At 37.1% G+C, this 72,089-nt stretch overlaps 1 protein-coding gene across 1 annotated transcript; it reads right to left on the bottom strand.

The window, feature by feature from the left end:
* Positions 1-45,770: 45,770 nt before the first annotated feature.
* On the bottom strand, positions 45,771-53,171 carry LOC125229105. The gene is made up of 4 exons (XM_048133883.1): positions 52,445-53,171; positions 47,580-51,665; positions 46,743-46,918; positions 45,771-45,935 (listed from the first exon to the last, which is right to left on the bottom strand). The coding sequence occupies exons 1-4, from the start codon at positions 53,169-53,171 to the stop codon at positions 45,771-45,773; spliced, it is 5,154 nt and encodes a 1,717-aa protein (XP_047989840.1).
* Between the last annotated feature and the right edge of the window lie 18,918 nt (positions 53,172-72,089).

Here is a 72,089-nt window from a genome sequence, read left to right as displayed (position 1 = left end):
AGACGCCGATAAGCCGTATTATCAAATTGTATTGCTCATACTCGTATTATCAATATGGCTTAAACGTAACACTAAGATATTGTCTATTGTTTGAATTTTGATGACATTTCTGCTATATTAAAAAATAATATTATTATTTATAAACTTTTATCATTCTCAATCCAATTCCGTTAATATATTAAACATGGATGCCACCCAAATGCCACCGTATTTTTTAAAAACTTAGTGTTTTCAATTGAATTAACAATTGTTATCGATTACTATTTTGACGACCGGTTGGGCTCAGTCGGTAGTGACCCTGCCTGCTGAGCCGCGGTCCTGGGTTCGAATCCCGGTAAGGGCATTTATTTCTGTGAAAAGCACAGATATTTGTTCCTGAGTCATCGACGTTTTCTATGTATATAAGTTTACCTATTATGTATATCGTTGTCTGAGTACCACAATAGAAGCCTCCTTTAGCTTACCGGGAGACTCAGTCAATCTGTGTAAGAATGCCTTATAATATTTATTTATTATTTACTAGGTAAATATAAACTTTCGAGTACCTAAGGGACGTTTATCTCTTTTCTGGCCCCGTAGCCGAATGGCATTTCTCCGACGCCAAACGAAAGCGATACGCCGCTGGCTCTGTCGCGCCAATACGCCAGCGCGATAGAGATAGATATCTACTAGCGCTTCGTTTCGTGAGCGTTTCGTGAGCGATTGTGCCATTCGGCTAGCCACCCTGTTCTCTTTTTAATACGTTTCATAAATAATTAGTATGAAGTACACTGTTAGTCACACATAACTACTTATTTAGCTGTTAATTTTACTGAAATTTATTTAAATTTTTATTTTTTTTTAAATATGAAATAAATAAATAATTGAACGGTTACTGAACATGGCCCATCGTCCTTGAATTTTTTTTCATTTTTAATATAAACTTGCAGTTTTGTTTAGGATACTAACAACAACAGCCACAGAATTAAAGCTCATTCACACTTTCAAAAGTATGAAATTTTGAAAGAGAGAAAGCTAAAGAACCAGGCCACCTTATTAGGCGCCAGTACCTTACAGAAAAGAAATCAAAATAACCCTGTGCAAACTGAAAGCCGTTACCATCTCAAAACCGAGACTTCAAAAACCGTTTTCCCACTGATAAACATGTCTCCGTTCGAAATTGGATCCGCCATCTTGGTCTCCCGTTTATCACTGAAATCGTTGGCGATACCTCCAAAACAATTGCTCCTCTCATACGCACCGGACCAAATTACATTTCCAATTCATGAAGCCATTTTTTCCCTTTCTTTTCCCTTTGCAACCCCCACTTTGCACCTCTCGATCTTTTTCTATGAATAATTTTACGAAGTTACTTGTTGACTTAATTTTATATCGGTTCGGTTTTAACGGTTGGAATGTGGGTTTTGCGCGTCTGTAAATCTATTACTTAGCTTTTTTTGGGTGAGAAAACAAAATTGATAAAGATACAAAAGGCAGAGTCAGTCTAAGTTAAGTTGAATGGTTTATATTTTTTGTTATTATTTGTAATTGGGGCATTTCACGAGAAAGTCGCTTACGACGTGCTTTTGCCCTGTATGGCAGCTATATCAATCGAATCCGTAAAGCTCGAGAAAATACTGCCAATTGGTTAACCAAGTCATGAAAGGTTGTCAGACACAACTTCGCGTTCTTAGCGTTTTCAGAGGTATTAGAAGTAGATGTCGTAAGCGACATTCTCGTGGAATGCCCCAATTACAGCATATTTTGTACCTTTGTATTGTCGAAGGATAACCATCGTAAGGATAACTTACCTTTAGAAATCCACTTTATCTGACAACCCTGTGGTTGGCTTTTCATATATAAAATGTACGTTATATTCTCACGAATTATAATTATTAATGAAAAAATATGCTTAATTGAAATAAAATAATAGCTTTTTACAGAGGTTATGCAGAAAAAAAGTTATTTTGAAGAGATTGTAGTTAAGACGCTACGATACCCCTCATTTCTCCATACAAACGCTCTCGCCTGTTTCCTCTCTGGTTTTTGAAGCTAGATCAATGGTTTTTTCAACACAGACTTTTATTATCAATATCTGTGTCGGACCGTTTTGCTTTTTTTGATATTTTTGTTTTAAAAGGCATTAGAGCCTCTCAAAGTTGGCCAAAACGGCTTAATTGAATTTGCCAGAAAGAAAGGCGTGGTATTCAAAACTGAGATCAATTATCCAAAAAAACGAAACGGTCCGACACAGATAATTTCCTTGTCATTCTGATTTCCAAATTTCGTAATGATTGGTTAAGTTTTGGAGGAGGAAACAGTCGAGAGCGGAACCTCGATTTTTGCAGTTTTTACGCGGGATTTCGCGCCTGAGCTGCAGTTGTCCCTATCGCACCAAATTTAGGGGCGGGGCTAAGTTTTTATATACGTACACTGAAATAAAGTGATGGGAAATACTCGACATCTAATGTCGATAATCTAGTGATGTGAAAAGTTATCGATATACTACGTCGAAATATCGACATACCGTGTTTGACGAACTTTTAGTTAGAAATACGTACTATTATATGTTCATATTTAAAATTGGTGGTCCAAAAAAGACCAGTCTGCTCCGAGACCACGGGGACAGTGCCGTCCTTGAAACGTCGGAGGTTAGTGTTTAAAACATAGTAAATACGCGATTAAGTCCCGTTTGCAATTTTAAATATGTGTAAAAATCGTGAAAGTTTGAATCTGTATTATATATTCTGTGGAAATACTAAGTCCATATTTTTATAAGTATAGGTACGTAACAATTGCATACAGGTATAGGTTTATTTCATACATGCATAACTTTTCTCGTCATTGGTTTACTAGTAACAATTATAAAGTTATGCTGTATTTTACGATAGATTCCACGAATATTAGGCAACTATTTGGTATTCGGTCTTTTCAGCCATTTTGCCGAAAATTTGGTATTCGGTCATCATTGTTTATTTATTATTATTCTGCCGAACACCAATTAGGTAAGTAGTTATATTAGTCATATTATATGTACTTATTTACACACAATAAAAACAGACATAATATTAATAATTTAAGTCATGTTTTAAAATATTAAAAAAAACGATGGGCCTTGTTTAGTAATACATAGTTTGTTCAGGTTGGTACCAGTACCTGCCCTTAATAAGGCCCAGTGCTTATATTTCTTCTAAGTTTTATCAATCATGCCGTTTTGTATATTTTATTCGCAGACATAGAATCAAAAAATGCCCTAAATAGTTACTTCTCTAAATAAGGCCCATCGCTCGCTTCTTAAGTTTTATAACTTTGTGTAAATATTGTGTTCATGAATTCAATCATCAATTTTTGTGATAAGTATTTATACTACGGTCTGTCGTCTAAAACACATTTATTCAGGACTATGCATTTAGGATATGGTACTCTAAATTAGAGGGGTTCAAGTCTTAACAAACAGTGCGTCAAGGTCAATGTGGTCAAGATAGGCAGACTTTATTTCATATTAAGTTTAAAGGGACAAAATTAGGTACTTAATTAAAGTAGTGTGGGGTAGTCTGCTGTCCTACGGGGCAATAAATATTATAATGTATTGTGTTCATGTGTATTGTGTATCATAAGTACTGGGCGTTTGCGGGGTCGCCTTCCACTCTGAGGCCACCACTCAAATACTGGCGCTGTTGATAGCTCATCTTTGAAGATTATATCCGATCCATCTCTATTTCCGCAGCGCTACTTCTTGGGTATCGAAGGTTGTGAACATGTGGACACATGGGCGGCATGGGCCTTATTTCATACCTGCATCAAATAAGACCCATAGTTTTTCTGTTTAATAATACTTACTTTTTACTTTTTTACTTACTGCACGAAATTTTTGAACCATTTACACTTATCAAGTTATAAAATGTACATAACATTTCGAAACTTAATAGCCGGGCCTTGTTTGCATTGACATTACATATGCCCTTAGTAGGTACATGAAATGAGTATTACCAACGTTTTAATTCTGCGGTAACAAAAATGCTTTGCCGAAAAGTATAAATAAGATCTAAATAATAAAAGTATATTAAGTATCTATACGTTTAAATAGCCTAGGTTTAAATTTAGCTGGCAAATTAGTTAAGCATTTTTATGGTTGGTATGTTGGTAACCACTAACCACGAAAAAATGCACATTTTATTACATTATGATTATGGTAAGTAATTAAATAATTAACTAAATATTGGGGACACCTTATACAGATCAACTTAGCCCCAAACTACGCAAAGCTTGTACTATGGGTGCTAGGCGACGATATAGCGCAGGACACCATCGCGAGCGCAGACTTCTGGCCGAAAGGTGTGGTTTTTCGGCGATTCCGGGGAAACTTGCCGAATCCTACACCGGGGCAAACGACGCAACGGAGCCACGCTGTTACGTCATCGCCCAAATAAATTGTTTAGTTTTAAACTTTATTGTTTGTTTTTTTTTTCATGTTCTTACTTACTGATTTTTTTTCTTTTTTGTTATCTATGTTTCGTGACGCATTGATTTTACTGTAATGTCATGTAAACATGTTTTTACTAATAAATAAATAAATAATACATACTTAAATAGATAACATACATACATACAATCACGCCTGTATCCCATAAAGGGGTAGGCAGAACACATGAAACTACTAAAGCTTCAGTGCCACTCTTGGCAAATAAGGGGTTGAAAGAAAACGAAACTGTGACATTGCAGTGACAGGTTGCCAGCCTCTCGCCTACGCCACAATTTAACCCATATCCCATAGATAAATACAAAACCATACTTAAATAGATAAATACATACTTATATACATAGAAAACATCCATGACTCAGGAACAAATATCTGTGCTCATCACACAAATAAATACCCTTACCGGGATTCGACGAACGACGAACGACGACGGGAACCGAAGACAACATTAAAATTAGGTAGTTAATTAAAGTACTTTGAAGTAACCTGCTGTCCTACGGGATACATATTATAATATATATAGGTATCCATATATTTTTATTCTTTTCCTTCCGGCGACCGTCCTTTGTCACCCATGTTTCACAACTAAAGAGTAAGACGAAATTGACGACTGAAGATGCTCTGACTGAAACAATTACTTTTCATATTATTAATATTTACCATTACACACAGAGCATAATCTCATCGGTAAATATTGTCAATTTTACTTTATTTCGACGTGCGTTTATCATAGCGCTCTTGAATAATACGATTTTGTAAAGAATATATCTCCTAGATACATACTATCAATTGTGTCGCTTAGTTTCAAACTTGGGTACTTAAATCCATTCTGCTTTAAGATTGAATATATAAAAAATATATATTAACCTTGTAGCAGAATGGATTTATCCAGGTTTGAAGTTAAGCGACTCAATTACGCTTAATTCGGTATGTAAGAAATACCTTATTTTTTGTTAAGTTACTGATGGGCCTTATTTCATACATGCAGCAATTTGGGAAAAGTGCACCTACTTAATGCACAATTGCACATGGACCCAATTTTTTGACCCATTTACACTTATCTAATTATAAAATGTACATAACATTTCGAGACTTTTAACCGGGCCTTATTTGTATGTAGATTACAGATGCCCTTAGTTGGTAGATGAAATGAGTGTTATATACGTTTTAATTCTATGGTAACAGAAATGCTGATATGTAAGTAGGTATAAATAAGTTTTAAATAATAAAAATATCAAAAGTATCTATACGTTTAAGTACCGATACCTGGGTTTAAATTTAGCTGGCAAATTAGTTAAGCATTTTTATGGTTGGCCTTGTTCTGTGCTAAGCCTTGTATTTCTAATGCTAGGTAGGTAATATGTATACACAACCCTAGAAAATTAGAAATATAAGATGCATATGTAGCTTTCCATAAAGGTCCTTATGCTTCATATGCAATAAGATTTTGTTTGGCAGATTTTTTGTTAGAATTCTGCTAAAAAGTTCTAATTACCTTGGAACATAATACGGTGTCTGGTAAGTATAATAGGTACCAAATTGTTACCTAGTTAAATTTTCCTACGCTGTCACTTCTGTCAAACATGTGCAAAAAAAAGAATAAGATTCACATACATTTTTGGTAGGTAGATACTGTCAACCAATTATGTAGAATCCTAGGCCACTCTAGAACCCTGTCGTATTGACACCGTCCTTTATTTGCTACAGAAGTCAGTTTTACTTTTACTGTGAAAGGGTCTAGATTGGCCTATGACCTAGGATTCAGATTAATTGGTTGATTGTACGTACCTACTCCTATAATATGGCTTCTCTTTGAAATCGAAAAGGTTTTAGCTTTTACATACCGAATAAATTTATTTCGCTAACAATGTGACTATCTTAAAAGAAATCATCTTTTAAGATAATCACATTATGTATAAGATAAGGAATTGTTTCTACCATTCCTTAAAACATTACAAATTTGCATTTTAGTCAAATCAGTACACTTAATATCTTCACGGAGTCCAAAACATTATTCATCAGAAGTCCGAAACTAGACAAATATAGAGAGCGCTTGAGCGCGAGTAAGTACTTGCGCCGGCGCGGCGGCGGACGCGGGAGTGTGCGTGCGCCACGCGCACGCACACAGGGCCTCTCTGTGGGTGCCGCCCCCGTCAGCGCGACGGCGATAAAGACCTAAAAATCTCAAATTTGAATTCGTGCTTCGGTATCGTATCCTCTTAAAAATCGGAATAAGATGTCATATACTTTCGGATTCGAACCGGCGTCTTTAGCAATCCGGGCTAACGCCATGGACCCCTAAGCCACCTCGTCATACGTTATTAGTGTTTCATACGTTATTGAATATGTATTAATATGCAGATTTATAAAATTATTTAAAAACTCTTCAAACTCCGCAAGTACTTGCGTACTTACACGAAAAACTCCGTCCAAACCAAAGTTCAGAACGTTTCAATTTGCGTCCTGCAAGATATTTTGTCAAACATGCGCCGGCAAATCTCAAGTGTAGTGGCAGGAGCATCGCAAACGAGCCCGGTTCGTAATTGGAGGGAAAATGCCCTGGCGAGCTCTGCTACCTAGCCGTTCCTAGGGCACGACGAGTGTGAGCCTAGGGAAAACCAGCCTAAGTGGTTCGGTGGTTCTTTTTCCATAAAAAAAGCATTTGTGTTATTATCTGAAGAAATATATATGTGTGCAGATAAAAAAAACCGGCCAAGAGCGTGTCGGGCCACGCTCAGTGTAGGGTTCCGTAGTTTTCCGTATTTTTCTCAAAAACCACTGAACCTATCAAGTTCAAAACAATTTTCCTAGAAAGTCTTTATAAAGTTCTACTTTTGTGATTTTTTTCATATTTTTTAAACATATGGTTCAAAAGTTAGAGGGGGGGGACGCACTTTTTTTTCCTTTGGGAGCGATTATTTCCGAAAATATTAATATTATCAAAAAACGATCTTAGTAAACCCTTATTCATTTTTAAATACCTATCCAACAATATATCACATGTTGGGGTTGGAATGAAAAAAAATATCAGCCCCCAATTTACATGTAGGGGGGGTATCCTAATAAAACATTATTTTCCATTTTTTATTTTTGCACTTTGTTGGCGTGATTGATATACATATTGGTACCAAATTTCAGCTTTCTAGTGCTAACGGTTACTGAGATTATCCGCGGACGGACGGACGGACGGACGGACGGACGGACGGATGGACGGACGGACGGACGGACGGACGGACGGACGGACGGACGGACGGACGGACAGACAGACATGGCGAAACTATAAGGGTTCCTAGTTGACTACGGAACCCTAAAAACATGGTTTTATATAGAAATCATGCAGAAATCTCAAGTGTAGTGGCAGGAGCATCGCAAACGAGCCCGGTTCGTAATTGGAGGGAAAATACCCTGGCGAGCTCTGTTACCTAGCCGTTCCTAGGGCACGACGAGTGTGAGCCTAGGGAGAACCAGCTCAACCAGCCTAAGTGGTTCGGTGGTTCTTTTTCTATAAAAAAAGCATTTGTGTTATTATCTGAAGAAATAACATGTGTGCAGATCAAAAAAAACCGGCCAAGAGCGTGTCGGGCCACGCTCAGTGTAGGGTTCTGTAGTTTTCCGTATTTTTCTCAAAAACTACTAAATCTATGAAGTTCAAAACAATTTTCCTAGAAAGTCTTTATAAAGTTCTACTTTTGTGAATTTTTTCATATTTTTTAAACATATGGTTCAAAAGTTAGAGGGGGGGGGGGGACGCACTTTTTTTTCCTTTAGGAGCGATTATTTCCGAAAATATTAATATTATCAAAAAAAAATCTTAGTAAACCCTTATTCATTTTTATATACCTATCCAACGATATATCACACGTTGGGATTGGAATGAAAAAAAAAATCAGCCCCCACTTTACATGTAGGGGGGGTACCCTAATAAAACATTTTTTTCCATTTTTTATTTTTGCACTTTGTTGGCGTGATTGATACATATTGGTACCAAATTTCAGCTTTCTAGTGCTAACGGTTACTGAGATTATCCGCGGACGGACGGACGGACGGACGGACGGACGGACAGACATGGCGGAACTATAAGGGTTCCTAGTTGACTACGGAACCCTAAAAACATGGTTTTATATAGAAATCATGCAGAAATCTCAAGTGTAATGGCAGGAGCATCGCAAACGAGCCCGGTTCGTAATTGGAGGGAAAATGCCCTGGCGAGCTCTGCCATCTAGCCGTTCCTAGGGCACGACGAGTCTGTAGCCTAGGGAGAACCAGCGTAAGGGTAACCGAAAGATCCTTAAGGTTCGCTTTTTAAGTACAAAGCAATTGTGTTTTAACAAGCCAAGAAACCTAAATAATAAAAGAGACATTGTTTTATAACGAAATCATGTAGAAATCTCAAGTGTAATGGCAGGAGCATCGCAAACGAGCCCGGTTCGTAATTGGAGGGAAAATACCCTGGCGAGCTCTGTTACCTAGCCGTTCCTAGGGCACGACGGGTCTGTAGCCTAGGGGGAACCAGCGTAAGGGTAACCGAAAGATCCTTAACCTTTTACCGCATGTGACGTATGCAATATTTGTTTAAATTTCAACTGTAACAGCTGTTAGTAGAGTAGCATTTATAACGGCCAAATATGGAACAATATGCGGTAAAGGGTTAAGGTTCACTTTTTAATTACAAAGCAATTGTGTTTTAACAAGCCAAGAAACCTAAATAATAAAAGAGACATTGTTTTATAGCGAAATTATGTAGATATCTCAAGTATAGTGGCAGGAGCATCGCAAACGCTTCGAAAATGCCCTGGCGAGCTCTGCTACCTAGGGTATGACGAGTGTATTGGCTAGGTATATTCAGTCAGACACAATGCTATGTTGTTCATAAATAAAGTTCTATGACTAGGGAGAACCAGTGAAAATATTATCTAGAGATTCACTGCTACTCAGAAAATACTTGAAAATGGTCATAGAATTTCATGACCAAAAAAACGGAATGTTTTCGATTTTTTGATTTTACCCGCCGGTGGAAATTGTCCCCGTGTACCTTCAATTAATTAAAACTGGACTTATCTATACAAGAAATATCTTCCAGTCAACCTTTAACTTCGTGTTAAGCGTTAGCCATGCTAACGATACTAGTCCTTTTGAGACAAATACTCTGTAAGTGATGAAAATAACTCCCGCGTGCTTCACTCGCAAATTGTCCGAAATATATTACCTGGTACAGTTGAATGTGAACCTGAAATTCAGAAAACCTTATAAGTAAATATTTTTAGATGATACAATACATGACAAAATATACACATCACATGGAAAAAATAAGGTTTCCTGGTGTCAAATTAAGTATATTTTGAGTACGTAAATATTGCGTTACATTTTTATGCCATTCAATGAATGAATTACAAAAAAGAAAGAATAAATAATTACATACACGCGTTTTAGAATTGACGATGCGCAAGATAATTGGATACAAAGGCCTGCTGCGAACCATGTTCCATTATGTTGTCTCCCTGTCACACTTACTAATTTACAAATGTGACAGAGAGGCAACATATCGAACATGGTTCGTGGTAGGCCCTCTGTTCAAGGCATCCCAACAAAACGTGTCGGTCGAGAGACTCGTGAGTGGTATTGTAGCAGATCGGGCCGCGGTTGATGAAAAATATATCCACGAAAATACTACCTGATATACAGTTTATTTACAACACATGCACAGACGTCAGGCACATTACACAATATTTTTTACACGGAATAACACCTATTTTACAACGAAAACTAAACAATTTTATAAATACTAAGCGTTGCGCAGCAGTTTTCAGCGCGAGCAAATTTTCACTACTACGTTTTAAAACAAAAGAAGCGCGAATAGCGCGGCGGCGCACATGACTAGTGCGCGCGCTTCACACGAACCTCCATGGTGCTCAGAACAAGGAGGTATATTATTAATTTATTGCATTAATAATAGGTATACAAAGTATTTGCATTATTACAGTATTATTGAGCTATCAAATTCTGTGTCTATCATGCCATGTCTGCTCCGAAAAAGGTACTATTCGTTCGTTTCCTTATGCCTCATTGCACGCGACTTTCAATCTCAACAAACTTCAATGCATACTGCAGTTCAAAGATCTGTTAGACGTTATTAGTACCTAAACATCGATCGTAATCGTAAGTGTAATGGGCGAGCAGGATAGGTAGTTATTATAAAAGTAGCTAGACGAGCAGCCACTTTCTCGAGACACTAAAGACTACTCCATTGACCCGCAAAATGACTCTTAGTTACATACTTAGGTAGGCTCAATTCAGAATCGAAAATCCCCTTTTATTGTTGTAAAAAACAATTTCATTAACAATAATAGTTAAGGTAGGAAATTAAAACAAGCTTCCCGATGCACAGTTCTGCCTAATGAACCGTTGTCTTTTAATCCAGCAATCGCATTCTGCACAACATTAAAACGACATAAGTCCAAACGTGCACCAAACAAATTGTACCTTTTAAATACAAAATTAAAGCATTTATTTATCACTCCACATTCCAAAAAGTCGTAAGCGGTTCTAGATTGACCAGTTTTAAGACTTTTTTCGTTTAGTAATGCGTATTTATTTACGGGCGCGTTTAATCTCTGAGCTGGATTACATTACAAATTTAAAGCGCTCTGATTGGTGCAAATGCAAAGCTTGTGATTGGTGGGTATTGTCACGCATTGAGTGCGCGATAATTTTATTGTTATTGTTTAATTGATATTATTCGCTAGATATTTTAAATCTTTTTGTACACAAGTTACATACATTTATTATATTGAAATTCAATTATTATATTGAAATAATATATGTAATTATACTAATTATCATTGTAACAAAATTACTAAACACTATTAAAAATCCAATTGTTCCTTTTTACGTCTTACCATGGTTCTTACTTGTTCAAGAAAATATCAAAATAAGTGTAAGTATGTACAACGCTCCCGACAAGTCTGTTTCATTTAAATTTGCTGTCCCATTCTTTATTTTTAAGTTTGACTGTACGTACTTAAAACCATTTATAGCATGTCAGATAGTACATCTTTGCAACACTTTTTGGATAATATTGCACAAAATTACACCGTTGAATTCGAAAATGATTACGTCACTTTCAAATATAAATGACAGTGTTTCGCTACAACGGAGCCACGTATCTATCGTGTCATCCCTAGGGTTGATCCAAAGATGATAATTTACTATTTGACTATTTTAATAATAATATTAACTTCACTTTTTAACCCCTGACGCAAAAACGAAGGGGTGTTATAAGTTTGACGTGTCTGTCTGTCTGTCTGTCTGTCTGTCTGTCTGCCTGTCTGTCTGTCTGTCAGACAGACTGTCTGTTTGTCTGTCTGTCTGTGTGTGTGTGTCTGTCTGTGGCATCGTAGCTCCTGAACGGATGAACCGATTTAGATTTAGTTTTATTTGTCTGAAAGCTGAGTCAGTCTGTGTTCTTAGCTGTGGTTCTTAGCCATGTTTCATGAAAATCGGTCAACTATGTCGCAGTCGGGGGTTTTTTCAAAATTTTAATAAGTCTTGCAAGTATTATCCGCTTACAATTTAACAAATTAATGTCAAATCAGCGTTCTCTAAATTTAAAACATGTCAGAGATTGGATACGATAATATTATTGTATAGACTAGATATATGTCAGTGTCAAAAAGTTATTATAGAAAAAAAATATTTTGTGATTTTTATTACAAAAAAAAAAACAAAGTTGTGCCTAATATTAGTTAAGCGTAAGTAAACAAATATTAGAAAATAGTGCCTAATGTTTTAATAAAACGGAATTGCTTTTTGTATGGAGATATCCTTACATATTTCATTGATTTGAAAAGCACCACAATACGGCGTTGTTACTGATTCGTTTTTACATTTTTTACCGGACTGTAAAACTGTTTAGTTAGTATCTTTTGCAAACATTAAAATTTCATGAGACATTTTTAAATATACGGATGTACTCACGTTAATATATCGCGATTGGCAATATGTTTTGGCACTAGTTTTACGAAAGCGACTGCTATATATGGCCTTCCGACCCAAAGAGTAAGTATTAGGCCCTATTGGAATTTGGAATTAGAGATCATCCACATATTACGTCACACCAAATTTCAGGTTTTTGGACCCCTCCCCCCTCCTATGTCACGCTTTTTTGTATCCCTTTAACTGGGATTGTCACATTTAGTATGCCCCCCCCCCCCCCCTTACACTGTGACGTAATATATGGATGACGCCAGTCCACTTTCCTCACGATGTTTTCCTTCACCGAAAAGCCACTGGCAAATATCAAATGACATTTCGCACATAACTCATTCGATATACCTATTAACGTGAGTACAAAATATTAACGTAGGTATAAATATTAGGCGTCTTTCCTTAACTGGCAACCCTAGAATGCCGTTTAAGAACGTTTAATGGCTGGGCGCAGCCTGCTGTATTGTTCACAAATGAAATGATATTTTTAAAGTACCTAAAATTGAGATTGTTTAATGTCAAAAAACATTTTTTATAAAACGCAACTATGGGAACAAATCAAATTATTTTAACAAATATTTTGATTTGTGTTTTTTATGTAGTCCCACTTAGGGCTTCCAATACCGGGATCCCGGTATCTCGCCTGTTTTTGGGCACATTTCAATACCGGTATTTAATTTAGTAATACCGGGATCCCGGTATTTTTAGTAACTAACAAATTATGGCAAATGAACGTAAATTACTCATCAAAAACGTTATATTTCTGCATCATGATGGTCGCTACACGCGTAAATCTTGCTTCTTCCTCTCGTTTCTCGATTTGTCACATTTTCTGTTTGGTGTTTTTACAATATCTGTATGAAAATGATGGTTTTTTCGATGGTTACCTAGGTAAAGAATTAAAGATACGTGTCAAAAGCATTCATTGAGGAGGGCCTGCCGCGAACCTTATTTGACACATTTGTCGCACTTGTGAACTCGCACGTAAGTGTGACAGAGAAGCAACACGTCAAACGTAGTTGCAACAGGCCACAGACCCTCTGTAAACAAATCGCCTTGCTGCATCTATATCATAGATATAACTTTTCCAAAAAATTGATTAATGTATACGAACTAACGTATAACGTAGCTACTCAATGGTTTATTGTGCGTGTGCGGTAATGTGTTGAACTCTAGCGCAAAACTTTGCCGTAACATTCCCTATAGTAACGAAATTGGGAAATCTGAATTATCAAAATCAAGAAAATTACTTTTCTAATCCGTAAATTAAGTGTTCCTATTCCGCGAAGTAATCTTATTGGTTTTGATTATCATGGATTTCCGCAAAGTAATGTGTGATTCCATAGATTATTTCTTTATGTGATTTATAATAAAATAATCTGTGTCGGATAATTTAGCTTTTATGGCTAATTGTTCAATGATTTGGCGGGTTTATTTTATTAGTGCTTTAGCGCCTCTAGCGCCACGAAAATCAAAAATACTATTGAATTGTACCACAGATATTGATTACAATATTTACAATGTGTTTCCAAAAAAAATCATCTCATGTTCTAGTTTCAAAAGTCAACGATGAAATTGTGGAGTGTGTATAATCGAGAAATGCTCTTAATGCTTGTTATTTAATAAAGTGATATTATAGTTAAATCTACAGTAGGTACAATGACACCATTAAATAACACTGACTATACAATGTAAAAGATTACCTACTGAACTACAAGGTTCTATTCCGCACGAGCCTAAAGAGATCGATGTGGCAGAAAACATGGTTTGCTATGACCGCGTCTTCTTGCGAAATGTCTGATCTGGCCGATATTTAACTTACAGAATCACCTGACTAGAGATCTGGCGCTCTTTCCCGCTTGCTTTTATACTGAGTCCTCATGCAGTCCCTCTCATAAAAAAAATAAAGAGCATGGGGCGAAGCCCTTTGAACTACGTATACTTAAAAACAATAGAAGTTGAACCGACTTGGCAACATAAGTTTGCGAACCGTTTTGGGTTCAAATCGAAACTTATGAACAGGCATCGGACAAAAAGTGCGGATGACGTAAAAATGACGTAGGTAATCTTCTACACAGGATGTTGGTATTTAAACTTCCGTGTGACATGTAGTAACAAAGTAGTATTAATAAAGTAACAAAATAATCGTAAATAAATCTATGGAATTCATAATACAGGTAGGATGATGTTAGTGAATAAAATATGTATTCACGAGATTTGTTAACATAAAGTACGATTATTTGAAATTAATTGAAGGGATATTTACAAAAACAACATAACTGCTTAGAGCGGTTGACACTTTTAGAACAACATTTTTGATCGTGACAGGTGTCAACCAGTGTAGTCAGTTATGTTGTTTTTGTAAACATCCCTTCAATTAGGACTGAATAAATCTGTGGGAACCTCAGATAAATAGGTTTAAAACTCAAAGGTGGGAACAGTAGGTAAGATTAGTAAAAAACGTAACGTACGTACTTACTCATTTCAAGTGGCGATATCGTTTAAGTGGCGATATGAAAATCATAGATACTATTTAAAATCATCCTATAAGTGGTTTGACGTCATAGGCACTTTTTGTCCGATGCCTGCTTATGAAGTTCGAAATGTATTCGATTTGACATATCACTAAGTCGGATTGGCAAGATTTCGCTGTAGTATAACACGCACAAACGAGATTTTGAATAAAATTTGTTATTTTAAGCAAATTACTTGGTTTTTATATGTACCCGATTTCAATACCGGGATCCCGGTATTGAAATCGCCAATACCGGAATAAATACCGGTATTGGATAAGGTCCGGTATTTGGAAGCCCTATCCCACTACTATATATAAATTAAAAATCGAAATAAGATGTCATATATTAAAGAAAAAATGACGAGCACCACCAGTGGTGAAGGTCGGATTCGAACCGGCGTCTTTTAGCAATCCGGGCCAAACGGCATGAACCCCTAGGCCACCTCGCCACAGCGGAAGCCGTCGAAATTTCTCTTCTATATGTCATCTTTGTAAGACTAGGCGTCTTTGACCAACTCTAAGGACAACCCTTTTTTTAGGGTTCCGTAGTTTTCTTTAATATATGACATCTTATTTCGATTTTTAATTTTTATAAAATTTTTATGATAAAAACTTTAATAATAATATTGACGAATACATACATCATAATTATATTCACGCCCGTTTCTCGGAGAATAAGGCAAAGACTTTCGACTTGATCCTGACAGATCTAACACGTGTGAGCTAAAGGAACTTAGGTACTTATTATTATTTACAAATTCATAGTTAAACTAGTTTTATTATCTACATAAATCCACAAGAAAACAAGCATTTAAATCCGCGAACAGCGAACCTTTAGGGCCAGGGCTAAGGCCCCTTCGGGATCCGAACTCTTGGATATTTGCATATGAATCCTGGTAATAAAGGAATAATATGCAAAACGTCTCTTCTAGGCTGTAAAGAGGCCCATATAAAGTTGTTGCGGGTAAGGTTTTTCCAGTATAACAATGATTTTAGTTTCACACCACTGATTTATAAGTTTTAGTGGAAAATATTTTGCCAGTACAAGAATCGTTAAATAAAACAGACTTCAGACATTTTAAACATTCAATAATTCTCAAACCCATTGGAATTATAATTAAAAGACATTGAAAATAACCTAATTACTTACAAAATAAAACTTGAAGTAATAACAGGGGCGGCTCACTCCGCGATTCCATCGCCGCGCTACAAGTACATGTCAGCGGCCGCGAGTTCGGGGCCCATTCATTGGCGACGACCTTCGCGCGGCGCAATAAAATTCAATGTTGGCTGCTCGCGTCGCGTGCGCAGCGGTCCGTTTGTAAATGTAGGTAAGAATTTAGAATGGCGGCATTTTGTGAACATCAAAGGAGTGAGCCTTCTGTACTTGTACTATTATATATTTATTTATTTATTTAAACTTTATTGCACAAATTATCAATAAAAAGTACAAATGGCGGACTTTACGCCTTAAGGCATTCTCTACCAGTCAACCATTGGGCAAAACAGAGATAGTTAGTTTGGTGCACAATATTATAGAGCCAATATTATATTATTATATTCTGTGGTAATAAATAAACTAAAACTAGGTACCTAATAATAAACCCTGCCCGCGTGGCATTCCGCGCTGTATCGCGATTTGATTTGGAATTTATTGTTAAAAATTCTGCTTAAAATCATTGAAATACCTACAATGAGTAAGTTCAAAACCCGAACTCACTGTAAAAACTTACCTACCCATACAAATATTATGAGCGGTTTCCTATCTTATCCCTCATAAAAAAACCCTTCAATCTTCGCCCACCTGACCTTACGTAAAATTTTGTAACTGTACGAGTAAGTACAAGTAATTTTGTAACTGTAGGTACTGATGCAAGTGTAAGTATAGGTAACATATTCTTAGTGAACTTGTATTAAACGCAGTGGTGTCCCAGGAGATTAGCCTTCGATAGATTGTACGCTGCAGCCAGCCAGCCAACCAACTCCGTACACTGCGGGACATTAAAAAAAAAAACACAAATCGGTTAAAATAAAATAATATTACATGGATATAAAAAGTAGTTCTATTTTTATCGGAGGATAAACGTATTCTTTGCAAATGGTTACTGTCGCTTGACTAATGAAACTGAAAACTTACTTCAATAGGTAACTTAATAATTTAACAATAATTTTAACTATAACCATACTATAAAATAACTTCTGCAAACTGTAATATTTTGGGCAACAGAATCAATGTTTAATAACTGTTCACACTGTACGTTTAATTATATAGTTACTGTGTTTTTCTAATTTTCTAACTACTGTCAACAGACTTCCATGAAACTGAAAACTTATTTCAATAGGTAATTTAGTAATAACTTAATTATAACCATAGTATAAAATAACTTCTGTAAACTGTAATACTTTAGGCAACAGAATCAATGTTTAATCATTGTTTACACTGTACTTTAATTATATAGCTAACTTGTTTTTCTAACTTTCATGACATATAAATGCAATACAGGTCTCCCGCGGTACAGGCCTAGCCTAGTGCGGGGACCCCTGGAAACTTGTGTTAAGTAACAATAATTAGGATATGCACAAATGGATGTAAATTTTACCTATCTTTTGCAACAAATTTCTTTGTGTTTATGTGCAACAATAAACGATTTTTTTTTCAAAAACCGAAAATAATCTTATACCTACAAAGAGCCAGATCAAGATAAGTTGAAAACGATTTAAATACCACATTAAATTAAAAAGCTGGCAACCTGTCACTGCAATGTCACAATTTCGTTTTCTTTCAAACCCTTTTTGCCAAGAGTGGCATAGAAACTTGAGTAGTTCATGTGCTCTGCCTACCCCTTTATGGGTTACAGGCGATTGATTGTATGTATGTATGTAAATTTAAAGTCGACCTCTTAAAACGAGCACTAACGTATAAAATTAGTTACCTATTTAATAACATTCAAATGAATTTTGCAACGAGACAGCGAAAACATTAATTAAAAGATCGAAGGAACATTGGTTAGATGAAAATATACAGGGTGGTCCAAACCTTGACGTCAAGATTTTTTTTTAGATTCCTCACATCATGGGTTATCAGAATATACCCTATGTATATTAGCCGATTTTTTGTAGTTTACGATGGTCCAAACCTTGTTCAAATTACCTGTATACAGAATGCTGTATACAGGTAAAGAGGCCGATATATCACCAGTTTCCCGGACGTTATCAGCCTGATACTTGTTCGCCACTGTTACCTTTTGCAATGAAATAATTGATATCGTCCGGCGAACTGGCAATCTGTAGACACTTTTAGTTTAACGGGAACATATAAATATTAATATCGGTTAAAATAAATACATTTTCCATACTTAGAACATTTATTTGTGTTTTATGTAGAACTAGCGACCCGCCCCGGCTTCGCACGGGTACTATACCTACATGTAAACCTTCCTCTAGAATCACTCTATCTATTTAAAAAAACCGCATCAAAATCCGTTGCGTAGTTTTAAAGATTTAAGCATACATAGGGACATAGGGACAGAGAAAGCGACTTTGTTTTATACTATGTAGTGATAGTGATAGTGATTATTAGGTAAAACGTTATACCATTGTTGTGGCCGCCAGTGTAAATATCGCCATAAATGTGTGCGCTCGATTCCAGATAATTCTGTTTTTAATTAAAGTTCAGTTACCGTGAAAAAAGTACCGGATGCAAATGAAGGCTTCCCGAAGAAGGAAAGTGGGTTCGTCCCAACTAAATACCTATCCGATCCGGCGCAGGTTTTAATTTAGTTTTGTGATTGGATAATCCTTAAACCGTAGTTCTTGGGAAGGGAGATTGCTCTTTTGTTTTTAGCTTGTTTGGAGTTTTTGCAATAATTTTAGCAAAGACTAGGTACATATACACCGTGTTTTTATTGAATTCCGTTAACTTCGGCATATAGTTAGGTCCATTATAGGAAACAGGATGGCATAGTTCGTTTTCTTAAATTCGTATTAAAAAAAAAACATACACCTGCGATAGATGTTATCTTAAATTGCTGTTGAGAAACGGGCTTTACAATTAACTCACAATAAGTGTCAAAACTATGACATGTTAATCGCATATCGAACAGACAAAGCCCGATTCTTAACAGCAATTGATGTAACATACTTATATCGCAGGTGTGTGTGTTTTTCCGAAAAAAGTTACGAATTAAAACTATGCTATTCAGTTTTTTTTATACCACGTCGGTGTCAAACAGGTATACGTCCCGCCTGATGGAAATCGGTCACCGCAACCTATGGACGCCTGCAACTCAAAGGGTGTCACATTCTGTTTCCTATAATGGACCTAATATGCCGAAGTTAACGGAATTCAATAAAAACACAATGTATATGTAAGTACGAGTACAGCATATTTTTAGTTTGCTAGGCTATACAAAGCTTTGTTCACGAAGCTGTTATTTCTGCTACCTATTTTTTAAAACAAAGAAATACCTTAATATTTCTCATTCGTAGGTAAATATCGTAAATGTAAATATTGATTAATTGTAATCCAAGGGACATTCTATTCCTCACGAATTACACTCAAATAAAATAAAAAAAATGTTTTCTCAGTTTCATTGCCCACAATTTTGCACACGAGTAGAGAATAGTAATCTTCTTACTTAGTTTGCTTTGTTGAGTTTTCTCTAACGCCCAAACTCATCTAACATTAACTTGCGTTTATTTGAAATACATCCCAATCGATGCTGTCAAAAAAACTACGAATTCTTATTTAAAGCGAACTAATCTTTCCTTTTTTAACCCCCGACGCAAAAACGAAGGGGTGTTATAAGTTTGACGTGTCTGTCTGTCTGTCTGTCTGTCCGTCTGTCTGTCTGTCTGTCTGTCTGTCTGTCTGTCTGTCTGTTTGTCTGTCTGTGTGTGTGTCTGTCTGTGGCATCGTAGCTCCCGAACGGATGAACCGATTTTGATTTAGTTTTTTTTGTCTGAAAGCTGAGTTAGTCGGGAGTGTTCTTAGCCATGTTTCATGAAGATCGGTCCACTATGTCACGGTCGGGGGTTTTCTCAAAATTTTTTAATGCTTATATAACAAACTAGTTTTTGCCTGCGGCTCTGCTCGCGTTTAATTCGAAAAATGTTCCATACAAACTTCCACCCCATTTTAGGGAAGTGGGAAATTATTTTCTCTCTTATCTCTCTCAACATTATATTCTCTTCACCTATCTCCACTTAAAAAAAATCGTCAATGGGTCGCTCCGTTTTGCCGTGAAAGATGGACAAACAAATAGACACACACACTTTTCCATTAATATGAATATATAACACTAGCTTTTGCCCGCGGGTTTGCTCCCGTTAGAAAAAGACAAACTGTAGCCTATGTCACTCTCCATCCCTTCAACTATCTCCACTTAAAAAATCACGTCAATTCGTCGCTCCGTTTTACCGTGTAAGACGGACGGACAAACAGACACACCCACTTTCCTATTTATAATATTAGTATGGATAGTATGGATATAACCTAACCACAAAATTAAAATGTTGAAGAAAACCCCCGACAGTGACATAATGGTCCGATTTCCATGAAACATGGCTAAGAAAAACTAAATATATATCGGTTCATCGTTCGGGAGCTATGATGCCACAGACAGACACACACACAGACAGACAAACACACAGATAGACAGACAAACAGACAAACAGACAGACAGACACGTCAAACTCAAACACCCTGTCGTATTTGCGTCGGGGGTTAAAAACGACTTATTCGAGGTTCAGTAAGTACACACACAGACAGATATACATACATAATACATTCAGAGGAACGGGCAATCAAAATTTGCCGCGACAGCGTCTACGGTGCAATGTCTGGGTTTCCGCAATGTGCAGTAATAATCAACGGAGGGGCAAATCTGTGAAAACAAGCGCTTAGGGTACAGCGGGAAAATCCCGACTGGGGGGCAATTAAAACTGACCCATTTTTTCCATTATTACACTATTAAGCCGAGTTCCATTCCACTATCCACTGAACACGCGTGCCATATATAACCACATTTTTTATTTTTTTTTGCCATTTTTTTATTTTGATTTTTTTAGGGAATTTTAGGTCAATTGTACTCAGAATCACGAGTACTTTCAATCTTACCGGGAGACAAAAAGTGTCCCAGAATTTCCATACATTTTTGTTACTTTCCTCTTTTGTTACCCCACACAACCAGTGGACACTCTAAATAATAAAACAAACATTGTAAAACATGCAAAAAATGGACCAGTTACATTTGGCCCAGTCGAGATTTGACCCGCTATAAGTTACTCAAAAAATGAAATGTCTACCATTGGTTGTGATACCTGTGGTGGTATGGGAATGGAACCCGCGTTTTCCACTTAAGGGCGTTCCGTACGATCCGTTTAAGCACAGACAAAATCTACAAAATCTTATCGAACAATTATCATCATCATCCTCCTTGCGTTAACCCGACATTTGCCACGGCTCATGGGAGCCTGGGATCCGCTTTGACAACTAATCCCAATATCGTGTCGCTTTCGTGAAACTAGTGCCTACGCCAGTTTTACGAAAGCGACTGCCATCTGACCTTCCAACCCGAAGGGTAACTAGATCTTATTCTTAACAAGAATTTATGACAGATGAATCTTAATTATTGCATTATAGCATTGATGAACATACAATATTTATAGGTACCTTTTATGACATCTTTCAATTCTTATATAGTCCGGTTTCCTCACTATGTTTTCCTTCACCGAAAAGCCACTGGCAAATATCAAATGACACACACACATAAGTTCCGAAAAACTCATTGGTGCGATCCGGGGTTCGAACCTGCGACCTCCGGAATGAAAGTCGCATGCACTTACCGCTAGGCTCCAGCGCTTATCAAACACTTGTCTTTAAAAAAAATATAGAATTGCGTCATAAACCTTGAGAGTAGTTTAGACTTTAAACTTTAAACACATGTGACACCAGCTTTATATGTATGTATCTATGTTACATCAGACAATCAAAACTTGCGGCGCGCCGGCAATGGCGAATTTTCCGGCCCGCCAATCAGCGCCGGCAAACACAGCCGTAATCAGACACTGCTTAATCCTGCTTATACTTTTATTAAAACATTGCTGAAGTTTAAGTTTGGTTTAGTTTTGAGGTTAACATATTTTGTAGCTGGGCGTACCGTGAAGCAAAAATGCTTACACCTTTTTTTTTTTTCGTTCTCCGGCATCCGAATTCTTTCCGTAATTCTTCGAATCTAGTGGGTAAACTACTATTAATATAGTTCTACGGCTATGATGGACGTAGTGCAAAATCGCTCTATTGCTAGCGGTGGCCGTTGGAACTAATTTGACACCATACAATTTAAGGTATCAAGGATGATTTATATAGGACTAGCTTTTGCATGCGGCTTCGCTCGAGTTAGAAAGACTTCAACTATCTCCACTGAAAAAATCAGTTTTGCCGTGAAAGACGGACAAACAACAGACACACACACTTTCCCATTTACAATATTAGTATAGAAGTATGGATAGTATGGATATAACCTAACCACAAAATTAACATTTTGAAGAAAAAAACTCGTTTTGCCGTGAAAGACGGACAATCTTCATACTAAGAATTGTATCTCATTTTTTTAGCGCCACCTATTAAATGCTATCATAACTGCACCATAAGTGTCATGTAACAATTAAAGTAATTCAGTTTTGAATTTATAAGTTTATTCACGTGTCTGCAATTCATCGTAAACAACCTTCAAATTCTCCAACTACCATAGACCAAAGATTAATAAGTAGTCAAGTTCAACCCGTTGCCGTCTAGGAAAACACAAACATTTTGCAACAATTCTCATCTATTCGATCCGCTTCGGCCATCTTCGGGAACTTTCGAAGAGTAATCAAAGGATAAAACCTTCTGTACTGCGGAGTCAAGTGGCTGCATAAAGGAAAATTCACTTACTTCTACAGCGACCGTTCCAAACATTTTGCGTGTAGTCGGGGTTTGGCTGGCGATTTTGATGCTCGTGATAAATCGAAATAAAAAAAAAAAACCGCCATAGTTGACCGATTTTCATCAAACGTGGCTAAGAATACTCCCGACTAGTTCAGCTTTCAGACAAAGACAAACGTAATCAAAATCGGTTTATCCGTTCGAAAGCTACGATGCTACAGACAAAGCTTTGATTAAGTTCCAGAAAATGAATACATAAAAAACACTTTTTTTATTTAAAGTAGGTAAACGGCCACACAGAAGCACACTGAGAGAAATTTGCATTGTGAATTTAACAAGTTCGAGTTGTTGCGGTTTATCCGTTTGAATCAGCCAAACGTATGTTTAAAACAATATGTGTCAGGTTGTTTTTATAAAATCCACTTGTTGATTCAAATATATTGCCGATTCAAATGACAAGTAGCTTGTTGTTTGAACCAAAGAGCACGTAGGCGCTATTTTAACCAAAAAACTTGTTGAACGAACATGAAAACTAGTTGTATTTTCTCTCAGTGCAGGTTGCGCCGGAGGTAAATTAGTAAATGAACAAAATATTTTTTTTTGGTGTACCTAATAATAAACTTTAATCTTTACAGTAAAATGAGCTAGGTACTCGGCATGTGCCGATGATTAGAAGTGTCCCAAAAATTGGCCTTCTTGTTTCTAGAAACTAACTGCAGCAATCTTGTAGTTTCCTGTCAGTAACCATTTTGTTCAAACTTAGCCCGGTCAGTATTATTTCACCAGCCGGGTCAAATCCGCTGTCATAACTGCGACTACCGTCTTTTATATAAAGCCATAGTTGGTTCAGCGAGCGAATTTGCATAGGAATGGATGATTACAGAGTTATATCATAGGCACACCAGTGTGGACCTAGCTTTACCTGGGGAATGGAGGCGGGAATGTGCTTTAGAGCCCCTTAAAAATAAGGTTACCGTTTTTAGTTTGGAGTAAGTGGTGTTTGCAGTTTTATGTTAAAGTGAGAACTCGTTTTGGTTGGGGTATCGAGTTTGTGAATAATAGGTAAATAAGGAGATAAAAGGAAAATGTATAATTGTGATACACCTATATAGAAGTTTATTTAGTTCGATTAAAAATAATTTTCATTAATTATGTGGTCATTTACAAAGTTTTCTTATTGACTGGAAATTATTTTCATCATTTCATGACAGTTAGTCGGGTAGCGATAGCTTTTGAGGTTTCGATAATATTCACGTTGCTTCTTTTTTGCATATAGTTTTTAGACTATTGATCAAATATAAAAATAATATTTTGGGTCGTCCTAGGTACCTGCTTAGCTCGAAATTTAGGTATTTCTATTTTTAAGCAGTGTTCAGTCAAAGAAATATTCGAGAAGAAATTATTTGTATCTATATAAAAACAACGTGGTTGCCGATGTACATATGCATTTTGGGTCATTTTCATCCATGGGTTTAATGATATTTTAAAAATGTCTAATATTGGCCCTAAAACACCTAACAAAATATTAGAGTTGGTAAGTGAAGTCTTATACCATTCAGGACATTATTATATATATATTTTCTTAAAGTGTGTCACATTTTATCCATTGCTTATATAAAAAAAAAAATTTTTTAATAAAAACCCTGTCAAGGCCTGAAAAAAAATTTCATGTTAATAAGTTGACATCTATATTATTATAAAATGATATCAAGTCATCATTTTTAATTTGGGTCACTTTCATCCATGGGTTTTCAATATTTGGCAGAATAAAACGCAACGCAATAGAGTAGTATTTTAAATTTTTGCGCTGTGTGGCGCGCAACCGATAGCCAATCAGGTTGGCGCATGCCGCTGGCGCGACGCCGCGCTGTGACACGAGGCGTAGGTACCTACTTCTCGTGCGCAGTCATACATAATTTAAGATTGCCAGAGGGTCGGGCTTTGGCGGGATTCTCCCGATTTTTTTGTAAGTCTTCCCAATTAAAACTTATACATAGTAGGTAACCTTAAGAACTTTATTACATTAGTAACGAAAACAGACCAATTATAAATGTCGAAAACACGTAAAGGTCTACTATCTAAAATAAACGAAGTAAACTAGCTAAACTATCGTAAATTTTTATTATGGTGCATTAGGGTAATTCCGAATGACAAAAATGCTCTGGTAATTCCGAAGAGGGAATCTTGATATGATGGAAATAATGGTGATTTTTATGTGACTTTCGTAATTAGACGACTTTCGGAATTACCCTAATGCACTATTATTTTACATTTCCCTACGAAATCCTCGAAACTCCAGAACCTTTTGTCCCGATATTGAAGTACCTAATTCGATCCGGCGCTCCTATTCATACACCGTGATTATATTATTGTAACTATTGATTTCAGTTTTTAGTTCCACAATACAGGGTGTAATTTTTATGACGGGAAATATTTATGGATGCAAATGGATACAAAACCCAAAAACAATAAATTGTAACTTGAATATTATTTCCTATATTTTCCTTAATTTTCATTTATAATGGACACGAAGCGCACGGCGGCATAATATATCTGTACACCTTATAAAACAAAGTCCCCCGCCGCGTGTGTCTCTGTGCGCGCGCGTGTGTGCAAACACAGGTGGTGAGACTGCGGTAGCCATTATTGTAATTATTCTCATTATATGGCATTAGTATCCTTTTTACAGATTTTCGACATTACCTCAATTGGTTTCGAATTTAACCCTACCTTAGAAAAATGGTAATGAAAATACGTATGTATTTTTTTTACTTACATTTATCTATCCATACTAATATTATAAATGCGAAAGTATGTCTGTTTGTTTCTCCGTCTTTCACGGAAAAACGGAGCGACGAATTGACGTGATTTTTTAAAGTGGAGATAGTTGAAAGGATGGAGAGTGACATAGGCTACTTTTTGTCTCTTTCTAACGCGAGTGACGCCGCGTGCAAAAGCTAGTGTAATATAAAGCTGCAACACGACTGACATTTTTCAAAAAACAGCCAGAAGGAGGTTCCGCCGGTGGCAGTGTTTGAAGTGGCCGTATAGAGGTTTGTCCTGCAACCCTGTAAAAATCCGACCGTCGGTCTACCTGTTCCAGGTAAAAAAATGTTGGACGGCCTGACCAAACGGCGGGAAATAGCCAAGGGGTGTTCGACCAAATGTCATAGAGGACCCTGGGTTGTTTTTGACGCTGCCATTTTTTTTTTCAAAATGACCGTCTTTTTTAGACGATTTTTCAAGTTTGTCGTAGAGCACTCTAATTTTGGTCGTAGAATCTCCAAGCAGCCTTGATTAAAATGAAATAAAAAAAAATTGAAAAATGCGACAAATGTGAGAAAACTGGCTACTTTTGTTTTGTATGGCAACTTTTAAATCGTAAGAGATAGCCGGGGGTGCTCGACCAAATGTCATACAGATCTCGGAGTAGAAAAAAGTTGTATTAAAAAAATTCAAAATGGCCGACTTTTTTTTAAATTTCAAAATGGTCCTAGCGCGCTGAGATTTGGCACACGAGTGGACGGCCGACGGATTAGTATTCAAAAAGAATATTATTGAAAAATTTCAAATGGCGGCCTTTGTGGGCAAATTGAAATTTGTATGGAAGATTTTTTTTTAATAACCATATCTCCGTAACGGTAGGAAAAAGGTCAAAAAAGCTTGAACTACACAATTTCAAAATGACCGACTTTGATTTTGGGAAATTTGACTTTGTCCCCTCTCGCTGCCGTTTTTGACTTTTCCAAAAAAAAAATTCTCATTCCTATTTTTGGCCCCCGTTTTTACCACGTGCCAAATTTTACCGCGCTCGGACCGAACATAAAAAAAAATAATTCAAAGTCGGCCATTTTGAAATTTTGTAAATGCCATTCGATGGACCTAAGATAACTGTACAACATTAGTTCAAGCACTTTAACCTTTTTCCTACCGTTACGGAGCTATGGCGATTAAAAAAAACCTCCATACAAATTTCAATTGGCGTTCAAAGGCAGCCATTTTGAATTTTTAGAAATTTTCTTTTTGTATACTAATCTTGGGGCGGCTATCCACCCGTGTTGCGACGTACAGACTTGCAATTTTGAGTTTTAAGTATGTTATTATAGCTTACTAGACGACGAAAATTTCTGCGTTCCGGTCTTATCCAGAGGTTCTCAAATAGGGGCCTGAAAATGCGGCGAAATGATTCCAGTAAAGGATGGTACGGCAGTGTTGGCTTCGTGCTCGACTTGGCGGGGGTACTGCCGTGCTCCCAGATTAAATTATAAGATAGTTAAGTTTAATGAAAAGGTTTATCTATTTGTATTCTTTTGCAGCAGCGTCTCAGCGAATCACAATGAGTTGTCTTGCCTTCGGCCGACCAATAATCGTATTAGTCTCTCGTATCTAAGTAATATTTAACGAGAGCTGTGATAGGCCTGTTTAAAATTATGGATATATATTAAAATCATAGTTCAAAACGATGGTTTTTGCCATACCTTTAACAGGCTTTAACACTGGCGTGTTTATTTTTGATAGGGGATGATTTTATTATTTCATAGTATAATTCCTCAATAAGGAAATGATGTATCTATTATTTTCGAGATACCTACAGTATCAACCATTTCAAAAGCTTTAACTGTTGTTTTGTGAAAACTTTTTATATAGTACTTTGGAGACTAGTTTCGAAGTCGTGACAGTTTTCAGACGTCCGTGACTGGCATCGCCTCGGCCATTTTGTACAACCGCGTTAAGAGCAAACGTCACCCAGCGTAAAAATCAACAAAACAAATCATGCAGTGATATCATAAAGAGATACCCAAAAACGCTGGCTACGCTAACAGGACTCAGGGTTCAGCATGAGCTAAAGCTTAGGTACTACTTTCCCAAGCGCTTATCATGATGAGTCGTACCAAAACAGCGTGTCTTTATATAATCTCTATATTGTACCAAACCTGAGTTCTACTAGGTACAGCCGAGCCAGTGTCAGCTCAGTGTCAGCTCTATCTTGGATACTGCTCACCCACGAACTCACCGTGACGATTTCTTTAATTACGATGATAATTTGTTTGTTATTTTTCGAAATACATTAACTTTAATGACAATTGGCGTTCATTAATTTTTAATGGTTAATGACAATTAACCTTTTGACTGTGTAATTTTTGTTAATTACCGTTCGGCCAATACTCCTAGGCATTTCTTGCAGCCAATCAATAAATAATATCCTAAAACATCTGGACGACCGAGCTTCGCTTGGTTCTATTTTATTATATCACGTCTTTAAAAAAAAAACTTATAAATACAAGAACAAAAAAAAAACAAAACAAAAAATTAAAACTTAATTTCTGGCCGGGATTCGAAACCCTGAGACCTGCAATCTGTCTGCGAACATTAGACCGACCTCGTACGACTGAGCTAAGCGCAGCCGATGTGCGCGGGGCGAAATTAACGACCATATTTAACGTTTACTAACGCGAAAGAAAAACTCATTAAAACTCCATAATTCGCCGTTTTCCGGGACCTAAGGCTACGCTAGATCGATTTTCCAACCCCGAGAACCCCTACATAACAAATTTCAGCGAAGCTAATCTTCGGGTGGCCGTCCACCCGTGTGACAAATCTCAGCGCGCTAGGACCATTTTGACGTTTTTTCACAAAAAAAAAGTCAGCCATATTGATTTTTTTAATGAAACTTTTTTCTACTTAAAACCCTGTATGACATTTGGTCGAGCAACCCCGGCTATCTCTTACCGTTTAAAAGTTGCCATACAAAACAAAAGTGGCCAGTTTTCTCACATTTGTAGTATTTTTCAATTTCTTTTATTTCATTCCAATCAAGGCCTCTTGGAGATTCTACAACAAAAATTTGAGCACTCTACGACAAACTTGAAAAATCTTCAAAAAAAAGTCGGCCATTTTGAAAAAACAAAATGGCGGCGTCAAAAACTGCCCAGGGTCCTCTATGACATTTTGGTCGAGCACCCCCCGGCTATCTCCTGCCGTTTGGCCAGACCGTTCAACATTTACCCGGAACCGGTAGACCGACGGTCGGATTTTTCCGGGGTCGCAAGATCAACCTCTATACTACCACAGCCACACCAAATACTGCCACCTGCAAAATCTCCTGGCTATTTTTGGAAAAATGTCAGTCGGGTTGCAGCTTTATATTATATAGCAAAATAGAATAGAATATAGAATTGATAAATAAATGAATATACAAGAATTGCTCATTTAAAAGTATATGATATTCTTAAAGAAAATATATGTTATATTTAACCAAATTAACATGCAAAGAATTAAGTTATTTTATTTCATCTTTGTTTAAACGACAGGTAGGATAAGATTGGCTTAATAGTAATTTGAGGAAAGATTTCGTTTAATTTTTATCTAAAAAACCGGCCAAGAGCGTGTCGGGCCATGCTCAGTGTAGGGTTCCGTAGTTTTTCGTATTTTTCTCAAAAACTACTGAACCTATCAAGTTCAAAACAATTTTCCTAGAAAGTCTTTATAAAAATTTTTTTTCATATTTTTTAAACATATGGTTCAAAAGTTAGAGGGGGGGAGGACGCACTTTTTTTTCCTTTAGGAGCGATTATTCCCGAAAATATTAATATTATCAAAAAACGATCTTAGTAAACCCTTATTCATTTTTAAATACCTATCCAACAATATATCACACGTTGGGGTTGGAATGAAAAAAAATATCAGCCCCCACTTTACATGTGGGGGGGGGGGTACCCTAACAAAACATTTTTTTCCATTTTTAGGGTTCCGTAGTCAACTAGGAACCCTTATAGTTTCGCCATGTCTGTCTGTCCGTCCGTCCGTCCGTCCGTCCGCGGATAATCTCAGTAACCGTTAGCACTAGAAAGCTGAAATTTGGTACCAATATGTACATCAATCACGCCAACAAAGTGCAAAAATAAAAAATGGAAAAAAATGTTTTATTAGGGTACCCCCCCTACATGTAAAGTGGGGGCTGATATTTTTTTAAATTCCAACCCCAACGTGTGATATATTGTTGGATAGGTATTGAAAAATGAATAAGGGTTTACTAAGATCGTTTTTTGATGATATTAATATTTTCGGAAATAATCGCTCCTAAAGGAAAAAAAGTGCGTCCCCCCCTCTAACTTTTGAACCATATGTTTAAAAAATATGAAAAAAATCACAAAAGTAGAACTTTATAAAGACTTTCTAGGAAAATTGTTTTCAACTTGATGGGTTTAGTAGTTTTTGAGAAAAATACGAAAAACTACGGAACCCTACACTGAGCGTGGCCCGACACGCTCTTGGCCGGTTTTTTTATTTTTGCACTTTGTTGGCGTGATTACATATTGGTACCAAATTTCAGCTTTCTAGTGCTTACGGTTACTGAGATTATCCGCGGACGGACGGACGGACGGACGGACGGACGGACAGACGGACAGACAGACATGGCGAAACTATAAGGGTTCCTAGTTGACTACGGAACCCTAAAAACACTACGTGACGTCACGCGAGGCAAGTCCATTGGGCGTTTAGTGTTTTGTATTCGATATCAGTTATATGACTTCACCACGTTAAATATTGCCGGTTATAAAAAGTACATCCTGTATTTTGCTTTATAATCCTGTATTTTCTACATATAAATTCCTCACCATTTTACGATATAATATGATCTCGTACCAACGTCGATCCCCATATGTACTTCAAAATAAAATATGAATAATCGGCGGCGCGTGTGTTAGCTCATTGAATTATATATATTTTATGTATGTGGATTCATATTGAAAGATAAGCGCTCAGCTAACTGAATAGTGAGTGACACGCTTAAATATAAGTCTAAAGTACTTAGATGATAAATCGCATTATTTTATTTGGCAGTAGTAGTAGTAGATTCCACGATGTATACTAAATTTATTATTTATAAATTAAATTATTTACTGACGCATGTGGAAAATAGGTATATTAAGTTAAAATTGTTACTCTAGTAGTCTTATCAAATACAACCCTTTCAGGCTTAGCATTAAATAGCGTGATGCGCACAGTTGAAATAAATTTTGGCGTTTTGTACACAACGTGCGGTTTGTCGAATGTCGAGAGAGGTCATTGCCCTTCCCCGCTGCCGCGCCACGGCCGCGCGGTCGGTATCATAATACCTACACTACCCGCGTCACTGCGCTCGCTTGACTTGATCGAACGCAAATATTAATACCGTATTATTTTTCGAAGCATTCTATTAAACTTACCCAAATTCACGTATCTTATTTATCTTGTCTTTTTAGTTAATAAGATAAGAACTCTAGTAACTTTAATATTTTTTTGGAATGGTAAAAACCTATTTTTGATAAATTATCGCAAATTTTATCAAGCACTGGAGTAGAAAAACACAATTTCAGTTTATTGATATATTTAAAGGAGGCAATGCGACGTTTCTTATTTTTTTTAACATGAATATTTTTTTGTGTCTGTTTCGCTAGGTATGACAAATTGTCATATAGCACTCGAGTAAATTGACCCAAACTACGTATACACGCTAAAAATATCATTCTAAATGCAATACAGTTACATTTTTTCTCTCGAATATTTTTTTTAGCACATTAGGTCAAATTAAAAATTATAACCACAAATTACCAAATTACTAAAAAAGCACCCTAGGAATGTGACCCAAAACGAAATGTTAAATTTATATGTTATCAATGTATTTATAAACGAAAACAAAATCAACTTTAATATTTTTTTAACTTAGGGCCCAAAATATAGCCAGCGCCGCAGGACTAAGTATGCTGATTATTAATCAGCTTAAAGTCGAAAGTAAAAATAGATTGACCATAATTTATTATTTATTTTGTCCCTTTCAACTGTTAAAACTATTTTTACCTTTATTCATTAAACAAAAATATTGGTTAGTAACAAGGTTAGAGGCCGGATGGTTTAGTGGTAAGGACGTTAGTCGCGTAAGCTGGAGACGCGGGTTAGACTCCCGAGTCCCAACTTTACCTCGGTGAAAAAATCTTAGAGTAGGGTAAAGGAAGCAGTTGAAATATAGTAATATTTTTATTTAATAAAACAGGGGTAAAGTGAATGTAATAAAGATATTAAATAAATAAAATTAAAACTATTCTAAACTATTCTTAACTATTGTTAACAAGCTAAGCAAATTAAGACCAAGATATTACTATTGATAAGTTATATAGAAACAGTAAAAAGTTTATAAAAATTTGCAATATAAATAAAATGAAGAGTTATTTTCGGCCATCCGCAATGGAAGCGAGGACCGTTGAATTTAAACAATAGATTTAATATGGGTATTATTAATTACATACATCTTTTCTATGATGTCAACTAAATATGGGAATGCTGCCAGCATGTTTGGCACAATGCCGCGGGGGCCCTATTTATATGTATTTTAGTTTAGATTAATTTTTAATTTAATTTTAAGTTGTTTTATTCTTTTTTTAGAGTTAGCTTCTTATTTATTTGTTATTTAAGTTTTATAAAGTTTTTTATTTATTTGAAGTACGTACTATACAGAGTGGGGCCTGTAACAAAGGCGAAGAATTGAACTGTAGGCTATTCTACTTATACTGATCAACATTTGTTCAGTGACTTTTAAAAATTATGAAGTCTTTACATTTTTCATTTTTCATACAAAATAAATATTAGCTTCAATGTACGCCATTATTGTTGTCATTGACGTTGTCTGTCACACTTTAGACTTAACAGAATTCGCAATACATTACCTCTTAGAAAAAACTTTCAAGGGTGACAAAAATCAAAATACATGTTATTTTTAAAAGTCGCCGAACAAATGTTGATCAGTATAAGGAGAATAGCCTAGAGTTCAATTCTTCGCCTTTGTTACAGGCTCCACTCTATATATGTATATTCATTTAGGAATTTAAGGACTACATTTGTATAAAAAGCCAGTTTCGGGACGTTCGTCCCCATCCCCATTTGTTTTAAATAGTTTTATTTCATAAAATACCTCACAATTCAAGTCTACGACAACTTCACCACATGCTAACCGAGTTAAGTTTAAGTTTACCGTTGTATTTAGCTTGGCACTTGGCGATACGAACGCCTTAATGAAGACTTGGCGGCGACCCCGCTACGTGCCCGCAATAGTAACGTCTAAAAATAGGAACTTAGCTGATTTAGTGCCTAATTAGTTAACTTGGTTTCTAGGTTTTGAGGTTTGAGTTGTCGTTCTTGTTTGTGAAATAACTTGACGTTTAGAATAAAATAGAATACATTTATTTGTGAACACAGGCAAGACAGATTGTAGACAGAAACTTTTGCGTGAAAAACAAAAGGCGCGCGACATGACCATACTTTTTCTTCTCAGTGGCCAGAGTGCGCGCAATGACTGCAACATGCAGGTTTGCCATAGTACAAGATTACACATTATAACAAAATAGATAGGAATGCAGTGCCTCAAGTGCCACGAAATGGCCTCATCCCGGCGTGTTGTTGGTGACTTCCAGCGCTGATTTTCCGATGCGACCATCAATTGAGAAAAAATAGCAGTCAAATTATTAGAGTTAAAAGTGACAATCCGTCAAATAATGAGGTACATAGAGAATCAACGGCAGTGAACATAATTGCAATCGAGTGCGGATGTGATGGATAGGACAATGCTTTTCATTACATTTGTGACAAATCATCATCCTCCTTGCGTTATTCCGACATTTGCCACGACTCATGGGAGCCTGGGGTCCGCTTCTACAACTAATCCCAAGATTTGGCGTAGACACTAGTTTTACGAAAGCGACTGCTATCTGACTTTCCAACCCGAAGGGTAACTATAACTAGGCCTCATTGGAATTAGTCCGGTTTCGTCACGATGTTTTCCTTCACCTTCGCACATAAGTTCAAAAAAACTCATTGGTACGAGCCGGGTTAGAAGTGTTAGAACCCGCGACCTCCGGACCGAAATTTGTTATAACTGATAAATATAAAAGAACAATTGAAAAACAATAGTGAAAACTCGAAATTTAGGATTTACGAACCGCATTGACAGTTTTTATGAAAGAGTGAGATGAAAAAAAAACACCTATGTAAAGCACGGCAACTTCGCGCTACTTCATCTGCCTTTGCTGTGACCTATTTCACAGTGACAGTGACACCACCACCACCACCCGACACCACCCGACAGCCACATTCATTGCTAACGGAGCCACGCTGTGACGTCATCGCCCAAATCAATTGTTTAATTTTATTTTTATTGTTCTCCCCCTATTCTTATTGTTGTCTTTATTTTCTCTCTTTTTTGCTATCTAAGTTTCGTGACGCATTGGTTTTACTATAATGTCATGTAAACATGTTTTTTCTAATAAATAAATAAATAAATTGCCTGTTCAATGTTGTTCAATGTCGTATGTTGCCCGTGTGGTGACGGGTCAAGAATTTCACCACCCCCTTTCTTCCCGTGGGTGTCGTAGAAGGCGACTGTGGGATATGGCTGGCAACCTGTCACTGCAATGTCACAGTTTCTTTTTCTTTCAACCCCTTATTTGCCAAGACTGGCACTGAAACCTGAGTAGTTTAATGTGCTCTGCCTACCCCTTCATGGGACACAGGCGTGATTGTATGTATGTATTGCCTGTTCAACAAGGAAATATTGACGCTGAGTCACATTATTACTTATCAAACACGAAATAGGCACAGAATTGTCGTGTCAATGTATGGTGAAGCGTGACAAGATATTTGTCCCCTAGTCTATCCTTGATTTAAACTATGACCAATCGGGCAGCTGTTAAATAAACCTTAGTTTATTATATCACCAAGTTTATTATGTTACAGTCCAGCTTATTATATTAGAGTAAGTCTGAAGTCAAATATTGACCGAGCCAGGCGGCCGATGGCTTTTACTCTTATTGGGGGCGCATACAGTTTTGCTGGACAACTGGACCGTTATGACTGTTTTGATCAAGATTATTTCCAATAGACGCGACATTTTTTTTGTACATTGGATTTTTCCTAGAAATATTCTAGACATGTTTTTTATATTATGTACATATAACTATATATTTTTTGGTTAACGATTATTTTTATATGAAACTGTATATTAGGTATAGACTCAATATTATTATGAACAATAATTACAACAATAAATTGCTCTGATAATTAGGTTAAATTAAGATCATAACATGTAATGAACTATTAATATATTCATAAGAGCTTGTAATTAGGCCTACATGAATAAAGTTTTTTTTTTTTAATATTGGGGACATCTTACACAAATCAACTTAGCCCCAAACTAAGCAACGCTTGTACTATAGGTACTAAGCGACGATATACATACTTAAATAGATAAATACATACTTATATATGTCACCGTAAAATTGTAAAAACCGTTAGTTTATAATTTCACTAGCGAGATTATGAACTAACGAAATATTGTGAACCGTAACGTACAGTTCACAATTTGACGAATTATTTTTACGTTAGATTATAATCTAACGAAGCGAAACCGTCAAATTGTAAGCTGTCATGGCGTCGGAACGAAGCTAGCGCTCTGATTGGTCGGTTTTATAGTAGATCGTTCTGTGGCCATAGAGTGACTGACACAAATAGACACTGATATCACAGATGTCAATCAAAAACCTCATTAAACTTTTATCATCAAAATTCGATATATTATGGAAATGGTCGAACTCGCCAAATAAACAAAATTGTCAGCTACTTTGCTTGTTATGTGGCGGCTTAATTGGTATATTTCTTGTGATTTAACATTCAGTTTTCGAAAAAAAAAACCGTTAGTTTATAATCTTACTAGTGAGATTATAAACTGACGAGTTATGGTGAACCGTAACGTTCACAATTTAACGGATTATTTTTCGTTAGATTATAATCTAACGAAGAGAAACCGTCAAATTGTAAACTGTCACATGCGTCAGGAGCTAGCGCTCTGCATGGTCAGTTTTTTGTTAGATCGTTCTGTGCCCATAGAGTACCTAACATAAATAGACACTACAATCACAGATGTCAATTACTTAATGTATTAAAATAGTACATTACGATACAAGTGCGTAAAAAAGGAAGTTAAAAACGAGTAGCGATAAATTAATGTTTTAAATCGACACGAGTTACGAATTTCCTTTTCGCACGTGTATCGAGAAACGAGTGTCGATAAATCAAAACACGACTGAAAGAAGAGTAATGTACTAATAATTGACATCTGTGATTGTAGTGTCCATTTATGTTAGGTACTCTAAGGGCCCAGAACGATCTAACAAAAAACAGACCATTCAGGGCACTAGCTCCTGACGCATATGACAGTTTACAATTTGACGGTTTCTCTCCATTATATTATAATCTAACGAAAAATAATCCGTTAAATTGTGAACGTTACGGTTCACCATAACTCGTCAGTTGATAATCTCACTAGTAAGATTATAAACTAACGGTTTTTTTTTCGAAAACTGAATATTAAATCACAAGAAATATACCAATTAAGCCGCCACATAATAAGCAAAGTAACTGACAATTTTGTTTATTTGACGAGTTCGACCATTTCCTTAAACAATATATCGAATTTTGATGATAAAAGTTTAATGAGGTTTTTGATTGACATCTGTGATTGCAGTGTCTGTTTGTGTCAGTCACTCTATGGCCACAGAACGATCTACTATAAAACCGACCAATCAGAGAGCTAGCTTCGTTCCGACGCCATGACAGTTTACAATTTGACGGTTTCGCTTCGTTATATTATAATCTAACGTAAAAATAATCCGTCAAATTGTGAACTGTATGTTACGGTTCACAATATTTCGTCAGTTCATAATCTCGCTAGTGAAATTATAAACTAACGGTTTTTACAATTTTACGGTGACATATACATAGAAAACATCCATGACTCAGGAACAAAATATCTGTGCTCGTCACACAAATAAATGCCCTTACCGAGATTCGAACCCAGGACCGAGGCGTAGCAGGCAGGGTCACTACCGACTGAGCCAGACCGGTCGTCATTTTTGAGTTTTGCGTTTGACATATCAAATAACGATATGATGAACATACCTACTTTAATGTTCAATTGTTTATTAACTTTGAGCTCTAAGGACCGCCGATTGTCAACTGAAGCCTGTGTTACCCGTGTTGTTGTTTTTGCCAATGATGATATTGATGATGCATCTGTGAAAAAAGACACAAAATATCTAATTATTATGTGAAATATTTATTACTTGTGTTTTTATATATATTATAGTTTTAATTATTGTAAACTGAAATAATTTAAACCTTGCACTAATCAAAAATTGTTAGATTCTTCCGGCAGCTGAGCCGGGCATCCCGAATCCGGGATACAACATGGTGGCCGGGTGGTCTAATGGTAAGGATATTAGCCGCGTAAGCTTCAGACACCGATTCGATTATCGGCTCTTAATAAACTCTTTGTGAAATTGAACTCAAAGCAAAAAGTCATCAATTATGTTGAAAACTGAAGTAATTATCGATCAAATTTTTTTTGAGTTAAATTCACGAAGTTTTGTTTTGTTTTATTAAACCAAAAATCTCCTATTTTAAGTCAGCTTATACACAAGTACAACCCGTACAGTAATCTTATTAGCTCAGTATGTGAAAACTATTTTGTCATGTCTCTCATTCCTACTCTATGTCGGACCTTAGGCCGTTTGGTCAACTATTTGCATTGGAAATTCATAATAATGTTACTGTTGCCAATTGGCACCCTTTGATTGTGCCTCCCTAATGTCGTTGTCCACTCTGTTGATTTTTATTAGGGTTCCGTACTGATAGGGTAAAGCAAGACCCTATTACTGAGACTCAACTCTGCTGTCCGTCTGTCTGTCTTTGCGTATACAATGCCACAGCAAAATACAAAAAAGCGTACCCCTGAAATGTAGGGGTTTTTAGGCTTAAAATATTTTTGGGTGTTTTTATTTTTTATAAGAACAAATGACATATTTCTTTATTTTAAAATCATGATATCACGTCAATACACATTTACGGCATCATCAGTGTAGATAGTATTTAATAGGTGGCGCTAAGAAATCGAGGTAGGTACGATTCTTAGATGAAGTATGTAAATCCTAAAGTATGTAAATGCTTAAAATTAAAAACGATATCGTGTTAAACTATCTGCTTTTAGATCACGGGGACAATACCGTCCTTGAAACGTCGGAGGTTGGTTTAAAAACATAGTTTTACGCGAGTTTTACGTTTTTAATTTTAAGTATGTGTTTAGCAATATAAAAGTATTTGACTTAACAAGCTTGGAAGTATATCAAGTTCACTGACACGTATTTCATTAATAAGTTTTATAAGTACCCATTACACGTTCAGTTATATTTAATACTAGGTTTTTCCCGCGGCTACGCTCGCGTTAGAAAGAGACAAAAAGTAGCCTATGTTACTCTACATCCCTTCAAGTTATACTCCACCTAAAAAACTCACGTCGATTCATCGCTCCGTTTTGCCGTGAAAGGCGAACAAACAAACAGACATACACACTTTCCTATTTATAATATTAGTATCAACAAGCTAGCATGTACTATTGTAAATAAAACCACCTTATGTGCTGCGCAATCATTAAATTAGGTGGACCCGCCCATTGGCTACAGAGTCAGGACACAGCGAAGTCAATTTACCCAGAAGTGGATTGTTTTAAACGTCTGTTGACATGAAATAAATGAGACTTTACACACATTAGAACAGGATATATCGAAATTGTGATACTGATTCTCACAGATCTTCATACTTCGGTTTTTATTTAAGTAGTTTAGTCGTAAAAATAAGTTTTTAAACTAATCTTCGGTTTTCAAGGACGGCGTCGCGCGGAGTCCTGTTTTTAAGTACGTGTTAAAATCGTGAAAACTTCTGCTTTTATTTAACCAATTGAGCAACCACCGTGTGTGTCCTTCGTCGAAACAGCGAATATTCGCATCATTCCTTTAAGAACCCAACATATTTATTACCAAATCGCTTGATAATATCAGTGAATCATCACTGTTACCTTCCAGCCCATCATCTATACCACAAGTGAACCTAAATCCCACAGTCGACTTCTACGATAGCACGAGAGGAAAGGGGTGGTGAAATTCTTGACCCGTCATCACACGGGATATATTAAAGTGTGTTTCTTGCCCCTCCCTAATGCGTACCCGTAATATGGTTCTTGTTCAGTTACTTCATACAAATATACTACAAGTTTTTGAATTTGTTGGACTTGACCGTGAGCTGTAGTAGGTGGCGGCGTTATGGTGGCGATCTCAGTTTAGAAATAGTCGCAGCGACATACTTATAGGCGAAACGAAGCCTTAGGTACATAGCCCCTAATGGAAGAAGAAAAAAAAATAGTGCGTGGAGTCCCTTCGCGCGGAAGAAGTGTAACTTCGTAATGTGGAAATGAAAACAGGAAATTTCAAAATTCGAGTTGGCAACACTGAGCGTCAAACGTTTACTGTCTGTGAGCATTAAACGTTTAACGCGGTCAGTTGCAAGTCGCATTAGAAAAATGAAATATTGTAGCGGGGGTGCGTGCGGGGAGAGAAGGGAAAGCCGAAATGACGTGAGAGGTGTGTATTATGTACAGTACAAGTGAAAGATTCAGAACGAAGACGTGTTCCCCAGTCAGTTAGAGAGAGAGAGGGAATTGGAGCGGAAGCACGTTGAGGATCGTCCTTAATAATAGCACGTAGTTTCCAGAGAGAAGCAGGGGCTATTATGTCGGAATTTGTATACCTAAGATTCGATACGTAGCAAGTTTCAAGCGGCGAGCCTAACCAAATCGTACAAAATCTTAACACCGCGATCTACAAATACGGGACCTTGACAGCGACATCTACGGGTTTTTTGGTAACTAAACCTGTGTCGCCGCTCGGCATTGGAGGCCGCTAGTAGGTGCGCGTTCGCCACATGCTGCGTATGCGCTGTGGTTAGTGTAGGTCACTACTTGCTGTCAGATGGCGCTAGTGGTCCATGTATGCGTCGAATGATCCGTGTTGTTACAATATTTATTTTTCAAGTAGGCATATTACAATGCGCATATGAACGTCAAATAAAGCTACGCCGGCTCTAAGCCTACGCCTCAGCCTTGAGAAGATTTCAGAAGTTTCACTTCAAAAATGCATCTGATATTCTGCTAATGTATAAGCTGTGTGCGTTAAGGTTCGTAACGCATGCACCGTTCGCAACGCTACATTGAGCAGGATTTGCGAGCGGCACCCGTTTCGGATGCGTCTAGTCTGGCCGTCAGTTCCAATGACTTATTGAGATCAAGCACTTTGCAAAATGTGAATGCCACTTTATCTTGAATCTTGAACAATTTATTAGTACCTAAAATATCATCATCATCATCTGGCTATAGCGACTCCTTGTTAGTCCATGTGGTCTGAGTTTTGGTTTTGGTGGGCTCGTATATGACTCCCAAAACCGAACTTGATTTTAAACGTGCGATTACACGGAGCACAGTATAGTTGGCCAGCTGTGTTATATGCGTAAGTGTAGGACGGCTTTGGTCTGGTCTTCGGGAAATGGCGTTTTGTGTCAAGGTTTTCTAAACGCTGTGTTTCAAAAAGGTCAAAAGGCCAATTTCTGTACACAAAGCAATTGTGCTGCCAACGTTACTGTATGCAGCAGAAACTTGGTCCTGCTACAAGTTAGATATCAAGAAATGAGACTCTTTCCACCTCAAACATCTAAGATCGATTCTACGTATTAACGTCGTGTCTTGCGTGGGCGACGGTCGCGCGACCGTCGCCGTCGCGTCTCATCGCATCGTCTACTTCCATATCGATAAGGTTTGATATCGTATGCGTCGCATCGCCGTCGCGCGACCATCGCGCGACCGTCGCCCACGCAAGCCACGGCGTAAGTGGCAGGATCGAATTCCAAATACAGAAGTGATACGGCGTACCGGCTTGCCAGGTATAGAAGCGCTCATAACATCAGCTTAGATTGAATGGCCACGTCTCACGCATGGACGACAGCAGGTTACCGAAGGCAGTATTTTATTTCCAACTACCTAAAATAGATGAGTTATTCACATAAATAACTAAAATCGTATGCGAGTTCACTTGCCATGTAAATAAACCCTTAGTGATTGACCACTTGTCCAGATGCAGGGACTTAGCAAACGCCAGGCCAGTGGTAAATGCCAGACCTCACGGCACGTTTTGTGTAGACTCGTGCAGTTTCACCTCAAAGTTATGGAAGGCATGGTAAGGTTCACTAGTAATACCTCTGTGACAAAGTGTGAGCCAAACAACAGGGCAATCACTATACGTCACGCTTGCAACGAAACCTAGGCGACATTACAGAATACAGAATACAGATCTTTATTGGTAAAAAAGTATTTTACAGGTCATATTTATACACAATGTTTAAAAAATATAAATTATAAAGTTAATTATCATTTTAATTTAACACTTAGATAATATACATTCATCGATGCTATAGTATGCCTTTTCTGTGAGTAGCAGTTTAAGTTTGTTTTTAAATATGTGGTCACTTTTCAAATTTGTTATATCTGAGGGTAGTGAGTTGTACAAGGTTGGCCCCATGATGCTGAGTGACCGCCGTGACTTTTAGCGAGTCGGCGCCTCGGGGCTAGGAGCCGGGGGCGTCGCGCACTGTTTGATTGTTTATAATGTTGAATATGTGTACACACGGCAGAGTAAGTATTTTGTGCTTCTTAAACAATTGTTGTGCCGGATAGTCAAGTGGTTGTCCGTCAATTATCCGAATAGCCCATTATTCATTATGGGATATTATGCAATATGACTGGTCATTCTGAAAGAACATAACGATTTGTATGCATAAAACGCAAGAAAATAGTTGGGTAAAAAAGTCACGCCCCTACTAAGCAGAGTACATGTACTCTGCTTAGTAGGGGCGTGACTTTTTGCATGTACGTATTTTATTGTTGTAAAAAAAAGCATTGGTACCCAACTATTTTCGTGAGTTTTATGCATACAATGCGTTTTGTTCTTTCAGAATGAACAGTCATATTGCATAATATCCCATAATGTCGCCTAGGCTAATAATAATTGAATGAATTGACTGCAGTCAATCAATTATTAGAACCCTAACCCTCGCGCCGCATCCCAGATAATGTGCTGGGTTGTCCATATGAGAGCTGGTAAAATGTGGATGTATAAGAACAGGCTGTAGAGGCCGTTGTTCTTGTAGACGAGAAGGAATGCCATGCACACTCCTATGCAAGACCAGTAATGGCAACTGTGATAATTCTAGGTATATTAGTGTTTGAATAACTGTCACTTTTAGTTTGCTTGCTGGTTTGTTTCAACTTTTTTGGATAATCATTGTTTTATTTTTTGTTACAGTGTAATGGACCGCGAAGCATTCATATCGAAGATGATATAGAATTGGATTTAGAGTTATTTGAAGACGAGGGCTAGGATCCTAGGAACCATCGTGCCAATTTTTCGGATTTTTTTGTGTTAGATTTTTTTTAAATAAATAGGTACTGTAATCTTTACTTATTTTTTATTTTACGAAGTTTAACATCTTCCTCGTGCACATATGGGTCCTATAATGTATTTGACATCCTTAAGTCATACAAATATGGTACCAACTTGGAATAGTAGCATAATGAATACCACTATATAGATTGAGACCCTATTTTCCTCCAGAGCAGAAGCTACCAAAACCTCAAAAAACTAACATCAAAAATCACGGTGGCCCCACTTCGAAAATCCATTCTTGGGCCCTAAGGACCAATCCTACCAAAGGGAATCTTTGGTTCAGCAAAAGCCGTATTCTTCGTTTTTTTGCCTTGTACAACTGCAACGGTAATAAAAATAAAACTACTTAACCTACAAGTTAGATCTGAATTTCAGTATGAGTATGTTGTTAGTTTGTCAGTGGTCGAGGGAGAGGAGCTGACTATCTCACGATCAGCTAAGACGGCCGAGAGACTGCCACGCAGGCGGCGCAAATATGCCGCGCACCGCGCGCGCAAGAATGAACTGGAAACCATCCACGCGCGCATGCGCGAACATTCCCGACGCACTGCACTGCGGCATCGGCTCAAACAAAAGTACATACTCACTGCCCTTATCCCCATAGCTTACCCCAGTAGTACATAATGAATTTAATCAATTGAAAAAATAATATCTCGAAATGTCTCTAATACTTTTAGTAGAAAAATCCAAACTTTATTCGCCAATACGACTTTCCTCTGTTCTAAGCCCGTCAATACAAATAAGATAACAATAAACAATACCATTTCTTTACAGTTTCCTCGGTCCGTCCGTTTGTTGTCTCAAAGACAAAGCCGCCTTCCTTGTGCGGACCTCAAACGATAAATCCATTGGTGTCCGATGCAGCTTACGCTCCCGGTACTGCACAAATAATTACAAATACAACTAATACAAACGGTTTCAAACCATAAAGTATACCAATAAGGCACGCTGTACAGCAGTGTAACTTTGCATGTCACTTGCAACAACCATAGATTGTTGAAACCCCTAGATGTCACGGTATGTCACGTCATTGTGGCACCACTTTTTCACATTTGAGCTGGTTGACAAACATTCATATAAATTTCATAAAAATATTTACATTGACAATAACGCCGTGGCTTGCGTGGGCGACGGTCGCGCGATGGTCGCGCGACGGCGATGCGACGCATACGAAATCAAACCTTATCGACATGGAAGTATGAGACGCGATGGCGACGGTCGCCCGACCGTCGCCCACGCAAGACACGGCGTAAGGGAAAAGTGGTGCCGCGGTAGTGATTGAAGATCGAGTGTAGTAAATATATCAGTCATCTCTAATCCTGCCTGCCTGCTTGACATTAAGTTATTTTAGTTACTTCAAACCTTCCTGGTAAAATAGACTACGTCTATACAGAGTAAAAAAATATCCATACAAAATACTAGTAATTCGGCCCGCAATGTAATGCAAATAGTGCAAACACACTCGCATTAAACGCTTGTAGAAAGCTGTCATTGCCTGTTATCGCAACCATATTTACAGTACATTGCCGCTAAGAAAATTTTCTAAAATTAATTATGGGGTGAATTAAGTAACTCAATTAATGATAACGCTAATGAGTTCTGTGCCTGGTTTAATTTATCGCCTGTATTACGCTTACACGCTGTATGCGTTTCTACATCTATGGCCATAACAATTTAATAGTATGTCTATGTTGTGGGAATTTGAGTTTTATACGGTCGTTGTAGATGTCAAGGTGAACGTAAATATCTGCCATCAAGTTCTGATTCGGTAGGTACTGTGTCGGATTTAGTGCAGATTTTAAATATTTGGATCATTAAAATGACAGGACATGAGGGGTGTCTGAAGCTTAGCTTCTGTGACCGTCTGTCAGAATCACACCTCCAAAATACAGTAATTTTATTAGTTATATTTATCTTGGGTATACAAAGCTGTTTTAGTAAAGCAGCTCACATTTGACATCCAATTCTGACCTACACAAAACATCTTGTAATTTGTCAATTCAGAATAATACTAAAGAATTTGAACGCCAGTAAATTGAAGGCCTTTTTATTTATGCCAGCAAAGACAAATATATAATTTAAGAAATTGTTAGCAACAATACAACTTTAGTCGGTATCAATAAAGACATCATCCATTAGCAAAATGACTTCTTGAGCAACTTCGCGCGCGATGTTCATAATTTTGGCTAAGTTTATTCCTGAATCGGCTTCCAAATTTATAGGAGTTGATATTGTTTGGCTTAAAAAATTTAAACGTCTATTTACGTATAACGAATGCAATCATTTCACTGTAAGTTATCACCGTAATTTGCAGGACTAAGGGCCAGTTGCACCAAACCGTCCGTTACCGTATTTAGCGGTTCGCATTTTTTTTGGTATAGGAATCTCAATAGACTTCTGCCGCATAACGTTGATGTCTCTGTTAACTGTGTTGATCCAACTGGTCCTAAGAAATAAATATCATCACCTTAGCGGGGGCACTGCCGTGCTCGCAGATCACTACCATCGTCGTCCTTAAGTACTTACTTGTTAACCCATAAAACGGGTACGTGATTCCGGTTCAAATCCCGGGGCATTTATTTGTGTGATGAGCAAATTTGTTCCTGAGTTACGTGTGTTCTTTTGTATTACTTTGGTATAAAAATAAATCGCGGTCTGAGATCCCACAACACAAGATTTCATGAGTTTACCGTGAGGCTAGTCAGTAGTGTCAGTACGTAGATGATGGGTGAGATTTGGGTGTCTCACCCGCCGAGGTAGACATTCTCACTTGTACAGCCACACGCTAAGGCCGAGTACCTGGATTACTAAATGGACTGAAATGATATGGAATCAAATGGTACTTAGGCGTTGCATGTGCCTGCACAGACTGCATAAAATAAGGTGGGAGGCGATAGCAAGGGATCCTATTGGCCTAAGTCCCTACTTCCCTAGCCCTAACTTATTCTATGACAAGGATGTCTGTACCGGGAGACCTATCGGTAACAGACGGATTCCCTACGGGGGGGGATCAAGGTGGTTGGATGGATACTTGCTGCCGATCGCCCAGGCTCAGACGACCGATTAAGGCTAAAGGAGAAGACTCCTTTAGCCTTAATCGGTCGTCGTCGGTCGTCGTGTGGCATAAGAATGCCACAGCAAGGGTACCTGTAAAAAGGTGATGGATGGGAGTCTCTACTCTCAGAGTGTCGCCCTGAGCAAGCAGAGGTTTTAGGTATGGAGGTAGTGAAACACCAACGGACAATTGGTATCTGATTTATTTACAAATTATATTTCCTTATATACACAATATTACCTATAGCACACATATGTAAATCTTATTTGTATTCCATCCGTGTAAAGTGCAACTACTACACTATGTTTGTGCTGGCTTATGCCCTAGATTGATTTGCGCGGATCAGCGCGATGTGCTGACGAAATCTGTTGTCTAAACATCCTGGCGACTCTCGACGGCAGCGGGAGTGATGGGAAGCTGCTTTACAGCGGCTGTATCGGACGTAACTCTATTTCTTCAAACTGGCTGCTGTTGTTCGTCGGGTTTGTTTTGTGGCGCTTGGGTTTCGGTGGAGCCGACCTGGCGGGGGCGGCGGGCAGCGGAGCAGACTGCGGACTGGTTGTGCAGGAACGGATGTGTACCAGGACCTGTGGACCATAACAAACTGTTAGTATCATTAAACTAAAGACTGCTAATGACGAACCGAGACTGATTGCTACTGAGTTATTTTGTATCTGTTTCCAAATTGTATTGTCTAATTGTTTTTGGAGTAAATTTTCGTTACTAGTGAGATGTTTAAATATGTCTCTGGAGCTGTCAAGAACTTCCTCATCTCTGGTTAAATCTTCTATTTGATTGGTTGTTTCGTTTGTATTCAATGAAAAGTTGGCTTGTCTTGAGAACGTTGCTAACACCGATATTGAGTTAGCTCTTCTTGCTGCTAGAATGTTTCTTCTTGTTTTGATAATACAGTTTTCTGCAATATGGATGACAGCTGTGTTCTGGATCATAATTTCTTCTCTTTCTCCATCGCAAATGATTGACGCTTTTACTGACTCTGCTGTCATGATTAGCCAAGTGTTTGGCATATATAATTGTTTCCATACAGTTGTTGTTAGGTTCAGTTCTCTCGTGTTACAGTTGACCATCTCAGTTCCCTTAAATAATAGATCAATAATGCAATTCTTATTCTCCTGCATATTTTTTACTGATGTCGGGTAACAAATGTATTCGGTATTCTTTCTGAGGCATGCTTTAAATTCTTCTGTCTCTAGTTCGAAGTAATTTTCATTATTGTAATCGATCGCAATTATGTTGTGATATACTTCTAAACTGTATACTTTTCCTTTTTTATCTTGCTTTGGTACTGGTGTCACGTGAATCAAAGTGTATTTAGTTATATCTTGTAATGCGAAATACCCATATACTTTTATGTATGTTGAGTTTTCTGTGACCTTCGTATCTATTAGTTGATTTTGCACTATTCTTAGCTTCGTTGGTAGCTTGCTATTGGCGTTTGTCAGAATTTGGTTAACTTCTTTAAGTTGTAGTACATCATAGATCGTTCCTTGATGTAAATATGCTTCTTGAAGTCTGGCGTAGTGTTCTATAACCTCATCTATGTAGTGTGCTGCGAGTTGATACATGTGAAAAATGTTGATGTTTACGCGATTGATATCTATTCTTTTGTACCATTTGTTCACATTATTCATATATTGTATTGCTTGATTTAACTTGGTCTGAAATGTTTCTAGCTTCTTTACTATTCTTTCTTCTGTTTGGTTGACTGTTGCGATGGTTGATATCATGAATTTGGTTTGATGATTGGCGGCCTCTATCAGCTTGTTTTGGTTCCCTTGTAACGTATCTATGTCTTTGTAGACCTCGTCATTTACCCCGAATATTGACGTCAACATTTGGCCGAATAATCCTCTTTTTTTTTCTGATTTGTCCTATATTCAAGATCAAATTAGTGATTTCCTCTAGTCTTTCTTGCCCTTCATACAACTGGTGATATAATTGGGCACAGTGAATTTCCGTATTAGTTTTTGTTACTGCGTCACAGTAATGTTTGAATTGTGCGGTGATTCCTCGAATATCTTCAACATCTCTCCCTATTTTACTTTTTTCGTAATTGGTTTGAATCCGGAATATTCCTCTGTCGATTGTCGCTGACCCTACGTGTTCCACGTAAATTCCTTCGTTGATGTTTTTTATTGTGTAAGTTGCTGTTGTCATATTTATAAAACAGGTAAACAGGGTTATGAACAATGTCCAAGGGTATTTTCTACCTGTGCGTTTGTTGCTTTGTCTTCGTGATTCTTTTGTAACGGTTCTGTTTGATTGATCTGATGTAGCATTGACTGGTGTTAGTTGTGCTACATTGCTGTTGACGACGACCTGTTGAGTCTCTGTTATATCTTCCTTGTTGTTGGGTAGTGGAATTACTTTATGGATTGCCCTTTTTAAACAATTTCCAGGTGCTTTTTGTAATGTTAACACTCTTGTTTTCCCGTCAGCTCCTGGGTGTGTTTCTATCACTTTTGCTAATGGCCATTGACTCGGTGTAACGTTTTCGTCTTTTATTAGAACCACGGTTCCTTTGTTAATATTTCCTTGATCTAGTTGCCACTTATACCTCTGCTGTAGTTGATGTAAATAGTCTCTACTCCATGTTTTCCAGAAATCTTTTTTCATTTTTTGAATCAATTTCCATCGCTGTTGAAGGTTTGTGCTAACATCATTTATTGGATCAGGGATGCCCACTGCCTCTCTTCCAATGAGAAAATGGCTTGGTGTTAATACGGTGTTGTCATTGATGTTATCACTTTGTGCGCAAAGGGGTCTTGAGTTCAGACAGCTCTCTACCTGGCTCAAGAGCGTGGATAATTCTTCGTATGTTAATGTTGACTCTCCTATTACTCTCTTCAAATGATACTTCATTGCTTTGACTCCTGCCTCCCAAATCCCACCAAAGTGAGGTGCGAGGGGTGGGTTGAAATGCCATTGTGTTCCCATCGTAGTTACGGCATTTTGGACGTGCGGTGATTGCATGATTTCTAATAGTTGCGTGTGTAGCATCCTTGCTGCACCTACGAAATTTCTTCCGTTGTCGCTGTATATATGTGATATGTGGCCACGTCTTGCTTTAAATCTGATCAACGCAGCAATGAATGATTCTGTGGATAAATCTCCTACCAGTTCTAGGTGTATGGCTTTTGTTGCAAGGCAGACAAATACTGCGATATAGCCTTTTGTAGCTTTATTCCCTCTGCCTTTCGTAGTCCTTACTTGTATTGGTCCTGCCATGTCGACACCAGTATGGCTGAAGGTTTGAGACGGAGTTACTCTGGGTTCTGGTAACTGTCCCATCTTCTGTGATGCCGTGGCTGCCTTATACCGTATGCATTTAACACAGTTGCGGATGCTAGATTTTGTCATTCTTTTTAATCCCAAAATCCAATACTTCTGCCTTACGACTGCCATTGTCAACTTGTTCCCACCGTGCAACGTTTGAAGATGTGCTTCATTAATTAGCATTCTGGATACGTGGTGGTGGTGCGGTAGAACAATTGGATGCTTTTGACTGTATGGCAACTGTGAGTGGTGTAGTCGTCCACCCACCCTTACTAACCCATCGTCTCCTATGAATGGATCCAAACACAGCAGTTTACTTTTCTTCGTGACTGGTTTATTGTTTTTTAATGCCTCATATTCTTCAGCAAAGGCTTCCTGTTGTACTAGTTTAAGGATTTTGCCTGTTGTTTGTTGTATTTCAACGTACGTTAACATGTTCCCTTTTTGTTCTTTTTGTGTTATTCTGTAGCAAAACGACAGAACCCGTATCATGCGTTGAAACCGTGAAAATCTTTCCCATATTTTCTTTTCTTTCTTGTCTTCTGTAATCGTAACGTGGTTATTTTTAACTTCTTGGCATTTCTCTATTATGGTCTTGGTATGTGGTATCTCCTCATTTTGAAGCCAGCTGGGCCCTTTCCACCATAGCTCATGATGTTCTAACTTGCGTGGTTCTATTCCTCTTGACAGTACATCTGCTGGGTTGTCTGTGGTTTTCACATGATTCCAACATTCACTTGACGTACTTCTCTGAATCTCTGATACTCTGTTCGCGACAAAGGTTTGCCATTTTCCTGCTTCACCTTTGATCCAGCCGATAGTGATCATGGAATCTGTATAACAATGGATTGTTACGTTTTCACAATCTAGGCCGTCCTTCACCTTTATTATTAGTTTGGATAATAGATGTGCTGCACAAAGCTCTAGTCGGGGCAGTGTGCTTTTAGTCTTTTTTGGGGCCACTTTGGATTTCGCTTGTAACAAAGAAACATAATACTGGCCGTTCATCTTAATTCGGCTGTATATCACCGTTCCGTAAGCTTTTTCTGACGCATCGCAAAATCCGTGTAACTCGATTGTTGTGGTTTTATGTTTTATCCATCGGGGTATGCGAATTGTTTCAATCGTTTTGATTTGTGTATAAAACTCTTCCCATCTCTTTTTTATGGCTTCGTCTACGGGTGTGTCCCAATCTATTGCATTTGACCACAGCTCTTGAATTAGTAACTTCATTCCTATTATGATCGGCGCCAACCAACCCATTGGGTCAAATATTTTGGAAATTTCAGATAAGAGAAATCGTTTTGTTAATTTTTCGGTATTGGTGATTTTTATTTGAAAGTGGAAGTTGTCCTCTGCTGGTGACCACATCACGCCTAGTGATTTTCTTGTTTCATGTTGTGGTAATTTTATCATGTCGTCTTTCCTACTTCCTTCTGGGATGTTATTTAATAACTCTATATTATTCGATGACCATTTTCTTAGGTTAAAACCTCCGGCATTCAACATGTTTATCAACTGATCTTGTAATATCTTGGCTTTTTCTTCACTATCTGCTCCTGATAAAATGTCATCCACATAAAAGTCGTGTAGTGTTGTTTTGCTTGCTAATGGATAGCTTTCTTGTTCATCACGTGCTAATTGCTGCAGGGTTCTGACAGCTAAATATGGTGCCGAGGCTGTTCCATATGTTACTGTGGTCAAGGCATACTCCTCGATTGGGTCACTTGTGGACCATCTCCATAGTATTCTCTGATATTTCAAGTCTGACTGGTGAATTTTTATGAACCGATACATCTTCTCCAGGTCCGCCATAAATGCCACTTCATGCTTTCTCCAGCGTAACAAAATGTCTGATATGTCTTGTTGTAAGCGCGGACCTTTATACATATTTTCATTTAGACTGAGATATCCCTTTTCCTTACTAGAAGCATCAAACACGACCCTTAACTTTGTGGTCAAGCTGTCGTCTCTTATTACTGCGTGATGTGGTATGTAGAACTTTCCTTTGCCGTATTCAGCTTTGTTAAGCTTTTTCATGTGTCCCATACGCAGGTATTCTGCCATGAACTCGTTGTATTGGCTCCGTAGGACGTCATTTCTCTTAAATGACTTTTCTAGTTGGAATAGTCGTGCCGCAGCTTTATTACGCGTTTCCCCGTACTCAAGGTTTGGATTCTTCAACGGAATGCGGACCGTATATGCTCCATCTTTCCCTCTTACAGTGCTTTTACTGAAATATTCCTCACAAATTCGATCTTCTTCCTTCAATTCAATATTTCTCGGGACCTCTTCAAGCTCCCAAAAATCCGTTAATTGTTTGATTTCCTCATTAAACGATGTCATGCATAACACTTTCATGGGATTTACTATGTTGGTTATCCGCCAGCCTGATAATATCCACCCAAATTCCGTTTCCTGTGCTATCATGTTTGTTTCTACCTTTTCAAATCCTTCTCGCAGGAACTGGCTGTACTCTTGCGCTCCTAAAATTACATCAATTGGGCCTTTCTTGTAATATGTGGGATCGGCTATGACCTTGTTCTCTATTTTCTTAGAGTTTACTTGTGGAATATCCTGTCTTGGTAATACGGAGGTTAATTTTGGCAACACTATGAGTGTTACCGGCAGTTTATATTGGCTTGGAAACCGTGGTTTTATTGTAATCGTAATACAATGTTTAGACTCTTTTGGCTGCTCGTCCCCGATTCCTTTGACCTGGGTGTATATTTTTTGTCTTGGGTACGATAACATCTGCGCCACTTCTTCTGTACAAAATGACGCTTCTGACCCTTGATCACACAAAACCCTTAGCAACCGTGGTTCACCGTAGTATGTCGAGGTCTCTACTAACGCCGTAGCTAACAACGTTGTCTTCTTTGAATCCTCTGCAGTTGTGGCTGTGTGAGTAGTCATCCTTTGAACGCGCCTATCCTTATTCTGACCCTCTCTATATTGGGGTTGAAATCTCAATCCTCTTTGGTTTCTCATCTCATCGGACCTGAGCTTGATACCGTTACCTGGTGGATTGATATGAATCATCGAGTGATGGAGTTTGTTGCAAAAGTGACACAACACTGTACTATTACATTTCTCTGCCGAGTCATGATTTATGCAGTTGTAACATATTTTCCGGTCTCGAATCACCTTAAGGCGCTCGGGAATACTTAGCAACTTAAAATTTGCGCAAGAATAAATCTTGTGGTCCTCATTATGACAGTACCAGCATTTTTTTCCGTGTGCTTGGTCTGACTGTACACTCGGTAATATAGTAAGTCGATTCCCTTTCGGTGTTTGTGTGGAAGTGATCTGTGCTGCAGTTTCCAAACATTTAAACCTTTTTTCCATGAATCCCATCATATCGGTTAAACTCTGATTTTTATTCGGTATTTCCAACGCTAGTTCATAGATATTATTGGTCTCAGTGTCCCATTTTCGACTGATGATACGAGTTAAAATCGGATCCCAGTGTGACGTAATCACTCCTTGGTTCGTTAATGCGGCCAAGCTCTCCTTTATTGTATCAAACATGTTTTTTATTTTAATAGCGCTAGGCCGTTCTATTGTAGGCAAATCAAGCAACTTGTCAATAAACTTTGAACTTATTAGTCGTTCATTTTCATAACGCTGCGTTAACAATTCCCACGCGGTGTCGTAATTGTTTTCGCTAATATTCAATTGTTGAATCATTCTGGCAGGCTCTCCTTTTAAATGTGTTTTTAAATATTGCATTTTCTCTGTGTTTGATAATGTAGCGTCGTTGTGGATAAGATTTTTAAATAAATCGTGGAATGAGTACCAGGACTCGTACTCCCCGTGAATATCGGGATGGTGATTTTTGGCAAGTTAGCCCGTTTTCTGGGTTCGGTGGAACTACGTGAAATGGCACTCTCGGCTGACTCGTTAATTCTAGCTTGTAATTGGTATGACGTGTCTTCAACATCTTTTTGACATCCTTCAAAACCCTCTTTCGTAAAGTATTCGTCACTAAATGAATTTTCTTCTACGCATAATCCCAAATGCTCCTCTTCTACAGTTTCCCACTGTTTCTGGATGGCTTGGAGAGTTGTTTGCAGGAACCAGATTGGCTTGTTCTCAGTAATGGCTTGCCTGGCTGCGGCTAACTTCTTGACGAGTTGAGATATGCGCCACTTCTGTATCCCTAATTTTGGCGAAACTTCCTGGCAGTCTACAAACTTGGATTCTGTAGACCCACCTTGGCTATCTTTCATCAACGCTTCTTCACACTTGTCTAAGTATGCTGTGGCTTCTTCATAAATGGTTTGGAGACTACCGTAGTAGCTGGTCATGTAGGTGTGGGTGGCTAACCGCTCTTCCGGTTCAAGTTGTGCGTGGTTTTCCTCAATTTGCGTTTTCATTCCGTTAAGCACCGTCCTCTTGTCCATGATGTACTTATGCGTTTTCCTGCTTGCCGAATCCTTTTTCATATTCGTCAACAAGGTCTTAAGTCCTCCTCCTAACTCTTCTTGACTCTTCAGAAGTTCGTTGAGCCTAACAGCGTCCATGTTGTAAGTTTGTCAGTCAAACCCTACCAATTTATTTTGTACCTAACCGTGGGAGGACAATATTAACAAGATCGCGGTGTATAACGTACCTAGTGGTGGAGGGTAAATTTAATAGTCGATACTACTGACTGGTTGGTTGTCAATATCACCGACTCTCCAGACACCCCTTAAGTTACCATGCACTCATAGCAATGTTAACCTTAAGAGATATCCGGTTCGAAGGACCATATGTACAGCCACACGCTAAGGCCGAGTACCTGGATTACTAAATGGACTGAAATGATATGGAATCAAATGGTACTTAGGCGTTGCATGTGCCTGCACAGACTGCATAAAATAAGGTGGGAGGCGATAGCAAGGGATCCTATTGGCCTAAGTCCCTACTTCCCTAGCCCTAACTTATTCTATGACAAGGATGTCTGTACCGGGAGACCTATCGGTAACAGACGGATTCCCTACGGGGGGGGATCAAGGTGGTTGGATGGATACTTGCTGCCGATCGCCCAGGCTCAGACGACCGATTAAGGCTAAAGGAGTCTTATGCCACAGCAAGGGTACCTGTAAAAAGGTGATGGATGGGAGTCTCTACTCTCAGAGTGTCGCCCTGAGCAAGCAGAGGTTTTAGGTATGGAGGTAGTGAAACACCAACGGACAATTGGTATCTGATTTATTTACAAATTATATTTCCTTATATACACAATATTACCTATAGCACACATATGTAAATCTTATTTGTATTCCATCCGTGTAAAGTGCAACTACTACACTATGTTTGTGCTGGCTTATGCCCTAGATTGATTTGCGCGGATCAGCGCGATGTGCTGACGAAATCTGTTGTCTAAACACACTTTTAGAATCTTAAGTTAGGTATTGTAGTCCAATTCGGGAATAGAGCCTCTCGAGCAGGGCGCCGGGTCGTAAACACAATTGTTGCGACTTTAAATCAAACGGCGAGTCATTAGTGGCACGTGCGACTCCAGAGTTAGCGCGCGGCTCCATTGCTACGCTACGGTACGATATTATACGGTATAAAGCTCTATTTTCCTAGTACAGCAAAATACATACAATCATACATACAATCACGCCTGTATCCCATAAAGGGGTAGGCAGAACACATGAAACTACTAAAGCTTCAGTGCCAGTCTTGGCATATAAGTGGTTGAAAGAAAACGAAACTGTGACATTGAAAAGCAAAATACAAAAATCATTTATTCAGCAAATAGGCCACAGGGGCACTTTTATGCCTACGTCAACATTACATAGAAATACTAACAGCCGTCTCCATACAAAACGAATGGAGTACCTATGGCAATCATGGTGATGGTCGTTATATGGCGGCACTGCTATCCAAGGAAACTCTTAATCATGGCCGTAGACACACGGAATTTTTAGTTAGGAATGATATGTGCATAGGAGACATCAATATCACTATGCAAGTGACGATTAAAGAGAGACGTCAACTGAAAGAAAATTCTATGGACAAGAAGAAAGATAAATGTCAAAAATTTGCTCAGAATGACATGTGGATTGGATATAATTAACACTTATCAGAGTTGCAGAAAAAAAACCATTTAACAATGAAGTCAGAAATATGCCTATAGATGCTTTAAAAATGCGCGTGGCCGTATCTCCACGACGCGGTGCCAAGCATTCAAACCTATTCTATATATACTGGAACTATTCGAGCCGCTCTTCGTTGGATGCGAGAAGCTACAGGGCTAAGTAAACAATCGCTATCGTTCCGAAATTTGGTGTCTCTTTATCTCTCTTTTATGTATTAGTGAGACAGTGACCGTTGAGTTTGATAGCCAGGGAGCGTAAGCATTAGCGGCGTGAGCCAGGGTACCTAGCCAAATAAAGTACCTAGCTTTCTCTATCGCTCTTCCGTATTGGCGCGACGGAACCAGACTGCGATTTGATCGGCGTCTAGCGCCAACGATTGTCATTCGGCTAGGCCGGCAGGAACTGGGGTGTCCAAGCAGCCAGATGTCTCTAAAATACAATACAATACAAATAGGTACTCTTTATTGCACACCTCAATACAGGAAACAACATAGTATGTATAAACAACAACTTAAGAGGCAAAACAAGAGGCGGTCTTAACGCTAAAGAGCGATCTCTTCCAGACAACCTAGGTAGCGGAGAATAATAAATTTAACCTTGTAAATAGGTGTACTGAATGTAGACTAAGAGGAAATCTAGCACAAACTATACTACGCAAAACAATACGCAAAATATGGGATTTTGGGGGTTAGCTATCAATAGCAATGGAAACGCGTCACAAAAATAATGAAAGTACAAGTGAACGGACACCCCATTGTTGTAATTATCCCGTGAAAGTTTGTTTGTCGTTATTTATCGTCGCCCGAGGCAGACAGCGACACCTGGGAGTGGATACAGCAGGCGTAGGATGGAGTTATCCGACTGTTATGATAATTATAGTTATTTACGATACAAGTGCTGAAAAGAGAAATCTCGAAACGATTCGCAATACATTAAAACATGCTAAACATGTTAAATATATCTAAAAAATTCATTTATTTCTGGTAAATAACATATTTACATAATTTTAAAATAATAATATTACAGATAAATTAAACTAAATAAATCTAAAATTATTCTAAAATACAACTTAAAATAAAAATTAAACTAAATAAATCTAAAATTAAACTAAAATAAATCTAAAAACGGCCCCTGTGGCATAGTACCGAAGGCGCTGGCAGCATTTCCTCGCTGGATTGTCAAGCTAAATATATTAGGTAAAGATATTTTACTAAAATACGATGGCGCAAAGTGGTGTTACCTATATTGCCTCAGCAATACATTCTAAATTGGAATTTGAGAGTAAATTAGAATACAAGTAGGAAACAAAGTCTAAGGTGTACCGGGACATTTCGACTTCTTTCAGTATTTTCCACGTTTTAAACTATTAAAGTGCTATATATGCATCCACTGAACACGCGTGCCATTAGTGACCAGTGGACACATGTAATGCTCCAGTGCACTTTACAGGCAATATATACCTCTATATTTCTGTAGGTATATTAGTACTTAGTACATATTTTTGCCACTTCAGCAGTGGGTATGTATATTTTGATTGTCATCTAGCGTCACATCTTTTTATTATCACGAAGTACATTTTATTAAAGAATCCTGTAAAAAAAAGCTACTCTGTAATAAAGTAGCGTTTAACAAACAATGCGGTGAAGCCCGTGAAATATTCCAATGAAATATGTATTAAATCCGCGGCCAGAGATCAGGGCCGCAGGATCAGATATTACGCCGGGTCGGTGCACAGTGTCAGCTAGGCTTTGAAACTATTGAGAAAATTCAGAGATTAGCCTATTTTTTAAAAAGTTATGTGTTTAAGACGCTACGGGAGCGAAAAATTATAACGCCGTGTCTTGCGTGTCGCGCGACCGTCGCCCGAAAAACTGTCACGATAGCCCCACAAAAATAAATATCGAGTTTAACTGTGAAATCACCAGTCTCTTATTTGTATACCTAGATAATAATATACAGAGTGGGGCCTGTAACAAAGGCGAAGAATTGAACTCTAGGCTATTTTCCTTATACTGATCAACATTTGTTCGGTGACTGTTAAAAATAACTTGTATTTTGATTTTTATCACCATTGAAAGTTTTTTCTAAGAGGTAATGTATTGCGAATTCTGTTAAGTCTAAAGTGTGACAGACAACGTCTATGACAACAATAATGGCGTACATTGAAGCTAATATTTATTTTGTATGAAAAATTAAAAATTTAAAGACTTCATAATCTTTAAAAGTCACTGAACAAATGTTGATCAGTATAAGGAGAATAGCCTACAGTTCAATTCTTCGCCTTTGTTACAGGCCCCACTCTGTATTATACGTATTTCTAAGGTATAAATAAGCACATTTGGTTGAAGTATGTATTTAAACAAAAATAACTCAATATGGTACCTAATTCTTTTCAAAACTGTGTTGGGAATTTTTTCAGGCCTTTTTCATTTCCAAAATACAATACTTTATTTAAAAAAAACAAAAATAATACTTTCTCATTAATAGAACAAAACTTAGTTTTCTCTATAAATACTGCCGAGATGATAGTGTCCAAAGGACGTGCCTCAAACAAAAACGCAATTTACGCACCTACGACATAATTGTCTGATCCTTATCGTGTCTAGAAATAAGTTTTGAAATTCAATATTCGAATCGGGCCAATATGACCTGTTTTTATTGAATTCCGTTAACTTTTAGGGAAAATTCTTTTGTTCAAATACAATCAATTTCTCTAAGAAACTAACCTCATTACCTACTCTTGGGGTTATAGAATTTAAAAAAAAATAATTTAATTACTGAACACGTGTGTGGCATCCCTTACCACTTCCTAAATTTATTTGTTTTGACATGTGCTGTCAAACACTTCACAATGACTTTAATGTTATGATTATTAAATAAATGGATTAATCCTCTCACACGAATTAATCCATTTATTATGTATGGAAACGAAAATAAAATTTTTTTTTTTCGAATTTAACAATATGCGATATACAGGGTGGTTCCTGATGATGAACCTAACTGCGTGTCGAATTTAACGAAAAAAAAAAAAAACACGGTGTATTTTTTTCAGAGGTGGAGGTAATCCTCATTCGCATCGCTTCTCTCTAGCTAGTCAACCAGGCCGCAGGCCTCGGGAAGGAAAGAATTTAATCTACAATGAAAGAAGTTGGGAGTTCTTTGTGCGTGTCACCTTGTAGTGTAGTGTGACAACCCTGATGATATATAACTCATCTCATACAGAGTGACAACCCTATGCTCATGCAGCTGTGTGTTATGGATCATAGAGTTTTACGATGTAATTATAAATAATCATAAAGTTTATGGTATAATTAAAGTAATGATTATTGGTCATAAAACATACAATAAAATATAATGTTAAAACAGATGGGAATGACTATTGACCGTGACCAGGATAGTATATAAGCACGATTTTTATTGAATAAAAGAAGAGTATTGACTTGACTTTTGAGTTATCATTACACCCGAAGCACCCCACACTTCATGGCGATCCTGCCAGTCGGGCTGCTCGAGCACTAGCCATCTGCTCGAGGCAGCCCACCCCGCCCGCACACTCCGAACTACAACCGCGCCACATCAGCCTCCACGGCGCGCGCTCTGAGACTGTATCACCCAGCTACCACGTTGCCATGCGTAAGCCGAGCGCCGCCAAGTCACCAAGCCACGTTAAACCGCGTTAGCCACATCTTAACCAGCACCACCGCACAACATGGGCAGCGCATACACTAAGGACGAAAAGAAAGAAGAAATCATAACAGCGCAGAACGGAGCCTCCAACAGCGCCCATACTATCCAAACGGACAGCGGTAGAGTCACAATCTACTTGACTACAACTGTACTCGTGGTAATCGCCGTCATCTTCGCCTATGCGCTCTGGAAGAAAATACACAAGCATCTCACAAGAAAAATCGAGCGTCAAGCAGTCTCCGCAGTGATGCGCAACGCCAGCAAAGGGCAGCAGAACGTTTAGAAAGAGCACCTACAAGCACGAGTCCCGTCGCCACCTCCGACGAGTACCCGGCCCCAGCCCACACCTCTCCGAACCAGAACGAGCCCTTCGCAGCCAGCGAAGCCACCTCCATGACCACCAGCCGGACCCCCCTGCGCGGCGACAACACCATAAAATATACAGGTACAATGTTAGCATAGCTATATTAAGGCTGCTTTCAAAAAAAAAAATACGTCAAAATAATGTAAAATTGATAGTTTTAGTCGGTAAAATACTACACTTTCCGTTATCCAATAGATTTATTGAATTCAAATTACAGTTAGAGCATCTTATTATCTTGATTTTTATAAGACTGGATTTTTGAAAACCCAGTCACTAAATTAATTATGATTTTTTTTTTCTAATGCACGTTTAGAAAAACACATGTATAGAGCTGAGTTAGTCGATCTTATTTGTAAAATTTGGACACTTTTGATTACTAAAACAGGTAAATTTATAATTCGTATACCCTGTACTACAAACTTCTCAGACTACATTTTTATTATAAGGTTTTTTTTTTAAAAAAAAAAGAGTAAACAAAGCTAAGACGAATTTAATTTTTTTTTTTCAGAAATTACCTAAAATTAAGTGACAATTTCTATGAAAATCTACATCACATCGAAATAATTTTTGTACTTAATTAATCAGCAACGTTTACTTAAATTGCTGTTAGGCCTTAGTGATTATAAATTGCTATTATTTATTTTTGGCAAATTTTTTGAAAACTGGCTGGCTGTTTTTCACACGAAAGCCCTCTTAATGTCATTAGTTCTTTTGATCCATGATGTGAGTAATTGAGTATTTCGTACAACCAAGTGTAACTTAATATAAAAATGTGTGGAAAATAATGACCAATATTCAAAATTTATACGAACAATTAAAAACTTTACAAGAACAGATTAGAAAATTAGGGCCACAGCGCAGACAAGAGGCAAACTAGAAAGATCCCAACTTACCACCGTACCAAACGTAATTATTAAGTATTTAATAATCAGGTAGGCAGTTAAAAAAACTGACATAGCCTAAATCCAGTAATCACTCAATATTCGTAAAATAAAAAAGTGATGTATAGATATAATTTATTTTCTCTCTCTCAGTAGTATCGAGACCGGACAGATCTCAGGCTGTAAGGTACTAAGGACAAGGACAATATCAATATATTAAAAAAAAAAAAAAGTGTTTTAAACTGCTGATATGCAAAATTAATATTATTTAATGACAGTAAAAAGAGGATAATATAAATTGTATAAACCTAAATAAAACAATTAAATAATTACATAAGTATGTTTACAAGTAACAGAAAAAAAAAAACATAAGATAAACGTCTTGTCGGGAAAGCAAAATCAGTTAAGTGTCGCAACCAACGATTAGCCTGATCACCTAAAAGTTATTGTGACTCTTAAATGCTTTTATGTTTTCAAACCGACATTATTAACAATACTGGGTATAGCTAGTAAATTATAATGTAAGCAGAGTACACCAGGATACAAACCAGACACAGCCCCCTTGAAACCAAAACCAATTCGAGCGAGCTCTCAATTGTGAAGGTCCTTGGGCACACGCAAAGCTATTGCGTTCTAATGTGTGAAAGCATATGTCTGGAAAAACATACTACATTTATTGAGTATGTATCAGCGCGCTATAATAAATATATTTTTTGTATCCTTAATATTTATGTATTGTAATGTAGGGTCGGCCGACCGGATGCGCTAAAATGCGCAGTGTACTCTTTAAAAGAAAAGTGAACTTCATGTATCACGAAGAAGCTTACATTATTTCCCAATGCAGACATTAAGGTACTATGGCTCATGGGAATTGATTTCTATGTAATAAGCAGGTATGAAATCCTTGACGCCTGACCATGATTCGATCGAGAATCAATCGTGGAGACTCTTGGACACACAAAATAGTGTGATGCTTAAAAGCAATGCCTGAATGTATGAACAATACTAAAAGTATAATTGTAATCGCCAGTAGTACAAATCTAAAAAAAAAAAAAAAAAAAAAAAAAAAAAAAACTCCTCTAACAAGTTTAGTAAGCAGGTTTTATCTGCGGAAAAGAGGTGTAGGTACTAAAAACAAATACTTTTACCCCAAACAAAATTGATATCACAAAACGACATAGGTATAAAAATTTATTAAAATAGGAATACAAATCTAAAAAAAAACACCTTAAAAAAAAAGAGGGGATAAGAATATGAAAAATAAAAATAACCACAATACTCACTACATCAATCGCTATACGTACAACAAATTTTTTTTTTAACTCAAATCACAAGTCAGAATTACTGCATACACAACTCACAAAAGTAACTAGAATACAAATATCATATAATATATATTATAACCTCAAAATTAGAAAGTTCAAATAAACTAACTAATTTATTATATTTTATCTCGAGCAAAAAAAAAAAATCTGAACTACCAAATAAATTAACATCTCTTGGCATTTTCTTGTTAAAAAAAAATACTATAGCGTGATTACGCTATACAAAATAGTTTAAATCATCTATAAAAATACCACAAATAATCAGACCTTACTAAAATAAAATGACAAAAATATACATAACTCGAGTACAACTCACGTACAAACACGTTAACAAAAAAAACAACCAACTTAATACAAGTAAAAAGCAGCCAACAATAAATTTCAAATTAATCGGTATCAAAAATTCAAAAAAAAAAAAATTAGAAGTCGAACTATTTTCACCACAATATAAATACCCAAAACCAAAAGTGTAATTTTACGCAACTACATCCTTTCTTCTATAGCATGTAGTAGTAAAACTAAAATCACAAACACAACGCAGTTAGACAAAAAAAAAAATGAATAGAAAATACTTCAAAAAATACCTAAAGCATAACGCGAAACAAACACGAAATTATTAGTGAAATTGTGTGATGCTTTAAAAGTGATGCCACAATATATGAAATATTATATAATATGTTGTAATTGCCAGGGTGAGCGATAATTTTTTTTTCTTGTATCCTGAGCAAATAAATATGTATTGAACTATTGAGCTGAGTAATAGCCATAAATGAAAATGCGTTGTGTACCCTTACCGTTTGTGATGCATTTCGTCTGCACACAAAAATAAGGTTAAAATTGTTTTTATCCCTTTCAAATAAATACAGAAGTCAATATGACAGGCAAAGACAACAGATCTAATGGAAGATTGTAAAGTGTTTATGAATAATGTCATTAGTAAAATTAAAACATATTATGATCAGATGACACCATCCAAGTAAGGAATTGCTAAAAAAAACACTCATTGGCACACATATACACACCTATACACTATACACATATAGCTATCTTAAACTTATAATGATTTTTTTTTTGCATAACCAACTAGCAATAAGATTTTTTATTATATTCAGATCTTAATTAAGAATCTATAATCAATTAAAAATGTATCCCAGTAGAAATAAGTAAAAAAAAAAAAAGTCAAAAGCCAAAAACAGTTGTCATGTATAATCCAACTATTTTTAACTCAAAAAAAAAGGGGAAAGCTGTAGTGTAGTGTGACAACCCTGATGATATATAACTCATCTCATACAGAGTGACAACCCTATGCTCATGCAGCTGTGTGTTATGGATCATAGAGTTTTACGATGTAATTATAAATAATCATAAAGTTTATGGTATAATTAAAGTAATGATTATTGGTCATAAAACATACAATAAAATATAATGTTAAAACAGATGGGAATGACTATTGACCGTGACCAGGATAGTATATAAGCACGATTTTTATTGAATAAAAGAAGAGTATTGACTTGACTTTTGAGTTATCATTACACCCGAAGCACCCCACACTTCAACCTCTCCCGCCCAGCGCTGATCTGTCACGCCGAGCGTGTCAATTTTGAGGTGACTGCGTACAATTTCATTCTATTTCTTTTTTCGTCAGTTTTCGATTCAATTTATTGGAAAGTTCTCTATTCTGCTTGAAAAAATGAAGAAAAAAGAAAATTACGCGGTATAGTCAGACAAAATAAGTCGACAATAGGCTAGTTTCCTATACTTAAAATAAAATAGTTTATTCAGTGCACGAAATAAAGCATCACATAATTAGGAAGAAAAATATGGACAGTAGTTATTTTTAAACATAATTTATATTTAATAAGTCGAAGAGAAAAAGATATAAAGTAAATGAGTTGGTCGTGACGTCACTCCTCAGTATTTCATAGTAATTCCATATTATTTACGGTTGTACCTGCTTTAAATGCTTGATAAAATTAATAAAGTTGCAAAAGTGAAGTCGGTCTATATCTTACCTCTTCACGTTTAAACAGCTCAATTAAAAAAAAAATAGTACAGAGATAGTTTGTTTTAAGAGGGTATTTATTATCTCATCTCCTTCCCGAAAGTGAGATAATTAAGGCAACGCCTGATAATTGATGTAAGATGTTAAAATTGACTTATTATTGCATTTCTTTTTTCATCAGGCGCTATTTAAAAACCAGACAGACATCGCGGGTAAAGCTAGAAACGGATGCCAACAAGCTAACGAATGCTAGGCACTTCTTACATTTGTACAGATGTACCGCGAAATGGTTTCCTTCGTATTTTTCCGAAAACGTTCGTATTTGTCATGCCAGTTCAGCCAATGTCAGTACATCTTGTACTGAGACTGACTGAAATAGCATGATATGTGCGTATGTTTCCGTAACAATACGAAGGCAAATCTTTTAGTACTACATCTGTAAGCGGACCCATTCCGTCAACATCTTAGTCCACCTGCCATCACTCTAATAAATAAGCTATACTCATAATAAAATGTAGTATGATATCATACAGTTTTTTTTTTTAAGGTTAAAAAGGTTTATGACATTTATTTATAAATTTTTTTTCAAAAATTACACTTCCAACCTTAAAATCATACAGTTTTAAAACGCCACATCCATTCCCCTATTTCATCCCTTCTTGTTCGTTTCCTTACAATTCAATATCATCCCTTTGTTGCTGGTCTCACTCTAATAAATGCCAGTCCCCAATTTTGGCGGGAATAATATTGTCACCTCAGAGTCAAAGCGCCTCTAGCAGCCGGGACCGAATTACCTTAATATCATAATATCAAGTTACCGTTCTCTCTTGAGATACGACTTTTATGGGTAAAGAAATGAGACTGCTTTTTCATAGATCGTGTAAGTCGATATACGAGGTTTGAGAAGTTGCGTCGTTCTTTGCCTTTAAGCTACTTGCCGGCTGAAGATGAACTGTGATGAATTTTTATTTGAAAACGGTAAATTGGGTTTGAGCGGTTTTTGCGTAGATGTAATTATGAGTTTATGAGAAACATTTTAATATTAGGTACGGTGACATTTTATGGTTCAAAGTAGAACAGGAATTTCAATTAGATAATCATTGTTAAAATACTTCATCAATCAATGGAATCAAACGTTACTTTGCGGAAATCCATGATAATCAAAATTTAGAAAAATGTTTTGCTATCTTAGAAATTTATTTCGCTTTGCCTTTGAAGATGCCTCGTAGGGAGGCGAAACACGGTCGAGTTTTGTATTTTTGGTGGTGGTTTGTTATATGTATTTATTTGCGTATTTTTTCATTAATTGCATTAAAAAAAATACGCAAGTAAACATTGATTGACTGGCCTAGCATGTTATCTGTACGCGGATCAGCAAAAGGAATTTTCTAAAATTTGACATTCATCAGCCTTGAATATTTGACAATATTGAGTTATCTAGAATAAAATAATAATAAGTAAATAATCGTAAAAGCCTGTTCGTTAAAAACATCTGCAAATACGAACATAAATTTATGTTTCAGTCGAATAATATTAGGGTTGTTTCAGACAGATTTAATCAGCGAAGGAAAGCATTAAAATACACTTTACAAGCAAATTTGATCCAATCTAGCCCCGCTAAGTTAGTCGATAGGGTTTCTTATACGACTTAATTAAAATATTTAGGCTCAGTGGCACTGAAGTTAAACTACAGTTAATTTAATTCACGTGAGAAAGGGAGAAAAAGTAGCCTATGTCACTCTCCATCCCTTCCACTATCTACACTTAAAAAATCACGTCAATTCGTTGCTCCGTTTTGCCGTGAAAAACGGACAAACAACTGTTTGTGTCTGTACACACTTTCCCATTTGTAATATTATTATGGATTTATTTAATTATCTCGTTTAGGTTTAGGATTAGATTTTGACCGAGGGTGAATTGAACTGGAGTAATATTTTGATTACTTTGGATACGACCCACGATTACGCAGATTACGATTACGATTACGATTCAGATTCGAACAGAGATTACGATTATAATACGCAGTATTAAGTTACTTATCTGCATCATCATTTCTATCACGCTACTGCCAGACACTATTATAAAGAACTATAGAGAAAACGACCGGGTAAATTAAGTAGATATAAAAATGGGATAGGCAGAGCACATGAAATTGCCCAAGTTCCAGTGCCACTCAGCCATTAAGAGTTTGATAGAAAATTACACTGCGATATAAGAAAAGTGCTTAATTAAATATGACCTCAATATGATAAATATTTCTATTTGTTGAGGCAAGTATTGTAATAAAACCTGTTAACATACCTGTACATTTTATTGATATTTTCAGATCCAGCACCAAAATGCTTGTTAAAAACTTTCGTTAAAAACTCGTTCCACTGGCCCTAAATCGCGAGGTTCAATCAACTTCCTACCGAGAACTTTAAACTGCTGCCCAAATGTCTATTGCAGTATAATTTTATTTAGGGGCTAATATAATTAAGTTTTATTAAGTGCGAATTTCAGATATCTACTTTGGAGTTTTGTTTTTTAATAAATTGTTTCTGGAGACACAAAATTATTTGTTTAAGAATTTGCTTAAGAATAACTGTCACCTATATACACCGTGTTTTTTTGTTTTCCGTTAAATTCGACACGTAGCTAGGTTCATTATCAGGGACCAACCTGTATATCACTTTTAGTTAAATTCGCAAAAAAACAAATTTTCATCATTTTCATACATAATAAATGAATTTATTAGTGTGAGAGACCCTTAAGAATAACATTCAAGTTAGTGTCAAGTGATTGACGGCACATGTCAAAACAAATAACATTAGGAATTGGTAAAGGCTGTCACACACGTGTTCAGTAATTATCTTTATTTTTTTAATAACTCAATAACCGTAAGAGTTAAGAGGTTAGTTTCTTAGAGAAATCAATTGTATATGATCTAAAGAATCTTCCCTTAAAGTTAGAAATATACATTAATAAAACGCTTAAATTATAAGACAGTCATTCATAATCATAATCATAATCATAATATTTATTTCTAAGAATATGGTAGGTACAATTGAGGTGTTATTGAGGACATTACTTCCACTCCCGGGAGCATTTTCTTGCTACTCGAATAAAAACCTTGATCAGATGTTTATTTACAATTTGTTTAAATTAGATTACTATAATTTAAAAAGGGTTTTTTTATTAACTCAATAACTGGCGCTGCAGTGCGTCAGGAATGTTCGCCGCCTGGAGGACGGACGGCTTCCACGCCGTGATGCGGAAGCGGGTGGCGTCTCTGTGCGAGCGCGTTCGAGGCAGTACCAACACTCTCCTGAAGGTGATTGCTGAGAGGGTGGACAGCCCTATCCTCACCCACTGGATGTCCTTGCATCTTCAGTCCAATTGTAGTTATACTTTCTACTAACGTATATTAAGTATAGTTTTTAAGTTATTACTAACATAATATGGATGTATTGTTGTCCGAAATAAATGCTTTCATTTCATTTCATTTCATTTATTCATATCACATATGTATATTTCAATATAAAAATGGTTCAGTATAAAAGGCAAATAGAATGAAAACTGATACGAGTATAATAAGTATCAAATTGAGTGTCTAGCCAAAATGTCAAATGTTTTGCGTCCTAGAGAAAGAATAGATAAATATCTACAGCACTAGTATGAGAATAGTTGATAGAAGAGAATAGACTCCCTATAGTACCTAGGACTGTAATAAGTATTTCAAACTATTACATACTAGCTTTTGCCCGCGGCTTCGCTCGCGTTAGAAAGAGAAAAAAGTAGCCTATGTCACTCTCCATCCCTTCAACTATCTCCATTTAAAAAAATCACGTCAATTCATCGCTCCGTTTTGCCGTGAAAGACGGACAATCAAACAGACACACACACTTTCCCATTTATAATATTAGTATGGATATACTCAGTATATTAAAAACTATATACATGTATCAGATGAGCCACCATTCTCCCAGCCTTCAAATCATATGACTAATGAGTCATGTAACGCATAGAGCGGGGGAGAAAGGGGCGATGTGGCACTTTCGTTGACTTACATACTTTCTCAGGATGTGGCATACAAGCACCAAAACCACCGCTCGTAAACCGGCACGTAAACCATAAAAATAAACCGGTATTTTGTTTTTAATAAACAATCTAATGAGTCCTTGGTGTTACATCATGTCCCAGTCCCAATGAAAAAGTATTAAATATTCAGGCCTGTTTAAGTTTTTTTAAATTACCGATGAAGAGTCGGGACCAAAAATGTTGCCAGCACAGCGATGCCGCTGCTCACGAATGCGAGCCAAGTGTGCAGTGTATGCGACCAATCACGTGCGCGAAACGAACTCATCAACCTATCACGTTGTAGCGTTCCATCAAGACGCGCCAAACGTGCATGTTCAGTCGAAATTAACTGCCATATCCATACTTTTGTGATCTTTTTGGTTATGGAAATTTAATTATTTTATACCGTAGACAATAAACGCGTTTGGGGAGGCGCGGGTGCTAAGGTACGATTTATGGCACTAACTCTAATTCCTCGTGTGATCATACCAGTAGGTACATTTGAATTTTATATCTCTGAATATCATTTGGGTTCTATGAATATAGAGGAGATAGGGGTGCTTCAGACGATATGAAGTAATATTGGCCGAGAGGTTAAAGTAATAACGTGTGCGATATGTCTTTTATTGAAAATACTAAGTTTGTTAATTATGAACTGTTTAGCTTTACATATTACTGCAAAAAAAACTATTTTTTAGTCCAACAACAGAGAATAACTATCTGTTTTACAAGGGGGCAAAATTGCTGTTTAACCGCACGTGCCACTATTGAATCCCGAGCAAGTGAAAGATTCCAATATTCGCTACACTCGCGGTTCAGAAAGTGGAATCTCGAGCGTTGCGAGGGTTTCAAGGCATGAAGGTTAAACAAAGTTTGCCGCCGAGTGAAACACAACATTTTTCACCACACCAACACCAAAAATACTGACTATAAAACATGAAACTAAATCAAATCTATCAATTTATTCAATATTTATGACTCACAATCATCGTCTATAGGTAATTTCTACCAGCCAGCACAAGTCAAAATTTGTATAATAGCTTTTCAGTTTGTTATATAAATTAAATCTCTTACACACTAAAATAATACATACATATATAAACGCCTAGTAAAATTATTCTCATAGCAATTAAACGTATACAATAAGGCCTGGTGGCAAATCGCCGGGTGGTCGCGTTCCCAAGACGACCCCGATGGAGTTAGCGGGCCGGGTAATTAGATAAAGCGCCACCGAGCGGAAAAAACCGGAGACAGTTTCATACTTAAAGTGGATGGTGGAGGACGATGAGGAACCAAGAGTTTAATGTTTTTATGTATAGACAGGGTGGAATAAAAAGGACCGTTCAGACTTTGCATAGTGACTTTTGAGGTCATAATGAACAAGATTTATTAATGGGACCAATGCCGAAATCTCAAAACAAAATTTGGCTGTTCCATGATGAGCATAATGATAGTCGAAATGTATGAAACAGCAAATTTTTTTTTTACTTTTTTAGAATTGGTCCCATAAAAAAAGTTGTCCATTATGACCTCAAAAATCACTATTGCAAAGTTTGAACGATCCTTTTTATTTTTATTTCATTTACATTTATTGAAGGGGCCCATCAACTTCGTAGCTGAAAATATCACATGAATTGTAGACACATCAAGAATTTTTGCTTTCAAATTATATTTCCAATAGTAAATGGTGTGTAGACCTAGACAGACACGGGCGCCTTTGTTTTAAGGTGTAAAGATAGAAATGGAGAAGAAATATGTTCTTATTTGACTGTGTTGGTCAGAATTGGTGTGAGTTCAAATATTTACTTCGAAACGATTATTGTCTATACATTCCACAAAAAATGTAAACATTTTAAAATTCAATTCAATATCAGTTTCAATTCTTAAGTAATCACATCTTCAGTAAGCGCATCTTTTATTCTGAGCTACGAGATGGCAAGCGGAAATAGGGTGGCCAATTCTTGCGCTATAAAGATGTGCTGAAGCACCACATGCGGGTATGTGACATTGAACTATCGCACTGGGAGACTTTGGCACAAGATCGGTCAAAGTGGAGGCATACAGCGAGGACAAAAGTGCAGGCCTTCGAAGAACAAAGACGAATGGCTCTCGATTTGAAGCGTGAGGAATTAAAGACTCGATAACCAGTTTTAAACAGTCGCCGTGGTCGAAATCGGCCAGGACAATATGATGATTAAGTAATAAAAAAATACAACTGAAATAATGTTATTGATATTTGCCAGATAATACCTACTCGAAATAATGAATAGGTGTTCGGAAAGTATTAGGATACTATATGCTAACCACATAATAACATTAATATAAAATTCCATATATTATTGGCTTCATGTTGCATACAGCGGACCGCACTCCCAAATCTGCGCCGTAAGGTGGCGCAACAATAATTATATTCAATTAATACAAATGTAAATTCTCAAACCTTTTGTGTTTGCCTAAGCGCTTACGCTAATGAAAGAGTTTATGCCAAGAGTACCTATCAAAATAAATCTAATAATACCAGATTTTAAAGGGCAAAAGGGTTTGGGATGAATTCTACATGTATATATAATGTATCCTACGGTAAAAGTAAGCATGTATCCAGCCAGACAATCTTCTAATCTTTCAAAAGTGGTAGACTCGTTTTATAAAGTGTTAATTAATGTGTTTACTTGTTTAGATAAAGTGTTGGTACCTATTTCCGAAACGCCCCGCTTGACGCGTTGTCCGATTTTTTGTCCGACATTGTCACATTTTTTAATGTACACTAGATACAAGTACGGACGTATTCCAGAAAAAAATACCACACTTATGTATATATTGCTGAAAAAGGTTTACGGTATTCATAAATGGAATATTTAAGAGAAAATTAAGAGAATTTCGGATGTTTTACCGAAAACCAATATAATATAACCAGCGGTAAAAAATCTACATCATTATAATGATGTAGATTTTTTACCGCTTCAAAAGTTCAATGTCCTATTCAACCTTTATTGCTTTCGATGTATTTTTGAAAGAAATGTTCTGTTCTTTTTTCTCATGATATATATTTTTTTAGAGGACGTACCTATTAATTGTACACCTCAATAAACCAGAACGAATAAAAAACAACAAAAGATAAGGGAGGTAAACACAAGGCGTATCTTTTGAGCAGGGCTAGCACATAAATAGCCCGAAATTAGTTCACCGCAACATAATTTACCCATCCCTATGTCATTATTACATTAAAAAAACTGGCCAAGAGCCTGTCGGGCCACGCTCAGTGTAGGGTTCCGTAGTTTTTCGTATTTTTCTCAAAAACTACTAGACCTATCAAGTTCAAAACAATTTTCCTAGAAAGTCTTTATAAAGTTCTACTTTTGTGATTTTTTAAATATTTTTTAAACATATGGTTCAAAAGTTAGAGGGGGGGGACGCACTTTTTTTCCTTTAGGAGCGATTTTTCCGAAAATATTAACATTATCAAAAAACCATCTTAGTAAACCCTTATTCATTTTTAAATACCTATCCAACAATATATCACACGTTGGGGTCGGAATGAAAAAAAATATCAGCCCCCACTTTACATGTAGGGGGGGTACCCTAATAAAACATTTTTTCCATTTTTTATTTTTGCACTTTGTTGGCGTGATTGATATACATATTGGTACCAAATTTCAGCTTTCTAGTGCTTACGGTTACTGAGATTATCCGCGGACGGACGGACGGACAGACGGACATGGCGAAACTATAAGGGTTCCTAGTTGACTACGGAACCCTAAAAAGACGTGTGTTCTATGTCCCGGCGAGATATACTATCGCGACAATCATGTGCTAGCCCTGCGGACAACGTTCAGGTAGCGATCATTTATCGAGCCACCCATGAAACTTGTACACTCCTTTTTGCTGTGTACTTAACAGTCTTAACACAGCAAAAGGGAGTGTACAAGTTTCTAATGGGTTGGCAACACGCATGTGACACTCCTTGAGTTGCAGGCGTCCATAGGTTACGGTGACCGCTTTCCATCAAGCGGACCGTGAGCTTGTTTGCCACCGACGTAGTATAAAAAAAAACATAGTTTGAGATAAGAGAATATTGGTAAGTATTTTTGTGATTCATGTTTTTTTTTATTATAAACGGGCTTACTCTTGACCACAGACTAGCCAAAGGCAAAGACGTGGTATTATATTTCTGTCTCTTTATCCAAACTTATTTAGATCTCTGTCCTAGCAGCTACAGGATCACCCACAGGTTGATCCCAAGACCATCCCTGCGTTCCCACACGGTTTAAAATGCAGATGCGTTAAATCTCTACAATCAAAAAGTCAGATTTCATTGCAATTTCTAGTTACATACGTCCTTTTTGTTACACGTGCCATATGGATATTAATTATTCATCGGATAGAACGAATAAACCAATTTCATGGTTCTTTGCGCGCATATGATAGTCCGGCTTATACAGGGGATGCCAACCTTTCAATTTTGGCGCTTGCGTGATTGAGGCGTTTCATTAAACGCCATTATGAGATTGCCTCTGCGTTTGCGTTTACAGTACGAGTAGCTTTAGGCTTCGAAATTTGAATGTTGCGGCGATTCGTATTACTCTTAATGGAGATAGCCATGCTGCAGTTTTTACGCTTTTGTGAATTTAGAAAAATGTATTTATTTGAGTAAATGTTAAACATTTACGCATGAAAACGGTTACAAACTAGGGATGTACCGACTAGTCGCCGACTAGTCGGGAAAGCCGACTATCCGGCCACATTTGTAGTCGGCGATTAGTCGGCGACTAGTCGGCAAAAAGGGCCGATTAGTCGGCACTTCATTAGTGATAGAAAAACAGTACAAAATTAAATTACCAGCTGAAAATTATGGTTGTATTATGTAGCTATTAGTAATTCTTTTTTTGTCAAAATCAATACATGTCTGTTATCACCACAGAAATAAATTTCCTACCTAGGATTCGACTTCATAGGCAGGATCACTACTCTATCCACTAAGCCAAGCCGGTTGTTAAAAATGGAAAATGTATATAAATATTGTCATGAACCATTGAACAT

The sequence above is a fragment of the Leguminivora glycinivorella genome, chromosome 8 (assembly GCF_023078275.1).
Source record: "Leguminivora glycinivorella isolate SPB_JAAS2020 chromosome 8, LegGlyc_1.1, whole genome shotgun sequence".
Lineage (NCBI taxonomy): Eukaryota > Metazoa > Arthropoda > Insecta > Lepidoptera > Tortricidae > Leguminivora > Leguminivora glycinivorella.
This window is presented reverse-complemented; position numbering and strand designations above follow the sequence as displayed.

Bases quoted from the DNA above. Each gene is read 5' to 3' on its own strand.
- LOC125229105 (XM_048133883.1), bottom strand. From the start codon at position 53,171: ATGGACGCTGTTAGGCTCAACGAACTTCTGAAGAGTCAAGAAGAGTTA. The intron at 51,666-52,444 runs GTACTCATTCCA...TCAATCCACCAG, and splicing joins CACGGGGAGTACGAGTCCTG to GTAACGGTATCAAGCTCAGG. The intron at 45,936-46,742 runs GTCACAGAAAAC...TATGGTCCACAG, and splicing joins ATCAACTAATAGATACGAAG to GTCCTGGTACACATCCGTTC.